Source organism: Plecotus auritus, assembly GCF_963455305.1.
Source record: "Plecotus auritus genome assembly, chromosome: 4".
Classification (NCBI taxonomy): Eukaryota; Metazoa; Chordata; class Mammalia; order Chiroptera; family Vespertilionidae; genus Plecotus; species Plecotus auritus.
Genome location: NC_137775.1, coordinates 85,296,179 through 85,368,267, shown reverse-complemented (window position 1 = coordinate 85,368,267; position 72,089 = coordinate 85,296,179). Strand labels below are relative to the sequence as shown.

The window sequence follows — 72,089 nt, the reverse complement described above, 5'->3', positions numbered from 1 at the left end:
CATTCACTTTGTTCCTAATCCTCAGTAATTTCAGCACACTTGTAGTTGAGAATTCCATTCCCTGAGGTACTCCTCTGGTCAGAGCTTTAAACCTCAACCATTACCATCATTTACAGAGCTGTACTCCCTCATAACCTCAGGTATGTGCATCCCACACTTTACTCTCTGGTGCCTTGAACCAAAAGATCTTTCTATCCTGCTGACATCTACAATCATTGATTCTTCATTCTCAGCCTCTTTACTGTTCCTCACCTTCTTGATGGGTTCACTACCCTCCTTATCAGGCTGAAATCCAATCCTTGACATTCACCCTTTACTCTCTCATCCTTCTCTCACTTGTTCCTACATGTTTGGCAAACCATAATTAGGTTAAAGCCAATTCACGGACTTCTCTGCCTACATCCTCTTTATGAAGTGGCTCCTTTATGCTGCCCAGAAGTCAAAGGATATACCCCACTCTCCAAAATGACACCTTTTCTCCTCCACAATTCCCACATCTTCTCCCTCATTCTCACTCCCCCACTCTGGTCTTTCTAGTTCTCTGAGAAAACTGAAGCAGTCAGTAAGGAACTTTCACAGACTCTCACCATTGTTGCTGCCCACCCATCAGCTCTATGTCATTGACTCTTGCTTTCCACCTGCTACCAGAGCTGCTGCTTATCTAAAGCCAGATCGGTCTCTGATTACCAGATCACAGCTATGAGAGCTTTACATGTGCAACTCATACTAACACTTCTAAAAGAATATGAAAAGGACACTTCCTAATTTGTCAGTGATGGAGATATTACAATTCTCTTAATATAAACAAGAGACTGAAGAGATTGAAGAGAAGAAAGACTTGTGTGAGAATTACAACTGACCATGGGCAGCAATGAAAACAGAAAGATCATTAGTTTGGGTTTTAAATGCTAGTTGAATTAAATAGCCTTGAGAAATATTCTAGAGTCAGGGAAACTTGAGTTTTAATCACAATTTTGCCATCAACTGGCTTTATAATTTTAGTAAATTAATAAATAGCAAAGGTATGCAGTTACTGGTACATGATAATACCACCTCCTATATTTTATTGAAGATTAGATACAAGGGCAGATTGTATCATGAAAAATGCACCTGGTACATATTCTTTTCATGTTTGTACTTTACATTTTGTTTTTATTTGTGTGCTTTTTTAATATGGAAAACATTTACATATTTGCAAAGTTAAAACATTATAATATCATTTGTATACTCTGAGAGGCAGAAAAGTGCTCACCCCTACCTCCCACATACACACCAAAAGGTGTGCATATCAGAGTCCCCAGAACCTGTGAATATGTTGCCTTACATGCAAAAAGGGACATTGCCGATGTGATTAAGGTTTTTGATATGGACAGATTATCTTGTATTATCTGGATGGGCCCAATACAATCACACCTTTTCTTAAAAGTAGAAAAGGGAGTTAGAAGAGTGAAACACAGGGAGGCTTGACTATAGAAGACAAGGTCAAAGTGAACTGATGGGTGAAGGATGCAACCCATCGTGCTGGCTTTGAAAATGGAAGAAGCATGTCTAGGAATATGGACAGCCTTAGCAAAAGGCAAGGAGTTCTATTTTGCCCTAGAGCCTCCAGAAAAAATACCAGCCCTGCTGACATTTTGATTTTAGCTCAATGAGACCCATTTGAGGACTCTGACTCCAGAACTGTCTTGTAATAGACTTGTGTTATTTTAAAACACTCAACTTGTGACCATTTGTTACAGCAGCCATAACTAACACACATACCTACCAAGTCCAACCATTTCCCACCCCATCCTGACCTGCTGCTATCGGTAACCATATTTTCTACTTTCTGCTTTATCCTTCCTATGGTTGTAAAATTTTAAATAAACAAATACATGTGTTTACTCTAGCTTTTTTTTTTCTTACACAAAAGATCCAATACTATATATGTATGGACACTGCTCCTTGCTCTTTTTGTTTTGTTTTGTTTTTTGTTTGTTTGTTTTTTTACTTAACAATATTCATACTTGTCCTTTTCACTCCCTAGCCTGGTTTCACTAGCTGCCTATTTTCTATCACCCATCCTTGCAATAAGATGTATTCCTGAATGTTTACAAGTTGAGTTTCTTTTTACAATGTTTTATTTTTAATTTAAATGAATCATTTCAACATTTTAAAAAGCATTTGATCACAAACAGTAAACATAGTATCATGCTTGGAGTATAGTACTTCTTCTTACTGGATAGCTATAAACTGATGTCATTGCAAATTAATCACTATAGGATTTTTAGCCACCAGGTGACACTTAAGTGTTTAATTTATTAAAATCAATTGCCTGCATTATTGGTTTGCTAAGTTTTAAATTAATTTGCCAGTAAATTACTTATGACTTTATAGTTACAGCTACTATATTTGTTTCTATCACTGCTGTAACAAATTACTACATTACTATTGTCTTAAAACAACACAATGTATTAGCTTATAAATCTGCAGGTCAGAAGTCCAAAATGGGTCTCACTGCATTAAAATCGAGTGATCAGCAGGGCTTCATTTCCCCTAGAGGCTGTAAGGGAGAATACATTCTCTTGACTTTTCCTGCTTTTAGAGGTTGCCTATATTCCTTTGCTTGTAGCCCCTTCCTCCATCTCCAAAGTCAGCAGCATAGCATCTTCAAATCTCTGCTTCTGACTTCTCTCTTCCATTTATAGGAACCCCTCTGATTGCATTGTCCCTCCTGGATTATCCAAGATAATCTTCCTATCTCAGCTCAGCTGGTTAGCAAATTTGGATCTACCTACAAACTTAATTCCCTATTGCCAGATAACCTAACATAACTCAGGTTTCAGAAACAGGACATATATATCCTCTGGGCCATTATACAATGCTACTTACCATATGTTCTGAAACTTCTAACATGCCTCAATTTTTAATACATTTTTTGTCATTTCAGCATCTTTCAGTCAAGCAGCATCTTTAACATTATTTTCTGGAGAATTCAGAAGATCAGTGGATAAAGTGATGGATGGATGGATGGATGGATGGATGGATATTTAGATAGGTGTGAAGCATTAATCATTGTTTTTTAAACATACAAATTCTTTTAACTTCATGAGTTTTTTTTCTTCATTCCATTTGGGTTTACAGACATGAAGTGGACATCAGTTAGAGTTAGAATCATTGCCAGGGAATCAAATATCATGTTCCTAGCACCTTAGTTTTTTTAAAGGCTATTTTTTAAAATATATTTTATTGATATTTTACAGAGAGGAAGGGAGAGGGATAGAGAGCTAGAAACATCGATGAGAGAGAAACATCGATCAGCTGCCTCCTGCACACCTCCCACTGGGGATCTGCCCGCAACCAAGGTACATGCCCTTGACCGGAATCGAACCTGGGACCATTCAGTCCGCAGGCCGACGCTCTATCCACTGAGCCAAACTGGTTTCGGCCCTAGCACCTTAGTTTTAAAAAACATATTTTGTGGATAAGATAGAAAGACTTAAAGTAGTACTTGAAGAATATTTTTTAAAATTCTTTATTGTTTAAAGTATTAGATACAGTATTACATATGTCTTTTTTTTCCCCATTGACCTCTCCCCAGCCACCCCCAACCCCAGCACATGCCTTCACCCCCCCTAGTGTCTGAGTCCATTGGTTATGCTTATATGCATGCATACAAGTCCTTTGGTTGATCTCTTAACCCTCACCCCCCTCCTCCCCTGTCTTCCCTCTGAAGTTTGGTGGTCTGTTCGATGCTTCTCTGTCTCTGGATCTATTTTTGTTCATCAGTTTATGTCCATTATATTCCACAAATGAGTGAGATCATGTGATATTTCTCTTTCTCCGACTGGCTTATTTCATTTAGTATAATATTCATCATGTCCATCCATGCTGTTGCAAATGGTAAGAGATCTTTCTTTTTTATAGCAGCATAGTATTCCATTGTGTAGATGTATCACAGCTTTTTAAGCCACTCATTTGAAGAATCTTTTTTCCTAATTTTAGAATGTGTTTTTCCATCCACAGAGTAGATTGAGATCCTTATTGTGGGAGAGAGAGGAGGAAGCAGGAAGATCATTTCATATGTTAAAGGTGTCTGAGACAGGTCCTTTATCCTCAGGTTAGAAGATTGGCAGAGAGTGTAAGGAAAAAGAAGATGATAAGTTTGGGTCCAAGAAAAGGAAGATTTTGTTCACATTCTGACCTGGAATTTTTTAAAGTAGAAAACTTATAAACGTTCTTCATGCTATATTGGCAAGGAGTATAGAGTGGAAATGGCTATGTTTTGCATGACTTCAAAGAGTCATGGAATGACAGCTGAATCCTCTCTACACACATGAGAAAAAGTCCTGGAAGTCAGGAGAAAGAAAGTGGGACAAACCATATGGCCAAGGACCAAATATATTCACAGAAATCTCAGCACACGCCAGCATGGAGGGATAACTGTGCCCTAGGACTTGATGGTACACAGTAGATGTCAATATGTGATAGGCATGCCCAAGTTTCAGCATCTCCTTTCTGTTGATGTGTGACTCCTGTGGAAGTCCTTAGAACTAAATGCAATGTCAGCAAGATTGAAGTAGGAATGGGATAAGGGGGATATATTCTGAACTGATTGAAATTGACCTAGAGGATATAAGTTTACTTTGAATGAAAAAAATATATATGTACACACATACATAATATGTAGAATATGTGATATATAATATGTATAAAATCCATACATATATCACGGATGATAAATTTATTATATATTATTTATATAATATATAAAAGTACTATAATAATATATTATTTATATAAGATATAAATTATATATACCATATAATTTTTTTTTGCTTAAGACAAAGCAAAGGCTAAAAATGAAGACTGAGTTGAAATATTTAAAAAAATTATTTCTCATACATTTGAGTATGTAACTTGAAGCAATACACCTATTAGCTATAGATATAAAATAGACAGACATCCATATCAATAGCAAGAACTACCAAACCATACACTGTCACAATTTGTTATTCAAAACTATGCAATAACATTGGCATACAAGGTGAAAATGATACACAGGAGAAAACTTTCTACTAGTTAAAAATCTGATTTTTTATCTTTAGTCATAACTAGCCCTGATTTTCCTTCTATAGAGTTTACCCTCTTCTTCATGGGAAGAAATGTTGATGTCTATGTGCATTTTTTCCATGTTTCTACTGGTCAATAAATGTCATGTCAGCCACAAAGTCAAAAAGTTTTTTGGAGAGTACCTGATAATGCCCACAAACTTAAAAATCTGAAGTATACAGCCTTATACTACATGAAAGTCTTAATCCTATGTATTCCATAATTACTTCACTAATACTAAGTAAGAAGTAAAGACTGAAATGTGAATATCAGAATTATTATTTGGGATGAGGTATCAGCATTTGATGCCCAAAGATAAGCTCAAGCAAAGTACAGTAGTCCCCCATTGTCTGCAGAGGATACTTCCTGTACCTCCAATGGATCCCTGAAACTTCAGATGGTACCAAAACCTATATACACTATGTTTTCTTCTCATGTACACATATCTTTTCACTTATGCTTCTCTTTGGCATATCCGAATCACCAGCATCACTTACTCTTGCACCTTGGGGACATTAGTAAGTAAAATATGGGCTACTTGAACACAAATACTGAGCTGCCATGATAGTCAATTGAATAACAGAAACTACTAAGAAACTAATTTCCAAGCATTATATATAGCATGGATATGCTGCACTAAGAAACTAATTTCCAAGCATTATATATAGCATGGATATGACTCACACCCACGTAAGATGGCATGATCTTTCTTCACTACAACTGCACTTTAAAACTTATGAATTGGTTATTTCTGGAATTTTTTGTTTAATATTTTCAGACTATAGTTAATCATGGGTAACTGAAACCATAGAAAGCAAACCCATGGATAAGGGGGACTACTGTATATACTAAGATTAATGATGGTGTGCTCTCTGAATTGGGGGCTAGGTGCTACTTTGTGAGCCCCCTGTAACATTGGCCTCTCCAGTATAGGAATAAAGTAAGCATTAGATTTAACCAAAGTTAACCAGGACTTGATTCTCCAGCCCCTACAGGGAATTTATAGATCACATAGCAGTATAAGAGGATATTAAAGAGGTTCTGAAAGTTTTATGGCTGCAACACAGCACAAAGCTTGGGGCAGCTTTTTAACAAATGCAATCTCTCTCCTTTCCTCTCTCTTTCTCTCCTACTTCTGAGGTGTTGTCTGTGCATAAGAAGTAAATAAAAACAGTGCTAACAAGTCTTCTGTGCATTATGTAGAATAGGATGAAACCCTTACTAATAGATGAGTCATAGAGAGAAACTCTCACACAGCTACACAGATTCAACTCACAGCAACCCTGGGTGCCAGCCACTCCTAGCTCTGGCTACGTAAGGGCAACTGCTGAATAAGCCTCAGTATGGTAAAGATGACAGAAACTTGTGAAATTACTCAGAGAAAAATGTTTCCTATGTCACCTTAATTATCCTTAATTTATTCAGAGAATGAAATAAGAACAGTAAAGCAAGCTCAGCCAACGTGGCTTAGTGGTTGAGTGTCAACGTATGAACCAGGAGGTCACGGTTCAATTCCCTGTCAAGGCACATGCCCGGGTTGTGGGCTCGCTCCCAGTGTGAGGTGCGCAGGAGGCAGCCAATCAATGATTCTCTTTCATCATTGATGTTTCATCTCTCTCTCCCACTTACATCCTCTCTGAAATCAATAAAAATAATATTAAAAAAGAACAGTAGGGCAAGAAAGAAATAAAAGATGCAAGTATTAGAAAAGAAGGGGCTATCTTCATTTACATACAACTAGTATGTATACACAGAAAAAATATACAGATGAGCTATTATAAATATAAATAAATATAGCAAGGTTGCTGGATGTAGGTATAATACACAAAGATTATTTTTTACTTCTAGATAACATCAATAAACAATTAGAAATTAATATTTTAAAAATAATACCCAAAATATTTTTTAAATACCTAAGAATAGATCTAATGAAAAAGATGCAAGACTCCTACACAAAAAAAAACTAAAAAACATGTCAAGAATTTAAAGAATCATGGATCAAAAGACTAACATGGGAGGATCAACTATGTTAATGAATTAGAAGACACAATCTGGCAAAGCTATTAATTCTCTGTAAAGTCAAGATAATTCCAACCAAAATTCAGCATGCTATTTTTTGTGTGTGTCAATGGACTAAATGTATTTAGACCCATCATAGCACAAGGGGAGGATTAATAGTACAGCAAAGTCAGGCTAACCTTTGTCCTAAACCAAACCTCCCTGTCTGTGTGATCTGGCCCAAGCTACTTATTGTCTTAACCTCACTTTTATGTCTGTAAAATGGAGAAAATAAGATCTCCCACATAGGCTTCCTATGAGGATAAAATGGGCTTACTTAGATAATATTGTTCACAGTTATCTGCTACTAATATTTCCCGTTTAATCATCTCTCCTTGGGCAAACTATAAGCTCCTTGAAGACAGAGACTGGTTGTTTCTTTATTTTGTTTGTTTTCTTATTTTGACAATTATAAGCCCAGTGTAGGTGCTCAACAAATATTAAATCAATAAATGCATTTGTAAACATTGAAATAGAAAAACAGATGGCAGTTCAAGCAAGTATTGGGCAAGAGGGAGTCCCAGAAGGTAAGAAGGTTTCTGAGTAAGTGGGCAGAATGTGGTATAAGGCATCTGGGAGCAGACATTGGCTAAGATCAGGGACGGTCTGGGAATCAGTCCCAGAGAAAATAGAGGGATTGGAGCAAGGTGCAGACCCAGGCTTGTGTGGACCTAGAATCAGAGAAGTCTATCAACACAGGGCACAGTCTTGTTACCAGGGCTAGTGCAATATGGAAAGGTGGAGGCTCCAGGGGAAAAGTGGAAGCCAGCTGTTACAGCTGAGGCACATGATAAAACAAAAAAAAAAGATTAATTAGCTATTGAATTATCTAGCTCACACCAAATAAGGTTTCTTATAGTTCCCCTTGATTAAGTTCAAAGTCAGTCCTAAAGCCTAAGGCAGGGCTGATCCTGAAGTTTAAGATCAAATTTAAGACCTCAGCTGAGGGTAAACATTGAGCTCCAAGTAGGTCCATTACATATTGGCGACCCTTGCTATATACACTGATTAAGAGATAAAATAATATATATATTTTTCCTGTTTAACAAAACTCTTTGTGAAGAACTTTCACACATATGTACACACACATATGTGTGTGTGTGTGTGTGTGTATATATATATATATATATATATATATATATATATATATATATATTGATTTCAGAGAGGAAGGAAGAGGGAGATATAGAAACATCTGAGAAAGAATCATTGATTGATTGGCCAACCCCTGCACACTGCACACCCCTCACTGGGGATTGAACGTGCAACCCAGGCATGTGCCCTGACTGAGAATCAAACAGTGACCTAGTTCATAGGACGGTGCTCAACCACTGAACTTGTTATTTTTGAGACCTTCTCTACTGTGCTCCCATCAGTGGTAGGGCTGAATAGCAACAGTAGGATGTGGGGTGGTAAAGATGAGGGTTCAAAGTAAGAAGCTCTTCCTAAAGTATTCTGAGACCTCAGCAGAAGAAGTCAATGGGGAAGGAGAAGAAGCAAGGCTGGGCTGGGCACCTGGTGCTTGATCTGGGCCACGAGTACTGTCTAAGGGGTTTAGTATATGGCACAGGGTCAGCAGACTAAATATGAATAAGCAGTGACAATCTATCCCAAGGGGCTGGCCAATGGAACAGGGCTCTAGCCAGGACATGGGATGGCTTCTGAGGATGAAACTGTCCAGAGGGGGAGTCAGGACTCTGGTCCTGTAAGGTGGACCTGAAAACAGAGTACTAGTTGCAGCACAACAGATGTTCAGTAAGCCTGACCCTACCAATATAGGAGATAAAGGAAATAGCAACCAGCTAAAGACACCCACGACTCAGGTCTCACCCTCAGCACACCTAAACTAGATTGATGGCCGCAAATCCCATGCTCTAATCCTGGGTGCATATGAAGTTCTTAGTGTGCTTTTCAAAATGATTGCAATTAGCTCAGAAGTAGGAAGAGCTGAGTCAATTAAGTATCAAAGCGACAAAGGCTGGGATGCGAAAGCTAAAGCAGAGCATGGGTCAAAGGTGATTCCACTGACCACAGTAATAGCTTAAGTAGAAAACCTGGAGCCTGTAACTTGGGCTATTGCTCCAAGATCTAAAGAGACATATTTGCTTATATTTGAAGCATGTTTCTTTTATTTCATTTTGGACTTGGAAAGTCAAGACTAGAGAGGAAAGAAACCTAACGGGACATGTGGCCTTAAGCCAGAAGGACAAAAGGTGTCTGTCCTTGCAGATCCCAGGCATACCATCCAGCCCAGCTCACACTCTGCGAGAGTGTTTTCACATAAAGATCTCATGAGAAAGAGGAATGGTCGAAGCAGCCCTCTGAGTTGTGCTTTGTAAACTTCTGACAACAGTAGGTCAAACAATTAGAGATTCAGGATTGCAGCCCACTTCTTTCCTCTTGGTCCACAGTGACAAGTGAGGAAGTGGATGGACAGAATGGTTATTACTTTCCTTAGGTCACGTGACTAGTAGCGCTCAGGTGCTCTCAGAGTTCATAGCAGTTTCTAGAGCCTGAGCTTTTCTTTGTTTTTCCTTTACTATATAACCATTTGTTTTTCTTTACTATATAACCATTCTAAAATAAGGCACTGGACTGCTTTCCCATGGGTCTATGTGCTCCTTCAGAAACTGGTTGCTCACCCCTCAAGTAAAAATCACGTCTCAAAGGGTAAATCATCTTGTGTGGCAACACTCAAGTTCAAGGGCTATGCTTTCTCTTCACAAAGTCTTAGCAGCCTGCAAAGTAATTTATTGGCAGGTCTCTAATAATGGTTGAGTAACTGGAAATATTTAGATACCAGATTACTTTGGCTACCTTATGGCTATACGGTATATATGCGACTTACTTCCATAATGCACAAGACATCATTAAGTGTTAGAAAATTTTCACCAACATTCCCTCAGTCCACCATGCAGAACATTCAGACTGTCAATTACTTAACTTACTCTGAACAAAGAACAATATTGGTGTATTCATAACAATAGCTGACAATGAATGGTATCATGGGTCACATGCCCTAGAACAGTGGTCGGCAAACCGTGGCTTGCGAGCCACATGCGGCTCTTTGGCTCCTTGAGTGTGGCTCTTCCACAAAATACCACGGCCTGGGCGAGTCTATTTTGAAGACGTGGCATTAGAAGAAGTTTAAGTTTAAGAAATTTGGCTCTCAAAAGAAATTTCAATCGTTGTACTGTTGATATTTGGCTCTATTGACTAATGAGTTTGCCGACCACTGCCCTAGAAACAGACTGAGATGGAGATTTGCCTGCAAGAAGTTTATTGGGGAGTACTCCTGGGGATACCATGAGGGACAGAGAGAAGCAGGAGAGGATAGAGGAGGATTGAACTGTGATGCATTTGCAACATAGGCCTCTGTCGATCCCATAGGAAGCTCAGGGCTTAGATGGTCCTTCAAAAATGTTCCAAATGTAGACAAGGGAGCTGGGCCTACATACAGCATCATGCAATCTTTAGATGCATGCTGACTTTGGCATGACCTGGGGAGAGGCAGCTTCCTTCAGTCCTTAGAGGCCAATTCTTCAGGAGGAATTTGGCTATGAGCCATCAGCCAGCACACTCTTGGCAGCTGGAGGAGTGAATGTCCTGGTTCTGAAGGGAGAGTCACAGCAGTGTATCACAACAGCCACTACAAATGGCTTCTTTAAGAAGGCTGACTTGAGAATAGAAATGGGTGACCCCTTTTCACAGCAACCACTTTGTAGCATGACATCACATCTTATTTGCCTATATTTACTCTATTAACTGTTCTGATACTCTCTGCAAAGAGTCAGCTTCAATTAATATTTGGTTTAGATTTACCCTATTATTGGTATAATGTTATATTATTATTTCACTAGAGGCCTGGTGCACGAAATGCATGTGTGGGGGGGAGGGACCCCTCAGCCCAGCCGTCACCCTCTCTAATCTGGGACCCCTCAGGGGATATCTGACTGCCAGTTTAGGCCAGATCCCAGGAATTGGGCCTAAACCAGCAGTCGGACATCCCTCTCACAATCCTGGACTGCTGGATCCTAATTGCTCACCTGCCTGCCTGCCTGGTCACCCCTAACTTCCCCCCCTGCTGGTCTGGTTGCACCTAATTGCCCCCCGCTGCCAGATAGGTCACTTGCAACTGCCCCCTCCCTGCTGGCCTGGTTGCTCCTAACTTCCCCCCTCCGCCGGCCTACTCACCCCTTACTTCCCCCCTCTGCCAGCCTGGTTGCCCCTAACTGACCCCCCACCAGCCTAGTTGCCCCTCACTGCCCCTGCTGCCAGTCTAATTGTCCTCAACTGGCCCCCTCTGCTGGCCTGGTCACCTCCAGCTACCCCCCCTGCTGGCATGGTCACCCCAACTGCCCCAGCCTGCCAGCCTGGTCATCCCTCATGGTCACCCCTGCTGGCCTGGTTGCCCCACGCAGCCTGCTGTTCAGTTGTTTGGTCATCCCTCACTAACCCCCCTGCTAGCCTGGTCATAGGCAGCCATCTTGTGAGGGCACGAGGGTTAATTTGCATATTACCTCTTTATTATATAGGATAGTGTATATAATACTATGATGATACATGCCATTGTACATTTGTCCAAACCTGTAGAATGTACAACTCTGAGAGTGAACCCTAATGTAAACTATGGACTTTGGGTGATCATGATGTGTCAATGTAAGTTCATCAATTGCAACAAATATCCCACTTTGGTGGGGATGTTGATAATGGGGGAGGCTGTGCATGTGTGGAGGCAAGGCATTTATGAGAAATCTCTGTACCTTCTCAGATTTGCTGTGAATTTTAGAAAGTTCTTTAAAAAAATGTCATCAGGGGAGGGAGGTTAGAGAGCAACCAAATACTTGTATGCATGCATATTAGCATAACCAATGGACACAGACACTGGGGCGGTGGGGGCTTGCCCAATGGCTTGGGGGTCGGGGAGTCAAGCGGGGAAAAAGGAGACATATGTAAAACTTTAGACAATAAATAATTTTTTAAAATGTCATCTTTTAAAAAAAAAATCTGGGTATATGTATTAGTTTGCAACAGCTGCCATAACAAAATATCACAGACTTGGTGGCTTAAACAACAGAAATTTATTCTCACTACTCTGGAGGCTGGAGGTCTGAGATCAAGGTGTCACAAGGCTGGTCTCTTCTGAAGCCCCTCTCCTGGGTTTATAGATGGCTGTTTCTCCCTCTGCCTTCACTGAAGGATCTTAAATCTTACCAGACAGCCTCTCAGAGGAAGTTGTGGGAAAGGGGCAGGACATGAGTTTTTTTCTCTGTTGCCTCATTTAGTGGTGCCACTCCTTGACTGACTATTTCCCAAGGATCCTATATCTCTTTGGAAACCAAGTCTCCACTCCCTGAGCAGATTGTTACCTCTTGGAGAGCTGGTTTGGGAAACCAAACACCAAGTAAAAGCCACGCCTTCTGTTTGTAATGCAAACTTTCATCCACACCTCTTAATGGAATGAATTGGATGTGGGAGGGTGGAAAGAGATGATAAATATCATCTGGCCATATAATGCAGGTGAAAAATGGATTTCTCAGTGGGAGTACAACCACTGAGTCACTGAGTTGTATCCAAGATGAGAATTACCAAGAAGAAAGAGTCCTAGAAGAAAATTTATCTTTAAGCTGAGTTCCTAAGGGTTAAGATATTTCTGCTTAAGGTTCATTCCTAGCATGTTATATCTCTAATCCAATTGAGCCCATAAATTCTATGTTGTTGTTGTTTTGCCAATTTTGCATCACATGGTAATTTTTGGAAATGCATATGTCCTGTTATTGCAGAAGTGATTAAACGCAGCACCATGTTTCCCTTAATATGCACTAAAAAGATGAGGAGCTTAGGAAAATGTGAAAAAGAATGGGGACTAAATGTAATCAATTTAAGGGATTTATTAATTTAACCTTATTATAGTACCAAATATATCTACTGAACTAAAGGCAATAATTTGGCTAGGAATTGCATGACGCTTTGGAATTGCTAGATCTTTGGATTGAAAGAAATAAAAATTGTTTTATAGTCAGGAAGAAAATGTAGGCCAATAAATTAATGCTCAGGAAATTTTATAAATCTGGAAATTAGATTGATTTCTCTTACTATAGACAATTTATTTTAATTTTATGAAAGGAGCATAATTTTCAATTGACTGGAAAATGTTATCACTTGAATAATTACTACTGGAAACCAAACCCTGTCTTGTTTCTAAACTATCAGTACTAACAGTTTTGAAAGTAGCCCTGCAAAGAGGTATATACTTCTTTGTGTGTGTGTTTTGTGAAAAATGGTGACTAAATGGCTTTTGTGACTTCTGTTTGATCAAAGTGCTCTACCCACACCCACATGGCTATTTTCAGCCCCACTGAATGGCTTGCTGTTTAATATCAAACTGGTGATAGAAATTTCACTGAGCAACTTTGAAAAACAGTAGTATTGTTTGCCAAGTATTTCCAGGTTATCACTTTAGCAGTACACAGAAGGACTGCATTCCTGGGCCTCCTGTGGTCTGGTCAATGAGTTCAGATAGATTGATAACAGGGTTGATACCCAAGCATGTCGTGGTACCAATGGGGATGTCCACCTTAGATGAACTCACACATGAGCATGTTGTGAAAGGTAAATATTTTCATTTTTATTTCTAAAATAATAACCAGACTCTTTTATATACAGTGGTTTAAACAGACACACACACAAACACAATAATAATAATAATAATACCTAAAATAATATTTTTCCTGTTTCACAAATGAGGAAACTAATGTTCTAAGAGCTGAATTAATTTTACTCAAGGTTTAAAAATAGACTACAATAATAAACACGTTAAAAAGTCCTCTTATTTTTCTTCTGTTCCCTATCCTAGGAAAGCTGCATGATTTAATTTTCTCCAAAGTAGATTCAATGTTTCTCTTGCCATCTTACCTCCCACTCCCCCCTGAAACTAGATCTAACCCAGTCCCTCAACAGGCGCAGGATCTATTCAGAGTGATGGATGGCTGAGCACAGAGTAGGCCTCAGGAAGGCAAGCTGATCAAGCCCTGCAGGGCCTCAATAGCTCCAGGCTTTTCCAAAGTTTATAAAACAGCTTGCATATTGAGTCTTAATCTTGTCAAGGTTGACCAAGAAGCCAGACTCTTTCAGGTCAAGGGTAGGTCAAAAGGTTGGTCAGTAGATAGCTTTCTTAAAGCCTAGTCACCAAATGTTAACTGCCATGTTTCCTCAGCAAACATTAACACGCTGAGAGTTTAGGTGTTGCTCCAGGCAAGAAGAGAAGTCTCCCAAGGAAGCAGACCTGTCTCATCTCATGCCAGCCCTTCTGAAACTCAACTCTCAGTCCAGGGCAGCGAGCATCCATGAGAAATGGGGAAGCCTAGGCAAAACAGTGGAAGCTCTAGTTAACAGAAAGAATAATGACCGGTGCTTATTGATCACTTAATTTGAACCAGGCACTACTCTACCAGTTTTTAACATATTAACTCACCGACTCCAGAAACCATCCTGGGCTGTGCGTGTACTATTGCTAGACTCACTTTACAGAGGAGTGGATGGAGGCACAGGGGTATTCTGCAATTTCCTTGAGGTCACATAGTAGAAAGGCTAGCCTCCCAGCTTTACTGGTCTGTGCCTTAGGCATTCTCCATGCTTCTCCCTCAACCTTAAACTCAGTGCTCAGCACCTGCTCACCTCTATTACCTAAGCTTGGTCTCTGAAATAACTCTGCAGCTCTGAACTTACAACTTTACATAGAAAATAGCATTGCTTCTCTCCAGGTATTCGTTCGATGTCTCATTTCTCACGGTGGAATGAAGAGTTCTGTAATCTTTTAGGTGAATTTCAGGCATAAGTAAATATGTGGAAGAGACTTTAGAGGAACAGAACCTCGACCCAGAAATCACACTGGGTGAAACTGGCTGTGTTCAGGTCATATTAAAGGACTACCCTTTAAATGAATGGGAGAGGGTTCCATGTGGCTGTCGCCTCATCATAAAAATGCCATCCAGTCACCTCCCAGGATGGGGTCCCCCAATTAGAATCTACACCTGAAGCAAACTGCCTGGTTTTCACACCTCTGCAGTCCATTCCTGACCCTGGCACCTCCTGTCCCAACCATGTTTCTAAAAGCAATCTAACCTGTGGTCACTGGGATCTGAGAAGCTTCCACTCATGTTCAGGGGGCACAATTCTCTGCAAGTTCATTTCTGACCTCCCTCCCCATTTCTTGCCACTGGGATTCTGCTCACCTTCTGAGAACCCCATCAATTTTTAATTTTTTATTCTGAATTAAGGTCTGAAATACGACCTTTCCCCTGTAGGTTAGCCTTGTCCTGGACTGTGATTCTGCCTTGCACTTACCATACACCCCATGTCACTGAGCTGTAATTCCACTCTAAACACCATGGATGAGGTCCAATCTCTGATTTCTGCTGAAAGACCTCCCTCATGCTGCCAGCTCTCCATTCTGGACTTGGAAGGATCACTTAGTATGAAATTTCTGTCCCTGTCCTCTAATGCTTGTTGGGCCCCAGCATGGTCTGCCACGGTGCCAGCTGTTGTTCCTGAACCCTACTAATATCACATGCATCCAGATGTGAAAGCATAGTCCCAATTACAATTCATGAGGCCCTGGGCCATGAGGGGAGGATATGCCGAAAGAATGGAATCTTTAATTCACCGTCCCACATCATAGGTTCAAAAATAGACGTTGAAAAATTATGTGGATTTCTTTGGGGAGAATTGTTAGTGCATTCCTACCTCTTTCCTACACTTCCTCCTAATATGGGTCTAAGCCTTGTGCACATCCCCAGTTCTGCTAAGCAGTGTAGTTCCTGATCGTGGCTTCTACTGTTTTCCCCAACTTTTACTACAGCCACTAGCTGGGTGTAAAACCACAACCATGCTCCTCTTCTCTAGAATGGCTGGCTATACAATGCCCAGGAGGAAGGGCCTCCAGCTGAGACAGTCTAATGAACTCCCTAACAGCTCAAACTGGGACTTTAATGGAAAGGTCAACTTTAACAGATCATCTGAACTAACTCTCAATGAATGGCTAATCAATAAATGTCATAATAATATTCCACCATGGAGGAACCCTAGGAGCTAGAAAATGGGCAGAGTTGGGGAGAGTTAACCTTTGTAAAGTTCTACTAAATCCTCCCTCCTCCCTTTTAAAGTGCTCAGATAAAAACCCAAATGCAAAGATGCTTAATTAAGAGTAATATGCCAGAGTTTCCCTCTGGTTTCCCAGCACCCACATATGCCAGTCAATGTGTATAACAAAGCCCTCCTTACTCTCCCTCCCTCTCTCTGGACAACAGCACATCAGGTTTTTAGAATCTGTAACAGAGGACGTCCCTTTAGGGTTCTTTAGTTCCCTAAGATTTGCCTTTGCCTTGCCCCATTGCTGAATATATGGGCCATGACTCAGAATGGAAAGGAATGTAAAAGAGGATGTGCCTGTTCTCAGGTGGCTCTTAAAAACAAAACCTTGAGACCCATCAATATCCACAAAGAAAAGCCATGAAACTCTCCAAGATGAAACCATACCAAGACTGATCATTCCTGCCCACATCCCATTACCCCTCAGGCTTTAGCCTGCCATTTTGTGACTTGTTCTTCCCTTCATGGATGCCTGATATTTGTTTTCCCTTGTGTAGAAATGTCTCATAGGTTGGCTATGAGTAGACAGCTAATTTGCTACAACTCCACCCACGCCCCCTTAGGAATGATTCTGGCCCTAACTTCATTATGGAGAGACAGGCTTGTTGCTTTGTGATTTCAATCAATGAAGTCTTCCTTCTGGACAATTGGTCTACTGTTCCGGTTACCACTCACTGCCAAGATGGAATTAGGTGTGTAAGCGCTGTGGACAGCAAGGGTGTATCCTGTATCAGTGCAGGTGTGATGACAGCATCCTCTCATTGAGGACAGAAACAAGTGTGCTTGGAGTTGGTTCTGTAGGTTTTAAAGAAGATGTGCATATTTCCATTTATGTGCTGGTCGATCAAGAAGTTTCTGTTCTCTGAAGGGTATGTCCATCTATTTCCTTCCCACCTCACTCCAGCATCACTGAGTAGGGAAGAGTGTGCTCACAAGGGCACTGAGTGGTCTGTCACACTTGCAGGTGAAGTTTCTCCTTGAGTTGTTAATACTCATATCTCATCTTCAACGATTCATTAATTTAGATCCATTGGTTGGGCTTAATGATGCATTCTAAATAGGAACAAAAATAACAGTGATATCAATGAGTAATTGCATTCACACAAATGCACATCCTATCTAATAAAGAGGGAATATGCTAATTGACCATCACTCCATCACAAAGATGGCTGCACCCACAGTTGAGGCCAAGTTCCCTTAAGGAGCCTTAATGAGCAATCTGCAGGGACCTGAGGCCCCGCCCCCATGGGGCTTGACAGGGGACCTCAGGCTGCACTTCCTGCCTTGGCACCAGGCCGGGGGACCTCAGGCCATGCCCCCACCTGGCAGGGCTTGACAGGGACCTTAGGCCTCGCCCCCTGCCCCGGCGCCAGGCTGGGGGACCTCAGGCTGAGACCCCCGCCCTGGCGCCAGGCCAGGGGACCTGAGGCCACACCCCCTGACCGGCGGGGCTTGATGGAGGACCTCAAGGTGCACTTCCTGTCCTGGTGCTGGGTCAGGGGACCTAAGGTTGCTCCCCCCACCAGGTGGGGCTTGACAGGGGACCTCAGGCCACACCCCCTGCCCTAGCACCGGGCCAGGGGACCTGAGGCTGCGAACTCCTGCCTGGTGGGGCTTGAAAGGGGACCTCAGGCTGTGCTCCCCACCCAGAGGGGCTTGACAGGGGACCTCAAGGCACACCCCCCACCCCATCTGGGGGACCTCAGGCACACCCCCCGTCCTGGCGCCGGGCCACGGGACCTGAGGCTACGCCCCCTGCCTGGCGGAGTTTGACAAGGGTGGGACTGGTCGGGTCTGGATCTAACCCAATGGGGGGAAGCGGCCGGGTCTGGGTCTCACATGATTTTTGAGGAGCATGTGGGTGGGCAGGGACTTGACTCTGGGTCCCCCTTTTAATGTGCACAAATTTCATGCACCAGGCCACTAGTATATTTATATGCATGTATATGCCTGCCTAGACATAAACATGTAAAAATGAAGACACACAGAGAGGGACCTACATTGACACAGTTACACAGAATTAAGTTACCATTTTTCACCGAATCTAACTTTGGAAGCTACGTCATTATTTTTATGTCCCACCAAAAAAGAAAAAGAAATTGCCAATTAAACTATAACATGCCACGGATAGTAAGATACATTCCAATTTCAGAAATGTTAAAAGGTGAAGAGAATGTCTATCATAGAACTGGTGAACTATGTTAAAAGTTATACTCAATACCAGCTAACCATTAATGCTGATTCCTAATGTGTCCAGAAACTTGTTTATTTGTTTGTTTTTAAGGAAGTAGTTCTTGTTGAGAAACTGTTAGTTGAATGAATGGCTTCTTTCTAATTAATATAGCAATGGTAGCAATTTTAGTTGGTATCTTAAAAGACAGCTAGCTTGGACAAAAGTCATCTTCAAGATCTATAAGAACACAGACACGTTTATCCAAGGGAGTATGGTTTACTAAAAGAGTCCTGAGCAAGCAGAATGTTAATTCCCATGGTTTGCTGGGTGGCTTTGGGCAAGTCTCAAGTACTATGAGCCTTGGTTTCCTTACCTATGAAATGAGTAAGCTGACTTATTTCTCATTTCCACCCACTAGCAATTTATGAATCTATGATACTGGGTCCATGTTGTCCCAACTTAGTGATCCAAATGTCAGGTTGAAATACATCCAATGTAAAAAATTCTCTTGAGTATATTCTGCTTCACATAAGCTTTAGCAGGATACTGCAATGTTTGTTGAATGAAGAAATGAATGAATGAAGGTAGGCCTAATGATTTTCTATGCTGAAAAATCATGAATACTAACCTATAATATTTGTCTCTGCATGAGGACACTGACCCTCCAGTATTGAGACCAAAAGGGAGAGGCTTACCTCTGCTACTCTTGTTGGCCCCTTCAGGGAAGACATCTTCATCCTCAAAGCATCTCTTATCTGAAGAAGCAATGACAGTGAAGAAATGACAATATCCCCAATGCCTAGTTCATGTCCTGCAACTTGGAGACCAGTCACACTGGCAGAAGCAGCATCAGATGGCTTAGCACAGTGGTTGGCAAATAATAATGCTTAGATAATTGTTAAGGTGTGGTGTAATGAGATTTACTATTAAGATTTAAATTGTAGGTATGGTTTTAATTATTTTCATCAGCTGTACTCACATATAGCCTCCTATTGACTTGATGATGTGCTGGGAATGAGAGAATAGAGTTCTTTCCTTTCCCGCTCACAGCTGATGCCCTGAACCCCAACCCCTAACTCAACTCCTCTGAACCATGCTCTCTGATCAAACCTGCTTTTTCCTCCTGCTTCCCTCAGCCACATGAAAATCATTTACAATGAGTGAAACAAATTCAAATTACCTTGTGATCCATAATGGTTCCAAACAGCAAGATGAAGAACCCCTGTGGCAAAATTCAACAGAAGTATGAGGGAAAGTTTTGCAGGCAACATCCCAGCTGTTATATTAATACCACACTTTTAGATACCTTCTAGGTCTAGGATGTTATCAGACATTCAAAACTTCACTTACCACTGATTCAGATAAAAATGTATTGATGTGTATTTTCTTGAGTGCACCTCAAAGAAAGAGGATCACCTTCATGTCTGTGCATGATAATGGTTGGTATTTATTTATTTATTTATTTATTTATTTATTTAATATTTTATTGATTTTTTACAGAGAGGAAGGGAGAGGGATAGAGAGTTAGAAACATCGATGAGAGAGAAACATCGATCAGCTGCCTCCTGCACACCTCCCACTGGGGATGTGCCCGCAACCAAGGTACGTGCCCTTGACCGGAATCGAACCTGGGACCTTTCAGTCCGCAGGCTGACGCTCTATCCCCTGAGCCAAACCGGTTTCGGCAGGTTGGTATTTATTAAATGGCTGTAGATGTAGGATAGAGTTTTCAACCTTATTAAATCTGTTTACTTTCTTCCCAAATATTAAGTGAGCTGTTCTTACTCATGATGACAGTGAGACATGACATGGGATCTTGCAACTCAAAGTCACCATAACGGAAGGTATCTTGAGAAGATGAAACTTGTATTCTAGACTATTTTTACACCAAATTCTCTGGGCTGGTGGAAGAAGTTTCTGCATAAAAGAGAAACTACAGAAACCTATAAGGTCAGAGTCTCCTCAAGTTTAAACACTTGGTCACTTATAAAGTCACAATCATTGGAAGCCAATCTTTTTAAATGTTGAGGGTTGACGTCCAAGAAAAATCTGGATCTTGCCATGAGAGTGGAGGGAATCTGAGTTTTTCATGGTGAAGAATCACTGATCAGAAGACTGAAATTGTAAAATGTGAGTCACAAGTGTTTTAGTATTTTTCCTTCTATCAAGAAAGGAGACAAATACTAGTAAATGATAGAACAAAACCACAGAACATTCTGAGGTTTAATTAAATTCCAAAGTAAAAATAGGATGAGGTCATTTGTCACCAGAGTAACTGGTGGAAATCCTTCTCTCCTCCAGAGTTGGGCAGATATAATGTGAATGTAAGAGCTTTTGATTTCAAAACACAAGCAAATAAACAAACAACACAACAACAAAACAATGCTTAAGTCAAAGGTTTCTCTTTAAAGTAATTCAAGGGAACGAGTGAAATAAATAGTCTCTATAGTTATTAAATACATATGAGTAAGATATATAATTCATCTGAGTTGGCATTTCTTTAAAGCTTGCTTTATATTTTATACCAAATTTCTAAATATAGTAGCAATGACATGTTAATAGGAACACTTTGCTGCTTTATTATGCAGTTATTATTTAAATACTAGTCAATTTTTTTTCTTTTTGCTTAATACAAGCAGATAATAAATATGTTAGACCTTGAGGGTATGCAGTCTCTGTTACCACTACCTCAGCTTTGCCATTGTAGCTCAAAAACAGCCATGGGTGAAATGTAAATGAATGTGTATGGCTGTGTTCCAATAATATTATTTACAATAGGCAACAGGCCATAGTTTGCCAACCCCTGATTAAAAACATAACTAAGAATATAAACTTTCCAGATTTTCTGTTACCCATAGGTATGGAAAGAAGCCTGGCCAATGACAGTTTCCCACATGTGTAAGCTTAGCAGCCAAGATGAAGTAAAATAGCTCTTAGAGGGATCATCATGCCAATCAAGTATCCTATCTAATAAAAGAGAACCATTTGCAACAACATGGGTGGAGATGGAGAGCATTATGCTAAGTGAAATAAGCCAGACAGAGAAAGATAAATATCACATGATCTCAATCATTTGTGGAATATAATGAACAACATAAACTGATGAACAAAAATAGATCCAGAGACAGAGAAACATCAATCAGAACATCAAACCTCAGGGAAGGTAGGGGACAGTGTGGGTAGGGGGAGAGATCAACCAAAGGACTTATATGCATGCATATAAGCCTAATCAATGGACACAGACAACAGGAGGTGGGGGCATGAATGGGAGGTGGGGGGTAAGGGGGAATAAGGACACATATGTAATACCTTCATCAATAAAGAAATTTTTTAAAAAAAGAGAAACATGGAAATTGCATGTACCTCTGCTATGCCCACAAGCCATGCCCACCAGCCAATCAGGAATGAGTATGCAAATTAACCCAACCAAGATGGTGGAATCCACAGAGCTGGAGCCAGCCGGAGGCTTGGGTTGCTTCCAGTGATGGAGGAAGCCAAGCTTCCTGCTGCCCTGGCCTGCCTTGGCCTCCGCTCAAGGCTACAAAGTTTCAATTATAGAAGATAAATAAATCCCAGATACCTGCTTCCAGCCTATGCTTGGGTCGCTGGGGGGTGTGGCCAGCCTGCAAACCACCACAGGACCCTTGCCTAGGCCGCCCCACCCCCCAAGGGAACTCCAACCCTGATCCGGGACACACTTCAGGGCAAACCAGTCAGCCCCCACCGGTGCACCAGGCCTCTATCCTATCTAATAAAAGAGTAATATGCAAATTGACTGTCACTCCAACACACAAGATGGCTGCCCCCATGTGGTCAAAGATGGCTGCCCCCATGTGGACACAAGATGGCTATCACAAGATGGCCAGCAGGGGAGGACAGTTGGGAGGGACCAGGCCTGCAAGGGAGGGCAGTTGGGGGCAATCAAGCCTGCAGAGAAGGGCAGTTGGGGGGGAACCAGGTCTGCAGGGGAGAGAAGTTGGGGGGGACCAGTCTTGCAGGGGAGGGCAGTTGGGGGGACCAGGCCTGCAGGGGAGGGCAGTTTGGGGGGGACCAGACCTGCAGGGGAGGGCAGTTTGGGGGGGACCAAGGCCTGCAGGGAAGGCTGTTGGGGGGGGGGGACCGGACCAGCAGGGGAAAGCAGTTAGGCTGAGCCCAGGCTGGCAGGGGAGTGGTTAGGGGGTGATCAGACTAGCAGGCAGAAGTGGTTAGAGGCAATCAGGAAGGCAGGCAGGTGAGCAGTTGGGAGCCAGCAGTCCTGGATTGTGAGAGGGATGTCAGACTGCCCATTTAGGCGGTAGGATTGGGCCTAAAAGGGCAGTCGGACATCCTTCGAGGGGTCCCAGATTGGAGAGAGTGTAGGCTGGGCTGAGGGACACACACACCCCTGCCCCCCCCACCATGCACAAATTTTGTGCACCAGGCTTCTAGTGTTAAGGAATAAAAGACAATAGAGATCATATTAGATCCACCTTTTTATCTTACATTTGGAACGTTGAGAGAAGTGACTTTCCTAGGATCAGGTAACACGTGGCAGGATTTAGTTCTATGAATGGCAACTTACAATTACATCATAGGGGATAGAGGCATGGGAACCCCTGACTGGTTAACACTCAAAGAGAATGGCACACCATGGAAAATGATTCATTTCACTGAGTTCTCAAAATACTTGAGAAAGGATAAAAATTGTATTTGTTTGGAGGCATGACACGTGAGTGTAGCCTCACACATGCCTGACCTACTAGTCCTCCATAAGTGCAAGTCAATTTCTTCTGCCACGGAAACTTTAGGAGGGATACAGGTGGCTCAGTGAGGAGAGAAGGAAGGAAATTTTCACCCAACCAGCCTGATCAGTTCAATGCAACTTGATAATCAACAGGGTGAGAGATGCCACATCTTAATGTCTCTAAGATATGGAGGAAAATGGAAGAAATATTTTGCATTCTATATTTTTAAAACATAGCCATTTTTGTTGGAATAACAAATTAGAAAATAATATCTTATCAGTGAAATATTAATTAATAACATTAATTAATAAAGTAAGTCTCCCTCTTGGAACTTACCTGGAAAGCATTGAGCAGGGCAAAGATAATGTGGAATGTCAAGGAATTGCCTTTGATGAGAGTGGCTATCCCAAAACCCCAGGTCAGTCCCAGCAGTGGGGTGAGGATGGCAACATTTTTACTGATCCTCCTAATTATGGCCACATCTTGAGACTTGGAACTGCCGATAAAGGGCCTCTGAGTATTGACTGCAACAACCAAAACCACAAGAAGATTCACAGCCACAATGACCAAAGCTGGGATGGCGAATGCTAAAAGGGCTTTGGTATTGTCCCAGTTAAGCCAACAGGCATCATGTCTCATGTAGCCTTTCTCTGGCATTGTGATAGCAACTGTGGTGCCAGCAATGATCAGTGGGAACCCATAGCCAATGGCAAAGCCAATGGCCATCATGCGGGACTTCATCATCCTATGAAAAACGAACAATATTCCATAGATGATGAGCAGTGCTTTGAAGAGCATCCAGAAAAACAGAGAGAGGTAGAAAAAGTGGCTAAAAAATGTCATTGCAACACACCAGTTGTGGTCCTGGGCCTTTTTGCTAAAGTTGGAGGATATGATGAACCACACATTAGCAGTCAGGAGTGACACTGCTATGTTCACGATGCACACGTGGCGCATGTATGATATCTCTGTCACAACAACCCGGGACCACACCGTAGCTTCAATGAGCAGACAAAGAACCAAGCTAAGGATGGACACGCTGAGCCCAATGCAGGTGATGTAGTCCAGGATTTTGTCATCTATAGATATGGGGGACATTAGAATGGAAAAAGACATCACTGCATTGGTGTAGTTACACCGGCATTTCACTCTGTTCTTGATATCCAAGGTCTTTTCACATGCCTTCTCATCCCATCTCCTTTTCCTGGAATGCCAGCCAACACACTGAGCCCTAGCACTCCGAGATTTATTGATCTTCTCAAACGTGAGTAAGATTTGCTTTAATCTGTCTGGTAAAATCACCGAAAGAACTAGACCATTTACCGGCCTGGGAAGACTCACATTTGGCAAGTGGTCTTCTTTCAGAACAGCCCCCAAGGTGGGAAATGCTATGGTGATGGCTTGGGAGGCATTTGGTGGCAGCTTCCACAGCTCGTGCTTGGGAATTTCTATCATTCCTAAGATTCCCTCTGTTGTATTGTTCATATTCCCAGAGAATCTGAAACTTTCCTCTGAGGTGTTGTGGCTGATGTGAAACCCTTTTGTCTGAATGAAGGGTTCATCTACAATGTTCTCAGATGTATTGTGAAGGTGGAGTTGCCGGGCGAACAAATTCACTGACTGCAGCAAATCTGAGCTGGCATTCTTGTCAGGAATGAAAGCCCAATTTGAAATGGCTGCTGTGTCGAGGATGTGGTTGGCCACTTCACTGTAGCTCTGCAATGGAGAAAAGTGGATATGATACCAAGGATTCACACGTTATTTCACAAAGTCGGTTTCTAAAATCTGCAATTTTTTGAGGCAAATGATCTGATCTTATTGGACATATTTCTCTTGAAATTTCCTGTTTATTGAATCTCATGCTGATAAGCCTGCAGGGAAGACAAGTAAAAGAATGCTAAAAATAAAATGTATCACAGATAAAGTTTATCTGCTTTTTTATGTGCCCAGGGCAGCATTTCCAATCTGCAGTCTTTATAACTCAAGTTTCCCATATGATATTAATGATTATTTAATGAAGGAGATTGGGGATAGATTCTATAATAATTTAAGTGTGAGAAATACCATGTTCCTATATCCCTCACTCCTATAAAGGGTGCCAAAGTTCATTCACACATTAAAAGGTCTAAAGAAGGAAACCTGCTTAACTTTAATTCAGAGTCCCTACACTTGCTGCATCTCCCTATTAGAAATGGAAGCTCCGTTAACATTTCTCAGAACAATTATGTTCTCCAGAATAAAATTTTGGAAACGCTAGAGTAGATGTGATTTTGCTCACTGCCATCACTATGTGATATTTTTCTGCAAATATTAATCATATACAACAAACATATGTAAAAAACTAGAGGCCTGGTGCACAACATTCATGCACTGGAGGAGGGGGGATCCCTCAGCCCGGCCTGTGCCCTCCCCCAGTCCAGGACCCCTCATGGGATGTCCACCGAGGGGTCCTTAGCGCTGCCTCAGAGGCAGGAGAGGCTCCCGCCACTGCTTCTGCGCTTGCCAGCCCTGAGCCTGGCGTCTGGCTGAGCAGCACTCCCCCGTGGGAGCACACTGACTACCAGGGGGCAGTTCCTGTGTTGAGCATCTGTCCCCTGGTGGTCAGTGCGCATCATAGCAACAGGTCATTCCACTGTTTGGTCTATTTGCATATTAGGGTTTTATTATATAGGATGTTCTAACTTTTTGACAACTTCCATAAAACCAAATGAATCCATGTGAAAAACTGAAGTGAAAATTCTGTTATTGTTATATCTGCTGTGGTGGTTATAGCTTTTCCCCTGCAAAATATATTTGAAACTGATATTAAAGTGCAAGATTTGGGGGGAGATAATGGTTGGTGTTTAACAAAGAATACCTACCTTCATTTTTTCTTGGGTAACATTATCAGACAAGTCTGTAGAAATGTTTTTTAGTAACTCTACAATAAATGCGATATTTCCAGACGTGGCTTCGGAGGATTTCACGACGTCAATTATGCAGGCGTAGTCCCGCGGGCAGTTCCTGAGGATTCCTTGCGCTACACTCTGCAGGGGCTCCGGAGCGCGAAAGTCAAGAATGCGCAGGGGTATGGAGGGCGCTGCGATGGAAAGGCGTGATACACTGTTTAAGTCCTGTTTAAAAAAAAAAAAAAAAAAAAAGATGTTTTATTAAAAATGAATAAACACCTAACATGCATCAGACTGAATGAGATAAAGACACAAAAATGATCAACATGAAGAAAATAGACGAGAAGCAAGTGGTCCTAAAATGTGGTTTAGATGCTGAGAGTTACAGAGAGGTTAAGGTGGGGTCTCACACAGGCAGGAGATTGTATCAAAATTTCCACAAAGATCTCTTTTCCTATTGGAATTTGCTTTTGAGGACTGAGACTTCAACTCAGGGCTGGAAGAGTTTTCCCCAGAGATGTGGAGAAATTCTAGGAAAAAATTGGTCCAGTAATTATTATGTTTTTAAGAGGCATCACATTAAGAGGAATTTCGAGGGTGGTGTTGGAGATTGACAAGTCAAACATGCAACACAGTGGAATTGCAATTTCAAAAAGCTAAGTTCACTAATTAGAATAAATTATTTCCTTTTTTTCTCATACTTTTACCCAGAATGTGACTTTGGATAAGTCAAAGCAATAATACACTTCATTTAATTCCCTTTGGAATGCCACTAGGGTTGCAAGGACCTCTACCTATGCTAAGTGACAGAGCCTCCATGACCCTTACAGAGTCACTGTTGAAGTTTTATGAAAGGCAGAGATCCATGTGCTTCTATGGGATTAGAGAGAAGGTAGGTGTACATGGTGCTTAAGTGAAAGAACATAAAACAGGATATTTTCATTTTAACTCAGATTTTTTTTGTTTTCACTGCATTTCTATTCCCTTTGGGTCACTCATTTCTCCTTTTTTTGGTCAAGTGATTGAAAGTATTAGAACAAAATTGAAAATGAATTTGGTTCTAGGCACATTTAGTTGATTAATTAGGTAGCCCAGAGACATCCAAATCCACCTTTAGAGCTAAAACTTTACCCCGACTAGCATGGCTCAGTGGTTGAGCATCAACCTATGAACTAGGAAGTCAGGTTTTGATTCCTGGTCAGGACACATTCCCAGTTATGGACTCCATCCCCAGTGGGGAGGAGGGCGGGGGCATGCAGGAGGCAGCCAATCAATGATTCTCTCTCATCATTGGTGTTTCTATCTCTCTCTCCCTCTCCTTTCCTCTCTGAAATCAATAAAAAGATATTTTTAAAAAAGAGCTAAAACTTTATCCTCCAAGCATTTACCATTACATAAATGAGTTTCAGATCTGATTTTTAAAAAAATATATTTTAATGATTTTTACAGAGAGGAAGGGAGAGGTATAGAGAGTTAGAAACATCAATGAGAGAGAAACTTTGATCAGCTGCCTCCTGCACACCCCCTACTGGGGATGTGCCCACAACCAAGGTACATGCACTTGACCAGAATCGAACCTGGGACCTTTCAGTCCTCAGGCCAACGCTCTATCCACAGAGCCAAGCCAGTCAGGGCCAGATCTGATTTTTAAGAAAGGATTCTGAAAGGGGGAGGGAGAGAGTGGGGAGTGAGGAGAGAAACTGAGTTTGGGTAAGGAAGAAGAAGAGACAAATTTAACCTATTCTGTAGATTTTCCTAAGTCCAAACCTGAGACTTATACTCAATAGAACATGTTAAAAATGCCTCTACCACCTCCTGAGGGATTGGCTCCTGTTGCCAATAACATGCAAATGCATCACCTGAAAGAGCATTTCCACAGAAAGGCTTGTACATGTTTCAGTTGATTTTTGCCATTTGTTTTGGTTACATGTAAATCCTATTTCTCCACGAAAGGGCTGAGCACAGGGCTGGCTGCAGTTGGATGAAGTGATGCAAGGTCCATTGCATTTCTCTGAAAAGAAGAAGAGAGAGAGAGAGAGAGAGAGAGAGAGAGAGAGAGAGAGAGAGAGAGAGAGGTGTAATTAACAGTTCCACACTTCCATGGGGGCATCAAATTCATACTGGGAATTTTAAAGGTGTTGATATTGACCTGGGTCCTCAGCAACAAGACAGACCTGCCAGGCAGATTGTGAAAACTAATGTCTAGGCAGTGGGTGGAAAGGAGGGTCACAGGTCTTGCAGAAAAGCTAGCTCAGAACATCTGAGGGGATAGTGGCCAGAGATGAGGAGGGAGAGGGAAGCAGTGGTCAAGTCCTAAAGGACCTTGAATGCTGTGCTAACATGGGCATTACCAGAAAACAAGATTAAATTAGCTTTTGAAAAATAATTAACAGTAGCATAGAGCAGGAATCTGCACACTTTTCTGTAAAGGATCGTATAAATGTCAAATAAAACACAGGATGCTCAGATAAATGTTAATTTTCTTTTCAGATACAGTCGATTCTTATTATTTGCAGTAGTTATTTTCTATGAAGTCACTACCATAAACACTGAATCAGCAAATACTGAGCAATCGTTCCTAGGGGAATACAAGGTTTCTAGGAGCTTCTGCTTGCAAAATTTTCAACAGATCAGTATCAACATATGTTTTTTTTATGTGTGTGTTTTATTTAAAGTCATCTTATATAATAAAGAGTTGATTTACTGACATTGAACTCATGGACAACAGTGCTATAACTCATGGTAGCATATAAACAAAGCTTATCGAACACAGGTATTTTCTCCAGAAGGTACATCACAGCTCAGTTAGGAACACTAGACAGCACTTTGCCCTATACTTGAGGGCCATATTAAACAGCAAGATCACCAACAAAAAAGCAAAATACTTGGCACTACATAGGCCACCCAAAGAACACTGTGTATGGTAAGAGAGCTGGAACAAGAAGGCAGAGCACCACTTGTTCAGCCTCAGCTGGGAACATGCACCTGGCCGACAAAATTTTTTTGCTGTTCTGTGAATGATGGAGAATGGACTGTGAGTATTGATTGTGAGATTACAAATACATTTCAAAAGAGTAGGGGAATTTGCAATACAGAATCCACAAATACTAGTAATGAGGATCGACAGAAGATGTTCAGATAAACAATGAATAATGTTTTAGGGTATATATGGCCCATGCATTCTTATTCATTGTTTTTCCAAAATTTAAATTTAACCAGACATCCTATATTTTTATTTGCTAAATATGACTATACTCACCAGAGAGTAAATAGTTTCAACACTGTGGGCTATACAGTCTCTGTAAATATGTAAATGAATGGACATGGCAGGGTTCCAATAAAACTTTATTTACAAAACCTGGTGGCAGGCTTATTTTGGCCCATGGGTAGAGTGAATTGACGTGAGGCAGAGAGCCCAGAAATGAAGCTGTTGAAGTATTTCCTAGGAGGGTGGCAGGGGAATAGAAAGAAGTAAATGAGGCTGAGAGCTAGGAAGGTGTTGACATCAATATGATGTGGTGACCATTTGGCTGTGAGACAAGAATACACCCACATTTATATCTTGGATGGCTCTGTGGATGACTCCATTCACAGAGAAAGGAAACAAGTGGGTTTACCCAGTGTATCAATTTGGCAGTTATTTAAACTGAGTGCCTCTCAGTTTATATAATTTGGAGATGATATCATGGTGTTGTTACAAACATTATATGAGAGACAGCATCTTGGGCAGCACTTCGACTATAAATGCTCAATAAAGTATCTCCAATTTTCTCCTCTTTCCTTTTTCAATTCCATATCTAAGTAGAGATTTATCTGACACCAAAAATAGACTTGGTCATGAATGTGCAGAATCCAGTTTATTCCTATTATTTGGGTGAGAATCACATGACTTCACTATTTTATGACTAATAATTACTTACATAGTTTGTCTTCCACTTCTCAAGTGTGACCAGTCTCACTAATACAGTATCTATCTGACATCACTTCAACATACCTCTCAGCACCAAAGCATTACATACATTTAAGCAATACAAAAATATCTTTGGATGAAGAAATGAATGTCCTTTTCCCTCTTCTGCCTCTTGTTAGCTTGTTAGTTCAAACGGATTTTCCTTGTGGGTTTTTAAATGAATACTTATCTACTATTCTGTGAATATTTGCCAACTTTCTTCATTGACTATGCCATGGATAATGGTATAATTGTAAGAAAATCTATCACTATTGGTAAACACTGACAACTTATTAGAGATTTTTATATTTTACTGGAACACTCTTGGTCTGGAGACATGCTTGCCATGTCTTCAAATGGAAGATGACTGTTCTGTAGCCACATACCTTGTATCCTTCCAGTCTTGGGTTTCTTTTCAGGATGTTGACGTTTATCTCCATCCTGTAAAACACAAATTCCCAAAGGTCCTCTTTACTGTGGAATTCTCCTCTCTCATCTCAACTTAGAGGCTCAATGTGGATGTGAAGAGAAAATGTGTTCAGGACTAGGAAGAAAAATGCAGCAGGTTCATGTGCTGACACCACAGGAACTTGCTGAAGGAAACATTGATGTGAGCACTCTGCCCTCCAAGGAGGGCTAGAACCTTGATGCTGGTCACCTGGGCTCTGAAGGTCAGGTTAGTGGATTGCATCCATCTTTCGGAAAGTCTAAGTATTCAGAGAGACCATGCAGATGACAATTCCAGCACTAAGCTATTCTCTGCCTATCTTAACTGTAACAGTGAAATGCAGCGGATGTACTCCAGCATACATAGAGAAAAAAAAGAAATGAACTGATACTAGAAGTAAGCATTAGGTTGTAATAATGGAATCACAAATTATTGTATAGCTATAAAGAACTATAAAGTTTATCTAAAAGAAAAAACACACACCCTTCATGTTATAGATAAGTAAATTAAAACTCAGAAAAGTGAAGCAACTTGTGTAACAAGAATCAAACCAAGGTAAGGTCTGAATCTAAATCTTTCAACTACCCAACTGCCAGGATAGTGCAGTCATGTCCTACCTAATGATGTTTTGGTCAGCGATGGACCATGTGTATGACTGTGGTACACCATGTAGCCCAGGTGTGTAATACACTGTACCATCTAGGTTTGTGTAAGTGCACTGTATGGTGTTCCCTAAATCACCTAATGATGCATTTCTCAGAACATATCCCTGTCATTAAGAAGCTCATGACTGTACTTCCTTCTTTCAATCACTGCCTCTCTACATTCTCTGTGGTTTGAAAGTGATTTTTCTACTATGTTGTTGTACCTTAAAACTATACTGTTGCAAGTCCCAGCCACTTCTCACATTTTCTTTCTTCCTGTCTCTAGAAAACTACTATCAGCAAGAGTAAAATGGCAGTCATTTGGAAATGTCTTTAATATGACATGTTATTTATCATAAAACTAGCCATCTAGATGAACTGCCAGTTTTCTCATGGGGATTTTGGATCTATAGTGAAAACATTCTACTTACTTTTATGTGGATCTTGGCTCTATAATGAGAACATTCTGTGGTCAGAAATAACATTAAACAGCAAATCACGGTTGACTGGGACTTCATTTTCACACATTAGGATCTTCACCTGCAATAGAGAAAGAAGGTGCAGCCGACTGAAGGTGATAATGCCATCCAACTAGCACAATACTTCACAGAAAAACCAACCACTGAGTGACCCCATTGGGTACTTTGAGATATTTATACCAAACAACCTACCTCAGGAAAAAGAAGACTGTCTATTAACTATTGACCTGTCTACAAACAGTAGCAACAATGATGGAAGTACCAGGAAAAATATGTGTTCACTAAGGCAGCATTTCTTATTTAATCCACAACTTTCTTTAATAATAAAATGTTCAAGAACTTTTATTTGCTAATCACTTTTCTAAGCACTTTCGCTGCAGTAAATTCATGTAATCATGCGGTACAGTATATTATCGGTTTCATGTTATCAATGGAGAAACTAAGGCACAAGACTTGAACAGCTATGAGCCAAAGTCACTCATATGAAAAATGGTGGAGCCAAGAGTTTAAGCAGGTGGTTTGGGTGGAGAAGAACTATTAATCTCTTTATTCTTAAAGGGTGTCCAGTGGGGAACAAAGAAAAGTCAAACTGATGGTGGGAAGAGAGATTAACTATATATCGTACCTAGTGAACAAGGCTTGGCAGACACCTAGCCTTCAGAAAAGAAAAACCCCTTTATGGTCAAATGGACATGAACTTACTTTGATCTCTCTAGGCTCCAAAGGCAAACTGTGGCCAGGCAGCAGATGAAACTCACTGATCTTCAGTCAAACATTAATTGGGTGGAGTCAAGATTAAGATGGGTTTTCATGACTCCAGTGCTGAGATGATGAGACACTCATAGGGAAGTTTCCAAATTGTCTTTGAGTTTAAAATCATATTTGAGTTCCTAACTATTGAACAGGGGAAAGTATTTTGATTTATACTAATGTCTTGTAGAGCAAGTCTGGTCAGAGGAAAGTGAACATGGAAGAATGACCGGCAAAGTGTGATAATAGACTTACATAAGTGTTTGGATATGTGTACAGAATTCTTGATCTTATAATGTAGGTGGAAAGAAGTTCTCATTTATGTAGTTCTCATTGGTGGATGGACACACTAAGCAATTTGCAATGTAAATATTATTTAGATTAGTTTTTAACTGATGATCACAAAAAGAAGTACCTGAAAAACCAGTATAGGTTGTCTTAAATGTATCCATGTGTTTCACCTGTGTATCTGTAGGTTGCACAAAATTTTAATATGACACAATAAGAAACAGATCTTATATTGTGACTCTGTATACAGACAAATATATGTATATATGGGTATCCATATATAACTGAAAAAAATTAGAGCCACACAACTAGCACAATACCTTATTTCATTATCCAGTTGAAAATTGTTCACTTTTCCCATTAAAGTGGTCATTTTGATCCTTTCTCTTTGCTATTCTTTACAATTATGTTGAAATTTCCTTGCCTGGGTAGATGTATCAGGGAGAAAAGATACCTACATTTAGGACCAAATAATAGGACTGATGCTGAAGATAAATGCAATTCTACTCTACCTGGAGACGGTGGTTTGAAATGCAGTTAAATGGAGGAAGGAGAGCCAATGGCAGGCATTTATAAGCAATAGTGCCTTCTATCTAAGGCTGCATAGAAGGACCACTTTTACTCTAAGTTTCCAGCATAGGAACTTTGCATAAGCTAATCTTGCTAGAAGAAAGTCAGGCATTTGGCTTAAGATGTGATGGGATGTTGTGTGAATTAGGGAGTCCAAAAATGTTTCCCCAAGCAGTGCTAGGGCCTCAAGGTGTGCAGATCCTGAAAGGATTCAAGTACAGGGGCCAGTAGTCATGACATTTTATGTAGATCATTATACTCTTTGCAGAACATTAGGAAATAATAATGCATTTTATATATTCACATAAACTAAAAATGTATGCGGGAAGCCACCGCTTTCTCAATACTGTCATAAGAGTGCACCAAGGAACTCGGAAGGCCGATGGCCCTTGGACTTAGTAGGGCTGTGTTGAGATAGTGGTGGCTTGAAGCAATTTCCTGACCTAATAGCCTCAAAGTAAATGTTTACTGGACCTTACTGATATTTACTGATCTTTATTGACCTTAGATACGGTCTGTCTGCTACCTGTTTGCCGTGCTTTACTGAGGGCAAGATGTGTATCTAAAACTGAATCAAAAGCGGATAAGGCCAGGTTTCAGTGCGCCTTTCCAAGAGAGAGGTCTCCACCTGGCCCCCATGACTTCTAAATTCATATTTATTGTATAGTATTTTCATTTGTGCGTCGACCTGAACCCTCACTGCAAAAGGTTGCAGCAACATATACTAGCAGAAATATAGTATATGCAAAATAAATCATAAGCATGACCATAAGAAACACAAACTTTGAACTGAGCACATTTGGCTATTTGGGGGGTTTCAGTTAATGAATTTGCTACTTGATCATTCATGTTATTATAGTCTACTGTAGGTAACCCACATACCATTTGGTATGATAATTACATTTCCTTCAGTTATTATAAATGTGTGTGGGAGGGGTGGTAAATGTTTATGATGTTACCCAAGAGGAGTTATAACATTCTTATTTTTGCCCAGTTTAATTGGCAAGCATGGGCCGGATGGGTAGATGTTTTCAAGTTAGGCCCAATTGGGTTATTTCTTTTCTGACCAGAAAGAGTTGAATGGAAGCCCTCCCATCAGAATTGAATAATGACTGAGGCCAAAAGCCAGAGTGCTCTGCAGAGCAGACACAAGCAGAGCGTAGGACTCTGAGGATGGAAACGTCTTAAAAATTAAAAAGAAGCCAGCGTAATCCCAAATCAGAGGTTGATATTTTATAGGACAGAATGGAGGAAGCACACTTTCTTAGATTTATCACTGCTAAAGAATTAGCAGTTCAAGTGAACTTTGAGTTTTGCATAATTCCAAACTGAAAAATATCTGCAGATACAAATAAGATACCTCTCCAATATCTAGGACAGTGCCTGCATGCAGTACATTGTGCCTTGAAATAATGAGGGAAAGAAAAGAACAAGGACACAGAATCTAAATACATTCAATTAACTGTGACAAGAGGAGTGTGGATTGTCCAGAAGAATATCAGCAAAACATGGGCAATGCCATCAGAAGAAGCTTTCCGATGTGAATCTCACCGAGACAAACTCTCCTGCTTGTTTGTTTGTTCCTAGTGAAGAGTAGCTGGAGTCACTGCGATGTCCTTTCCTACATGGAGAATCAGAGTTGCTTCTTGTACATTATGCTCAAATGACCTTTACACCATTTATTAACCTCTGGTTCTACAGTGTGTTCAATTTAGCAAAAACTCTGTGTCTTTGTGAAATCTTTATTTCCACAAATCCCTTGGGCTTAATACTGTTCGGTGAACTGTCATTGGCTATTTAAATCAAGGTCCTAGGGTCTCATATTTTTATGGACCTCCATATGTACATTCATAAAATAAACTTTGGAGCCCTAACCAGTTTGGCTCAGTGGATAGAGCGTCAGCCTGCAGACTGAAGGGTCCCAGGTTTGATTCCGGTCAAGGGCATGTGCCTGGGTTGCGGGCACATCCCCAGTGGGGGGCGTGCAGGAGGCAGCTGATCGATGTCTCTCTCTCATCGATGTTTCTAGCTTTCTATCCCTCTCTCTTCCTCTCTGTAAAAAATCAATAAAATATATTTAAAAAAAAATAAAAAAAAATAAACTTTGGATATTAACCATCAATCAGTCAATCAATCAATCAAGAGCCTCATACCCAATGGGGGAAAATAACAGTAACTAGTAATCCTGGCAGGATAGTGCTATAATATTCATGTTTATGCCCAGGACCCACCAGTTGTTTGCCAACAGTTTGTAACACCCATCAAACTTAAATAAAAAAAAAAAAAATGGAAGAAAAACTTAACTGAGGACATTGGTACCCACTGACTTAAATATTCTATGAATTCAGTAAGTTTATCTGCTTTACTCTTAGGAAAATGATACAGAGTTTGTGTCTATTGCACTTGGCCAACATGTTGTGTCCTGAAGTGAGTTTCTCTGGATCACTGGTCTCAGAAAGGCCTGAGGGGTTCCAAGGTCAGATCACTTTGGGAAACAGCATGTACCAGCATCACCACTGCCCCTTCACCCACACTGATGCATAGCAAAGACTCTGAGAGCAATTCCAGTAAGAAGATTGACCCAGGTTTTGCCAAATTTACTTGATCATCAAAAGTACTTTGGGGAGCCAAAACCGGTTTGGCTCAGTGGATAGCGCGTCAGCCTGTGGACTGAAGGGTCCCAGGTTCGATTCCTGTCAAGGGCACGTAACTTGGTTGTGGGCACATCCCCAGTGGGGGGTGTGCAGGAGGCAGCTGATCGATGTTTCTCTCTCATCGATGTTTCTAACTCTCTATCCCTCTTCCTTCCTCTCTGTAAAAAATCAATAAAATATATTTTTTAAAAAAAGTACTTTGGGGAATTTAAGGCTGCTATTTGAGGACACAATGTTACCTTGGAGTGTAACACATTTACCTATCCAGGCTCAGAGTCCACTTACATTTATTGGGCACCTACCACATGCTAGTTCCCTGTGAGCTCCTAAGCTACTCACACTGGACCTGCAGTCACCCACTAGTGAGTAAGAGTCTGGGCTTTAGTCAATCCTGAAAGAAAGAGGCTGTGGACAGATGGACAGATCATCTTTAATCTGTGAAATGAGGCAGAATTATTCTGAAACGTGATGCTCAGAGTGGAGAGGTGAGGGAAGGCAGGCACAAAGTGGCTTGGCAATCAGAAGTTTGGAATGATCACCAGGGAAGGGAAGACAGACTCAGAAACAAGAATAAAAATGAGGGAGAGAAAACAAGATGCCAAAGAACGCCTGCCTGAGACTCCCTGTGGTAGTTTTGTATATAATGAGGTATCTGACCTTTACAAAGAAGTTCCCTCCGGCTTCTTGGCTAGTCACCCGATAAAGGCAACTCCGCATCCTGTTCCCAAAGTCTCTGAAAGATGACATTTCAGCCATAAAAGCAACAAGCAACCTGGGTTGACAGCTTCTCGGGACCTATGAAAATAATGTCCCGAATTCCTCATCCCTGCTTCCACCACCCACCTCTCTCTGCGCGTCCTCACCAAGGTGTGATTATCCACTACCACCCACTTAAGATTCTTACTTGATAATAAACAGCATTCTAAGCTACTGAATGGAAGCCAGGCTCCCTGATCTAACAGAGAGAAAATAGCATTTGCTGGCCTCAGAGACTTAAAGGAAAATATAACTAGATGCAATCGTCCCAGAAGAAATGTATCTCAGGATCTTCCTCCCAGGGAATTCCCAGCAACGGGCGCCTCCCACACCACTGCTGTGACCCTAAGCCGAAATGACAAGAGGTCCGCAGAGCACAAGACTTTACTACGTTAGCCCCAGAGCCTAAGGGGAATTGGGCCAAAAATAAAACATAAAAATAAATCATGATACCATTTGTCAAGATGTGAATACAGTGGGCAGTTTTTCTGTCCCCAGCACCTTGCAGAGCATAAGGTACATGAGAGATACATTTGTGGACAAGCGAACGAATGAATGACTGTCCCTCACAGGGAGTGATGGCAGCTTCTAAAGTGTTGGTTTTATTTTTATTTTTTAAAATATATTTTTATTGATTTCAGAGAGGAAAGGAGAGGGAAAGGGAGATAGAAACATCAATGAGGAGAGAGAATCATCGATTGGCTGCCTCCTGCACACCCTGCACTGGGGATTGAGCCCACAACCCAGGCATGTGCCCTTGACTGTAATTGAACCAGGGACCCTTCAGTCCACAGTCCAGCGCTCTACCCACTGAGCCAAACCAGCCAGGGCTAAAGTGTTCGTTTTAAAACCACAGGGCAACTGTTCTATCTCAGAGGGGCAGGCAAACATATTTGCAACTCTAGATAATTTTGGAATGTGGTAATTTAAGTTGAAATGCTCCCAGCCTACTATGGACCTCCGTTTGTTTGGACCTTATATTAAAAAGGATTGTAAGGTCCAGCCTAGGGGCAGCAAGCAACAACCTCAGGCCTGATGAGAGATGTCTGCCATGAGCATGCAGTGCAAGCAGCTCTTATTGGCCCCATCTCCTTTTACTTAGAGCTGAGTTTCTGAATGAGTTGGAATTCAAAAATACGCTTAGTCTGCGTGGGTCCTGGAGCTTCTTTCGGATGGAGTTGTAGGAGATGACTCACGCAGCCGGAGGCACCCGGCCTGTCTCAACATGCTGAGTGAGAGCTGGCATCAGGACTCTCAAAAAGAAAATGTAAAAAAGGCACAGCCTGGGAACTGTAACTGCAGTCAGGGAGGAAGGAGGACCTCCAAAGGTCTGATCTCTCAAAACTCTTCATGCAAAACAACACCCGGAGGGAATTCCTGTAAACAAAGTGTACACCTTCCCAAAGTGCTTCTCCCCATTGAACTTCACCCCAAGGTGACAGGGAGGGCATAATCCCCTTTGTTTGCTAACCTTCCAGGCAGCAGCTCACCTCATACTTCTTGGCCAGTCCCATGAATGGGAAGGACCAGTTCTGAAAAGGCTAACTGGAGAAAGAGTTAGGTGACCCACATTTGGGGGTGTGTGTATGTGCTTCATTCCCTGCAGCCTAATTTCATAACTGTGTGTCCCATCCATGCCACTAGTGTAATTAGAACTCTGATTCTATAGCCAGATGGCCAAGTGAGTTGTTGGCGCGTTTGTTGGCCTCAATAACAGAATGCAGGCAGTCACTCCTCCCTGGCCCTGGAGGAGCTGGTTCATAAAGAGCCTTGGCAGAAAGAAAGATGTAAATGATCTATAGAACCAGAATCTTCGCATCCTGGGCTATTTTAGATGGCTTCCAGCCAATCTCTTTGTAGCTCAGTACCTTTTCTGAGAATTGCAGTGTGGATTTAAATTCTGACAAGTTTGAAGAATCACATAATTTCAGGGTTGAAGGCATTCAGCGTTTCAGCAACTATGTTGATGCTGAGATGATTTTAAAGAAATTGATATACTAAGCAATTGCTCTGCTCCATGAACAAAGTGTCACTCGAGTGTTGACACTAAAAAAATCGCACCCTGTGATGCAACATATTTGCATTTCCACAACTGACCTCAGAGTATAAGAGACATAAACCATCAAGTGCCACACTAGCGGCCACTCAGAATGAGGAGGATGCCTTTTAGCAACTTTTAACTGTAGGAAATATTTCCTTGTAAGCTGATATAAAGACAGCTTCGTCCGCCCCACTAAAAGAACAAGCTACTAGAGAATGCTTTATTTAAAAAATCTAGGATATATGTAATACTTTCAACAATAAAGATTTATTAAAAAATAAAGATTAAAAAAACTAAAAATCTAGTTTACATTCAGCCTAAAGGAAGGGAATTGCAAGCTAGTTTGCTCATCCAATTCGTCAAGCAAGGGGGCAATCGGAGAACAGACAGTTTAATTGCCTGACAAGGTGTTTTGCACTTTCACTCCTAGGACTGAGCAATTAGAGCCTAACAAATTACTTTTTATTTCATTTATTTATTTAATTTTTGTATTTATTGATTTGAGAGAGAAAGAGAGAGGGAGAAAGAGAGAGAGAGAGAAAGAGAGAGCGAGAGATCACCTTATTGTTGCATTTATTTATGCTTTCGTTGGCTGATTCTTGTATGTGCCCTGACTGGGGATCCAATCGGGATGATGCCCTCACACCAACTGAGCTGCCCGGACTGGGCTACAAATGGCTTTTTAAAGGAAAACAAATGTAAAGGAGACAGGAAATACTCTAACCTTGAGCTAGTCGATTTCTATATAATGTTAGGAAAGATCCCTACATAATCAAGCATTTCAGAAAATACCACCCCGAATCACACCTCTTCCCCGTCCTGGAATACGAGCAAAGACAATCCTGTCTTCAGGAGAAAGGTGCTGGTGTGGCAGGTGTACTCACGGCATCCAGGAGATCCAGCAGCCCCGCAGGAAGATCGGCGCTGAGCTTCCCTCCTCCGCGCGCCACCATCACGTGCACCTGCCTCGGCACCTCCCACGGTCCCCTTTCAGGGGCTGCGGTCCTTCTTCTCCATGTTTTGAAGGGAAAATCCAGGAGACCCCATGCAAACCTGCCGCTTGTTGTGAGAGGCCAACGTGAGAACTGTAAAACTAGCCGTGGTTTCAAGTCTTGTGTAAGTCTGTGATTCACTCCGCCTGGGTCCGTCAAGCACGCCTAAGAGAAATTACAGGTTTCTCTTGTCTGAAGCAGAGCCATTATAATGAGTCACTTGTTTGTCCTTTAATTTCTCACCTTTATCACAGATGATCAGACTCTGTTTGCATCCATGACACTGGTGTAATTAGAACTCGGGGGGATACAATGAAAGGTTCTGCCACTGTTGTTGATAATGTTTAAAGGCTATCATGTTTGTGCCTGTACTGATGTTGAACTTGGAAAAAAAGCCTAGGCAATTGATCAGTAATAATCCCTACCTTAGCATTGAATAGATTTTTGTTTTATTTTTTAGTGACCGGGCCAAGTAATTCTTACTGAGCCTCTACCTGGGGCCATAGCCATGGGGACTTTAGACCAGAAGGAAAAGTCAGGAAACGTCATATAACCTGACTTCAGACAGGTAGCCAGTTTGTATTGTCCTTCATATCACCAAATAGTCCCATATATCCCTATTCTAGTGTCTTCTACTTACATATCTTCTTGACCCCAAAATTCAATGCAAATCGCCATTTAAATATTGCCAGGGGAAGTGAAAGGCAGTGTGATTATATCTTTTATAGTAAGGAAGATCAGGGAGGTGACGCTTGTGGAAATAGGTCAGTTTCATTGAGGTTGCCAGTTTAGTACCAGGCCATGTGGTAATTGGAAAACTCAGTATCATCAAACCGTTGGTTGTGTAATCAAAGGACTTTATTGAACATATTGTATATGCACAGTGCCTTGTTCTGCATTTGGACATACAAAAGCGAGTAACATGGTAAATCACAAAAGTGAGTAATCCTGTCCCCTAAGGTTTACAGTCTTATCTGGAAAATATATGCACACAAAAAATACTGAAATTAAACAATGTAGCACAATAAATACTAAACATGAAGTGAATGGCACAGATTATTAATATTACAGGAAACCAGGAGGGGAGAATCAGCACTCTGATTGGACGAATCAAGAGAGATTTCACAGAGAAGGCAAAGAGTGAAACAGAACTCAGACGTAGGGTGCCCTGAGTAGACCCATTATGTATACTCTTTCCTGGGCAAGGAACTATATCTTATGACCGTGGTAACATTGGATGAAAGGGTCAGTCAATGGCAAGCTCAGCAGACTTTACTGACTGAATCAAATACTTAACTCTTTTATTTAGAAGTCATTGGATTAACTCCCATGGCAGTGTCTTCAGTCAAACTCATGGTTATAGCTGTGTGCTTGCTTGTGTGTGTGCGCATGAATTCACAGGTACTCTAATGAAAACTGCTAACATTTTAATGGCCAAATATTATTTGCCAAGTACTATTCTACTCCTTACCTACAACTATTCATCTAATCTTTACAACAACCCTGTGAGGTATGCTCTAGTTTCCTCAATTTATAGGTAAGAAAATTAAAGTCTAAGAAATTTAAATAACTGCCAAAGCATTCTCACCATGCATCTGTTTTAGACACTGTTAGCACCAATTTTTCCTTGAGCCACCTGATCAGTCACTTCCTTGAGCCACCTGACCAGTCACCACCACCCAGGGTCAACCACAACCAAGCTGGTCTGTGCAAGTGTATTGACATCTTTCAGGATGGAGCAGACTGGGTGGTGGGCTGCAGGGGAGAGTGCACAGCTTGTTCAAGGGATTCCCAAATAATTCTGGAGTTTCTCTCTTAGCATCCATGGGCCTTTCTTGGTTAATAATAAGCCCTAGGTAGAATGTTTTTCCTGTCATCTTATTGCAGGGTGTGAATACATTGGAGTAGAGTGTGCTTTCATGCTAGATGTGACTGCTCAACGCACAATGGGGATGAATGTCCTCTCTCTCTCTTTCTCCCTTCCCCCCACCCTCTCATGCTTAGAGTTCTCATCTATAAAACGAGACAATTGGACCCAGTCCTTTTTAAAGTTCCAGATTCATATTCTTATAGCTATTTGGTTTCATGAGATTTCCCTCCTCACTTCCATATAATCACTCTGGGTAAAGGACATTTCTTTGCACTGAAATCTGTGCATTGAGAACCCGCACTGTGCCTGTCCCACACCCTTTCCTTGAAGAGACCTTACAGAAATACTGGGAATGTCGTTTCTGACTTCATTTGAGACAGGGGCAATTGTCCCAACATGAGCAATACCACTTGAAAGATGACTCCGTCTCCAGGTTGGTGTATTTTTTCTACCTTCTGATGGACTTCTTTATTACAATTTTACTTTATCAAACTTTCCTACTTAGAGGAAATTTTTTTGTAAGAGAGAGGAAGAGAGAGAGACCCCACTCATTCACAAAGTGAGTCTTGTGTTTTCATTTGTAATGTAACATCATTAATGTAGGCTTCCAGAAGAATAATTAGGGGCTACCCACTGACCCCTTTTCTTTATCCACTAATTTTCTTCTGATGCATCAACCTGTGTACTCATTTTATAAAGGAGCATTTTATTTATTTATTTATTTATTTATTTATTTATTTATTTATTTATTTTTTAAAAAGGGTTTCTATCTGTAATACTGATCTCCTATCAGGCGGACCTGATTTGAATGATGAATTTGTTTACATACAAAGATAAGAAAATGAGCAGCTCTCTACTTGAAACATGATACTTCCCCCTTCTCATCTCAGGTTTAAAAAAACAAAAAACAAACAAACAAAAACAACATGCTGTTGGTGAGGGTTAATCATATTGTCAGAGTAGACAGATTCCTTCAGCAGTGCTTTGCCTTTGGAGAAAGTCCAGGACTGGAAGCCTGCAGACTTGGGTTTTTGCCTCTAGCTCAAGCCTTGATTAGCTGTGACCCATTGTGCTAGGCTTCAGTCTCCTTAACTTAAAATGAGCATCTTTCTGGTTCAAAAGCTCTACCTATTTCACTTGGTTCACAGCCAAAAAAAGTTGCATTGAAACCCAAGCCAGGTTGACCATGCAACCCATTTAAATTTGGAGGAGTGGAATATGCTGGCAATAGGATTCCTTTTGTACAAAGAACCAGCAATGACCTACTTAGTGTCAGCCCAACTGTTGGTGAGGGCCCCTCCCTCAGCAACCCACAGAATCCAGCCAGGTGACATCTCAGGACACCTTTGCCAAGATGAGCCAGAGTGCTCTTCCGGAGGCCCCGACAAGACTAAGGTGCTGCTGTGGCCCACTTTGTCTTTCTGTTCCCTGTAGATGCCCAGAATGGCATTTATGTGTTGACAGTTGATGAAGGAGAAGCGATTAACAGCACAGAAGTAGACAGAGGGACCTTCCATCCTTTCCGTATGTCACACCCTCCTCAATCAGCACTACAGGCTGTCTTCATACTCCCCAGAGGCCAGATGACAGGAATAAACACACTTCTCCTGGGGGTTCTTCCATTCCTGGAATGTATGACCTTGTCAAGAACAGAGAATCACAGCTTTAATGTACAAGCAGCAAGACCCCAAAGCCCCACACCAACTGTACTGTGGGTTCACTCTTTCTGGAATGATAAGCCCCTTTTGCATAGAGTCCCCTTGACGGATAGAGAGGCTCTTCCCTTTAAGTCCCTCTGGAATCCAGGGAACAGGCTTGTTCTGCTGCCTGCAAGTGCTGAGTTAAAAACCTTGTCTTTCTTTAAGCTGGACCACTTCCTTTCCTCCTGGAAAATATCTCTTTCTTTGTGAAAGGTCCTGGGCTGTTGAAGAAGGTCTCAGCACCAGAGGCTGCAGGAACACGGATGTGTTGGGGTAGGAGTGGTGGGCTCTCTCTAGATACATCTGAGTGCCTCTCTCTCCCTGGTTGTGAATGTGGGTGTCCCGGTGTGGGTGTCTCCCTCTCCCTGTCTGGTCTTCTCTCTCTAGATCTACAGGGCCATGGACCCAGCAATTGGAAGACCCTTTGCACATGTCTGTGTATCTAGATGGCTCTCTTCCAACAGTGAGTTGCTATGCCGCTTGGTAAGTACTAGTATCTCTATTTCCGCCGCCCCCCCCCCCCCCCCGCATGGTTCCCTTTCTTACTGTGTTTCTCTCTGTGTCTCTGTATATCTCTCAGACACTATCCTCAAATGTAAATGTGCTTCTACATTATCCTTGAGGCCTCACATAGATAGTGTGTATTATAATTCCTTGATTATTTAACATGAGGGGAAATATTTCCCACAGTGGGAAACATGGGAATATTATTGATGTCACAGAGGATGTCCTGGGGCTAGGGAACTAGAAAAGGGGGTGGGGGGAGAGGAGCTGTGAGGAGCCAGCACCCCTGCTCACTCTCCTCTTAAATACACCCATGCTGATTTAAGAGCATTCTCTGACAGGCCCAGTGGTTTCACAGGAAGAACCAGAAGTGTGAATGTACCTCTGACATTATCTAGATGAGAATAGATTGCATAAGGAGAATCCTTTCAATCAAGACAAAAATCATTTCTAATCAGAATTAATCAAATTATGATTCCCCCCGCCAAAGAAATGTCTTATGTGTAGCATGTATATAGGACCCCACTTGCTTTGCACTCACCTCCCAAGTTAGGAACGTGGCCTGGTTTGTTAGCTTGGCCCTTTGGTGTGGCGACAAGAGAAATCAGAAGAAAGGTTCTGTTGAAAATAGAAGTATAATTTCAGTTATTATTGCTCTGTTTTCAATGATCACAATATCCAAAGCACATGGAGAACTGTAACCTACAGCAGTTTATTTTATCATTTCACTTTCTCCCTCTCCTTGTTTGTATTGGAACAGCTGACAACACAGGAATAGGCTGGCGGGAGAGATCACCCCTCCTTGACCTGCCTGGCTCCTTCTCCGAAAGGAGCCTCTAGTTTGGGAGGGAAATGAGAGAAGGCAGTTGAGTGGACTAGAGGGAGAGATCAACACGAACGTATTTCCTAGCCCCTAAATCTTTTCTTCTTAGCTGACCTGCTGAAATCCTCTAAGTTACAGTCATCCCCTTGTGATGGGCCTGAGTCTAAAATACCCTGTGTTTTAGGCATATGTTGCTTAAGATAGGCAATACATTAATTGACTGGTAGAATTATTACCACATGAGCATAGACTAATTAATCACATCAAATATTAAATGAACCCAGACAAGCACATTGATTAGCCTGGGTTGGGAACCTGGGCTGACACTCCAGGCAGGTCTCACAAGTTCAACCTGGACTGTAGAGGACTGCCACCTAGGGGTCAGAGGTCTGCAAAGCAGGGGAGGAGAAAACAGATGGCAAGCCTACTTGCTCTGAGCAAGGCTTATGAAACTGACTTCCAATGACAGAAAACTAGTGGTCAGAGAGAGGGAAGGGCTGCGAGAGGTTAGGATAAATTTACTTAGTACATATACCAGTGGTTATTAACCCTGGAAGCACTTAGAATCACTGGAGAGCTTTAAAAAAGGCTAAGTCCTACCCCTGCGACTTTCTGGTTAAATTCTCCGTGGGTGGGGTCAGGACAGTGGTATTTTTAAACACTCTCTAGGTATTTCTCAGGTGCAACCAGCATTGAATACCACTGGCTCAGATAATAAAAAAAACTGATAATAAAGTTCGGATATGATCCTGACATATCTTTTTAAAAAAAATGACTATTTTGCTCAGCCGGAGTGGCTCAGAGGTTGAGCATCGACCTATGAACCAGGAGGTCATGGTTCCATTCCTGGTCAGGGCACATGCCTGGGTTGCAGGCTAGATCCTCGGTGTGGGGTGTACAGGAGGCAGCTGATCAATGATTCTCTCCTTCCCCCTTCCTATCTGAAATCAATATATATAGTACAAAATAGTATTATATATACAATAATATATATAAAATATATATAATATATAAAATATAATATATATATGTGTATATATATATATATATATATATATATATATTAAATACTATTTTTCCAAAGCATTGAAGAACAGAATTTCCTTGAGGTGGCTGAATGGATCAGTACTGAAAACACATAAGGATAGGAGCCATGCTTAATGGGAAGGGATTGGAAGAGTCATGCCTCTCTCCTGAGAGCACGGTGGCAGACCAGAGTGAGGTAGTAGGGAATACTTACAGCAGGTGTACTGGTATGAAGAAAATATTTACAATGCTAAGACACTTCAGGAAGGCTTAGATGAGTGCCTCTCAACCTTGACTACGTTAAAATCACCCAAAACCCAAGCCACACTGCAGACCAAGTCAATGAGAACCTCCAGGACTGGGACGCAGGCAGCATTATTTGAAGCTTCCTGACTGATTCTGATGTTTGGCTAAAGTTGAGTACCATTGCTTTATTATTATTATTATTATTATTATTATCATTATTATTATTATTTTAATCCTCATCAGATGATATGTTTAGAGAGATAAAGGGAAGGAGAGAGAGAGAAAAACACACACATTGATTTGAGAGAGAAATATCAATCAGTTGCCTCCCATGCCCAGATTCGGTATCTTCCCTCACTGGGAATTGAACCTGCAACCTTTTGGTGCATGGGATGACACTCCAACTGAGCCATGTGGCCTGGGATCTTATTTATTTTACTAGAGACCCGGTGCACAAATTTGTGCACGGGTGAGGTCCCTTGGCCTGGCTGGCGATTGGGGCAGCTGGGGGGAGGGACCATGGGAGGTTGGCTGGCCACAGGAGGTTGGCTGTGGGAGCGCACTGACCACCAGGGGGCAGCTCCTGCATTGGGCATCTGTCCCCTGGTGGTCAGTGCACGTCATAGCTACCAGCCAGTCATCAGGTCATGCGGTCGTCTGATTGTAACAGTCGCTTAGGCTTTTACCCAAAAACCCAAGTCTGCAGGCTTCCAGTCCTGGACTTTCTCCAAAGGCAAAGCACTGCTGAAGGACTCTGTCTACTCTGACAATATGATTAACCCTCACCAACGGCATGTTGTTTTTGTTTGTTTGTTTGCTTTTTGTTTTTTGCCTTAGGCTTTTATATATAGACTAGAGGCCCGGTGCACGAAATTCGTGCATGGGGGTGTGTGTCCCTCAGCCCAGCCTGAACCCTCTCCAATCTGGGACCCCTCAAGGGATGTCCGACTGCCCGTTTAGGCCCTGAATTTTCACACTTTGGATGTGGTTCAACCAATTAGAGTCATAGGGAACAAGTGGGCTGTCATGGGAACCTGAGACTTTAATCTTTTCTCATTTGTCTGTTTCAGGCCTTGCTCTCTTGCTGTGTGGTGTACAGCTTGCCCCTTCTGGCCCTGATGCTTTGTCACGCTCCTCTGAATGCATTTAAGTCGAGTTTCATTTCTTTGGATGTGGTCCCAGTATTCCAGAAAGAATTTGAATAGCTTCACTGGGCACTTTTAAAAACTCCGTACCACAGATCATTAAAGGATAGTTTTAGCAACACCCCATATGCCAGAAACTCCAGCATTGTTATCTTGTCAAACTTTTAGGTGAGAAAATGAACATAAAGGCTTTACCTCTGATATTCTGGAGATCCATTTTGCAGAGGTTACTCGATTCTTTAAGGCTTCTCTTATCTGGATAGTCAATTGAAAAATTAAGAATTAAAAGATGATAAGAAATCAACATGTTTTGGGGCCTGGCTTATATTGTAGCAGGAGAGTGTGTTATCAGGTCCTGTTGGAGGAATATGGAAGGATTAGTAACTTCGTGAAGTGGTCTGGGAAAAGGTGGGGAGGTGGGAGACATAAGCAAAGTGGAGCTAATACAGGAGGTTTATAATCAGGGACTTGAACATGAACCCAATGGCTAAGAAATACAGTTTGCCATCAGTTTGAGGATTCTTAGCTTTGGGAGTATTTTGGGAGGAGTACTTGAAGAGTTGAACATTTCCCACATTTTTTCAACTATTTAAACTTCTGTTTTTTAGAGGTCCTAACCATGGTTTATAGGAAAAAAGGAAGGAATTCTATACAACATAGCAAAGACCTATGGAACCAAGAAAATAAGAATAATAAATAACAATTATATTTTGTTTTATAACGTTAAAGTGCTTTTCACACCTGTCATCTCATTTTATCCAAGAAATAATCCTGTAAGATAGGTACAACTGGGAAATTAATACTCTGAGGTCATGTAGCATGCAGTCAGTCAACTATTAAGAGACAGAGCCAGCTGGGAGTTGAGTCTCCTGACTTCAGATCATCCTGTCATTTTCCCTAACTCTCCTACTGCACAAGGCACTCTCTTGTTATTTCTACTCCCTCTTTCCTTTTGCTATATAAAGTGTTACTCACCTTCCAAGGCCTTGTAGAAGTTTTGTCTTCACAGTTTATATATACCAAAGCCCTCTAGCTCAGGCTGACTTCACCCTGCCCTGAAAATGTAGCGGTTTTGTCACACATGGGCTCCAAAGATGTAAGAGCATTGTCTGGGGTGGGAGTCTGTGCCCTCAAAGTCCATTGTGATATGTAAAGACATACTGGAACCTCTAGTATTTCTTTTCTCTTCTCTTTTTTCAATTCTATGTTTCATAATGTGTATAATACATACCATGTAAATTAATAATAAGCACGTCTGGGGATATGTGCTCACTGGTTTTACTGATTCTAAAAGTGTAAAGACTACTGGTATACACAGTAGTGCCTTCTTACCTGTGGTTTTGCTTTCCGTAGTTTCAGTTACCCACAGTTAACCAAGGTCCGAAAATATTAAATGAAAAATTCCAAAAATAAACAATTTATTCATTTTAAATTGTGTGCTGTTCTGAGTAGTGTAATAAAGTCTCCTGCCGTTCTGCTCCATCCGCCTGGGATGTGACTCATCCCTTTGTCCAGTGTCTCTGTGCTGTATACACTATCTACCCGTTAGTCACTTAATCATGTCGGTGATCAGATTGACTGTCACAGTATCACAGTGCTTGTGTTCAAGTAAGCAGTATTTTGCTTAATAATAGCCCCAAGAGGCATGAGCAGTGATGCTGGTGATTCAGATATGCCAAAGAGAGCCATAAAGTGTTTCCTTTAAGTGAAAAAGTGAGTACACTATAATAAGGTAGTTAAAATAAAATAATAATAAAAAGATTAAATGAGATCATAAGGGTAGGGACCTAATCCAATAAGACAGTGTCCTTATAAGAAGAAGACACACCAGGGATGTGTGCCAGAGGAAAGACCATGTGGAGACACAGCAAGAAGGCAGCTCTCACCCTAACCGGTTTGGCTCAGTGGATAGATCGTCGGCCTGCGGACTGAAAGGTCCCAGGTTCGATTCCAGTCAAGGGCATGTACCTTGGTTGTGGGCACATCCCAGTAGGAGGTGTGCAGGAGGCAGCTGATCAATGTTTCTCTCTCATCAATGTTTCTGACTCTCTATCCCTCTCCCTTCCTCTCTGTAAAAAATCAATAAAATATATTTTTAAAAAAAAGAAGAAGAAGAAGGCAGCTCTCTGCAAACCAAGGAGAGAGTCCTCAAGAGAAACCAAACATGCCAACACCTTGATCTCAGACTTCCTGTTTCCAGAGCTGGAAGATTAACACAGGTGCCCTGTGGTCTGTAATCAGCTTCCTGTCTCTCTTTCATAGTTATAAGGAAAAATAAAATAATTTCTGTTCAATAAGTAGAATGTATTGAGATTAAAAGTATGCACTTTGGGACCAAACAGACACATATTTTAAAAAAGAAAGAAAGAAAAAGTCATATTACGTAACTTTTATTATAGTATATTATTATAATTGTTCTATTTTATTATTAGTTATTATTGTTAATCTCTTACTGTGCCTAATTTATAAATTAAACTTTATTGTAAATTAAAATATGTGTACATGTAGAAGAAAAACAGACTATAAATAGTAATAGATATTATCCATGGTTTCACAAATCCACTGGGGATCTTGGAAAGTATTCCCCATTAATATGGGGGGACTACTGTACAACTTTTTGTCAATTAATTATAACACTTTTCAGTATTTACCTTTTACACTATAATTTTAAAGATATGAGGTTTTGCTCTTGATGGACGCTTCCATGTCTTAGAGGTTTTTGCACACCTCATAACACCTAATACAGGTCTACTAATAATAATGTTACTGATGCTCTGACTACAAATACTAGTTGTGGTTTTAGATTAATTAAAAAACATAATCTGCCCTAACCAGTTTGGCTCAGTGGATAGAGCATCCGCCTGCAGACTGAAGGGTCCCAGGTTCGATTCCTGTCAAGGGCATGTACCTTGGTTGCGGGCACATCCCAGCAGGGGGTGTGCAAGAGGCAGCTGATCAATGTTTCTCTCTCATGGATGTTTCTAACTCTCTATCCCTCTCCCTTCCTCTCTGTAAAAAATCAATAAAACATATTTTAAAAAAACGTAATCTGAGGTTCTTGAGAGTTAAAAAACTTCTTAATTACAAGCAACTAGTACAAACAAATATCAATATTAGTAGACAAATAGTCAAACTTTCACCTCTGAATATCAGGTTATGGTATCCTCATGAGAAAAATGAAAGGACCATTGTGAAATGCCTTTTTTTTTTTTTTTTACAAACCTTGCATATTAAATTGTTAGTAGAATAGCATAGATAATATAATTAATTAATTAATTAAACAGTAAACACTAAACCTGCAGTGAAGGTGTTTGCATCTACATCTGAGAGGGTTATTTGCTTTTCTTATTTCAAGAGATAGAATAGTACAATGGAAAAGGATAATTTTAGAAGTCTAAGCCAATATTTGGTGTTTTGCTCATTTGTTTAGGTTTTATTTGTTTTCACCACCCACTACATATACACTCTCTGTACTAGGAGAATCCCCTTCCTTCAATCCATTGCTCTTCTAGGTAGAAGACATGAACTCACTTTCTCAGCCTCCCTTGCAGCTAAGATGCAGCCATGTGACTTGGGCTCAGCCAATCAGACCTGAAAACTCAAAAAGCAGGTGCCAGTGGCCTTCAGCAGGCAGGATGGAGGTGATCTCTAAAACAGCAGTAGCATCAACTCTAGTTCAGCATCCAAGTCTGACATTGGCTTGGTGAACTGTGCTTCTGTGTCCAGTAAAGTAGGGAAAGGGTTGCATGTGGAGCAGTTCTGTGCTATGAATTGGGGACTATTCCTGGTGTGTAACCTCCATGTCTCCAAGCCAAAGAGATACCTTCCCAAAGATGATATTGTGAGATTTAATAAATTCCTTTCTGCTTCAACTAGTTAGAGTGGGTTTCTGAAGCAAGCTACTTAATCACTCTGAGTCTGTTTCCTCATCCATAAAACTGAAAATAGTAATACCCAAGATTGTTTTAAAGATTAGAGCTAATGTACATAATACGTTTAGTCCCATAAGAGCCTGAAAGATGGCTGATATTACTTACATCATAAAGAGCAGTGATGTCCTGTTCAAGTGTCTGTACAAATAATTGAGATGAAAGACCCTGAAAAGGTCGGCTTTATAAATGAGCATTTCAGGGTCAAGTATTATTAATGCAGAAAAAATAAAACAAGAAGAATTAATGGTACCTTTGGATCCAGGATTGTTCCAAACACCAAGATGAAGAAGCCCTGAGAAAAAGAGAAGAGTGGAGAAGAGCAATTTATAAAGTAATATTGATAATAACAAGAAATACCAGCATTCATTATCAGTTCCTATTCTGAAACTGATAAAACTAATAACAAAACAAAACAAAAATGCAGACCATATGATTTAATTTGTGACTCATTTTATGGTCACAATACCTAGATTCTTCCACTCAACAAATATCAATAGTGTGTCTTCCATGTGCCAGCCATGTTCTAGACCAGCCGTGGGCAAACTATGGCCCGCGGGCCGGATCCGGCTGTTCTATCCGGTTCTCTTGCTCTCCCCTCCGCTCCTTTACTTTGAATTTATATTAGTTCACACGAACACTCCATCCATGCTTTTGTTCCGGCCCTCCGGTCCAGTTTAAGAACCCATTGTGGCCCTCGAGTCAAAAAGTTTGCCCACCCCTGTTCTAGACACTTGGGGTACCTCAGAAAACCAAACAGACCAAGGTCCCCAATTCATATAAGCATATTATAAGAATTTCTTTTTAATTTGGGCAAAATAAAAGTGTTTTGCATTTATCAGGAGCTGTGCATCTTATCCTAGCTAATAAAAGAGTAATATGCAAATTAACCACCACTCTGATACACCCACAAGCTACGCCCACCAGCCAATCAGGAGCGAGTATGCAAATTAACCCAACCAAAATGGCTGCAGCCATGGAGAGAGCGGAGGCTTGGGTTTCCCCGATAATGGAGGAAGCCAAGCTTTCAGCACACCCTGGCCGGCCTAGGCCTCCACTCAAGGCTACAAAGTTTCAATTATAGAAGATAAATAAATCCCAACAAAAATGGCGGCAGCCATGGAGCTTGAGAGAGGAGGAGGCTTGAGTTGCCCCCAGCGATGGAGGAAGCCAAACTTCCTCCGCTCAAGGCTACAAGGTTTCAATTATAGAAGATAAATAAATCCCAGATACCAGGGCCTCCGCTTGGGTCGCCGGGGGGCATGGCCAGCCTGAAAACCATCACAGGCCCCTCACCCAGGCTGCCCCATGCCCCAAGGGAACCCCCACCCTGATCCGGGACACCCTTCAGGGCAAACCAGCTGCCCCCCACCCGTGGACCAGGCCTCTATCCTATCTAATAAAAGAGTAATATGAAAGTTGACCATCACTCCAACACACAAGATGGCTGCCCTCATGTAGTCAAAGATGGCTGCCCCCATGTGGACACAAGATGGCCAGCAAGGGAGGAAAGTTGGGGGCGATCAAGCCTGCAGAGGAGGGAAGTTGAGGGCGACTGGGCCTGCAGGGAAGGGCAGTTGGGGGGACCAGGCCTGCAGGGGAGGGCAATTAGGGGTGACCAGGCCTGCAGGGGAGGGCAATTAGGGGTGACCAGGCCTGCAGGGGAGGGCAGTTAGGGGCAAACAGGCTGGTAGGGAATGGTTAGGGGGTGATCAGGCTGGCAGGCAGAAGTGGTTAGGAGCAATCAGGAAGGCAGGCAGGTGAGCAGTTGGGAGCCAGCAGTCCTAGATTGTGTGAGGGATGTCCAACTGCCCGTTTAGGCCCTATCCTACCGATCAGGCCTAAACGGGCAGTCAGACATCCCTCGAGGGGTCCCAGATTGGAGAGGATGCAGGCTGGGCTGAGGGACACACCCCTCTAGTCAGAATATAATGGCCCATGCAATAGCCAGGAGATGTTAGGAAATGGATGGCAGCCTTACAATCCCTGAATAATTAGTAAAGATATTTCCACAGGAAAAAAAAATAATAAAAAGCATCTATGCTCAGCTTTATTTAATACCCTCAACCTCCTTCCCCCATCCACAACCAAAAAACTGTTATAAAATTTGCAAAGAAAAATTAAGTACATGGATCATCAGAAAAACCAAGACCCCAAACAGATTGAGTTTCTAAGCACATAATGGGTGCTCATAAATAAGTGATCCAAATATAATATAGAGGTAATTAATTAGCTCTCCTATCTCTTATCATCCATAAAAATATAATGATGGAGGCTGTTCCTCCATCATTATAGTCCATTTGAGTTTCAATCTTTTTTCATATGTAGCCGTACAAAACCATGTGGGAAGAAGGAAAAGTATTCATCCTATTTTTCAGATAAGGAAAAGGAAGCTCAGAGACTCAACTTTCAAAATGTGATAGACAGCAATATTGATTAGACAAAATTTCTCTTAAAAGTGTGAATACTCAGGTCTGTGGTCATCTGAGAAGAGAAAGAAGATAATGACCTTTGATTTAGGCATCCTTATTAAGTTGCTCTGATTGCATAATCAAATGTGAACCCTTATCCAGACAGAGGCCTGTCGAGGCACATGGGTGCAATACAAAATAGAAAAGATGTTATAACCAGGTTGTCATCAGCAGGAATGATACCAAACCCACTGCTGCCACGATTTGCAAAAGCTTAGCTGAGAGATGGAGGACTTCACAGGGACCAGTGCCTGGATGGCCATGCAGCTAATCCATTCCTCCAAACATACTAACTATACTTCTCCATTCAGCCAGTCCAGCAAGTGCTCCAAGCTTGGGGTGCTTCTCTTAGATTGCTTTTTTGTCTGACACTCTTAGCTGTCCACCTATAAACCAGGAAGTAGGTTCTCACAAGACACCGAATCTGCTCATGCCTTGATCTTAGACTTGTCAAGCTTCCAGAAGTTTGAGAAATAAGTTTTTGTTGTTCATAAGCCACCCAATATTATATGGGTCTGCAAATCTTACCCAGCCCACGATTACTCTCAGTAAAGACAAGAGAAGATACCAACTAGAAGTGGTACCTTGACAAAGTAGCATTCAGTGCAGCAACTGACTGTACAGGGTGGGGCGAAAGTGTGTTTACAGTTGTTCATATGGAACACAATACAATAATTAATAAATGATAATATAAGAACAAATTCTGTGTTTCAAGTACTCACAGCTGTATACCAATGTTTGCCTCCACCATGTATAATAATCCTTCCCTAGTAAAGGGGGTGGTTGAGCTTAAAAACCAGTGGAGGTACTCCCACAAGCCCAGGACCAGGAAGTTTCAAAAAACATTTCTTCTACACCTCTAGATCTCCTGGGATATTTATGATCTTTCTTCTCTGCTTGCTCCATCAGCCACAGTTGCTCCTCATCTCGGTTCATCCTAGTACTCTACTTGTCCCACTTCTTCCTGCTCAATAGTTTCTGTCTCCCACCTCTCGGGACCTGTGGCTCTCCTTCTCTCCTCCCAAGGATACCTTGATCCACATGGCTCCCACCATGGTTGATTTAAATCTAGCAACATGACATTGCTGACCATGGAATCAGGAAGAGATGGACACATCCATTCTCTCAGTGTTTCCACCATACAGATACAGCAGATTCAAATAACCTCAAGAGCATAGTAGAATGTAGAAAAAACAATTAGGAAGGGATTCATTTGGAGGATGTTTGACCTTCAATTTGAATCTAATTTATTTAATTGTAATTCTACATAATTTAATGATGTCTGTTTACACCACCTTGAAAATTTGTTGAAAATACAGTAGTTAGCTTTCCTGAGCCAGTACAAGCCAGCTCCAGAACACCACTGCCTCGTGCCTGCCCTGGAGTCTGGCCTTGACCCAAACCCTGCTCTCAGCTTCTCACTGGCCCATCGGTATTGGTACTTAGATGGGCCCCACCCTCCTCCTTGCCAGGTATCAAGGCAGAAACTGAGTTTAAATTACAAGTTGATCCTGTTATGACAGGGAAAAAAGCTTATGATACCAAAATACAAGTGCTCACAACCTAGTACAAAATGAAAAACACAGTCAAGATGGCCCAAGGGAGACAAGGAAAGGAAGATGTGAGGACTAAGACATGAACTCGTTAAGTACATGACAAATAGCCCCTGGATATGCTGAACAGAAATTTAGGAACACTAGGTTTTTATCCAGTTCTATCAGTGATGAGCTGCATAAACATGGGTAAGGGAATTGATAATTATTAGGAGCTATACAAGAAGTGTAGGGTACAATTAATATATTCTATAGAAATGCACAAAAGCAACAACAGAGATTCAAATGATTAGGTACCCCTATTATTGTTAGCATTGTTCTCTAAGACATTAAAATGTTTATTGTAAATAAAATCATGTATATTTAAATTTTGAAAGAGAAAAATGAAAACAATATTTGACATAAAATCTCTATTATTTTAAAATAAACAAACATTCAGGAAAATAAATATTTTAGAAGTCTATAAAAATAAAAGCTTTCTTTTTAATTAGTTGTCATTTACATATTTAGCATTCAATATAATACACTTTGACTCATTAGTGCACTGTGACAGAAAAAAATGAAAAAGAAATTTCATTCAAGAAGGGAATTGTTGAATGTTGAATAATATCTAGCCATTAAAGAGACATAGCCTGGCAAAATGCTAGTATGTATTTTTAAGTGGTAGAGTAAGTTTCAAAATACTATGCATTGTTTTTTAACTCATATTATGTGAAAATATGCTTATACGTAAGTATAGAAAGTTTGGCAAGGATGTACATGAAACTGTGGATATTTTTTTCATTCACAGAGGTGAGGTAAGAGAGGAAAGGACAGGGGGAATTATCTTTAATATCATTAAGATGGTTTCCAGTGATAACTGAACATTCTAAATGGAATAAAATATGAATGTGCATATGTAAATACTTCCAGTTACATACCTAGATTTGGGGGGAAGTGTTATTGTTTCATTTCTAAACTAGTTAAAACTCAGCTTACTGTTAGGCTACTTGGTGTTGTCCCATTCACTATTTTATTTCATTTTCCAAAAACTACTATAAAGTGAGCAGATTGTACTCAATTAACAAGTGAGAAAAATATGGCTTGGAAAAGTTAAGCAAATATCCCAGGAGAATGTTACACATTAGTAAATGAGAGTCAAGATTTGAATCCAGGTCTTTCTGAAACAAAAGTTTATTTCCTGACTCAATAGGCTATTCCAAATCCACTGTCTTTTATAAATAAACTAGAGGCCCAGTGCTTGAAATTCATGCATTCATGCATGGGGGGGGGTGGGGGTGGGGGGTCCCCTCAGCCCGGCCTGCACCCTCTCCAATCTGGGACCCCTCGGGGGATGTCCAACTGCTGGGATCAGGCCTAAACCAGCAGTTGGACATTCTTCTCGCAATCCGGGACCGCTGGCTCTTAATCGCTCACCTGCCTGCCTGCCTGATCGCCTCTAACTGCCTCTGCCTGCCTGCCTGATAGCCCCTAACCACCTCTGCCTTGGCCCCCGCCACCGTGGCTTTGTCTGGAAGGATATCTGGAATGATGTCCAGAAGGTCGTTCAGTGTCTAGTCTAATTAGCATATTATGCTTTTATTAGTATAGATATGATGGCACACCCTCCTGATCACAAAACTTCTTTCCAAATTCTCTCACTTTTGACTTGGTCAGAGGCATTTGGACTTACCTGGAAAGCATTAAGCAAGGAGAAGAGAATGTGGAAGACCAGGGAGCTATCGTCAATGACTGTGGCTATTCCGAATCCCCAGGTCAGGCCCAGCAGTGGTGTGAGGATGGCGATATTCTTACTGATTCTCACGATGGCTCTCACCTCCTGGAACATGGAACTGCCAATGGTAGCTCGCCGGGTTTTGACAATCACCAGTGTCACCGTGATCAGGTTTACTACCACAATGGCCAGAGCTGGGACCACAAAAGCCAGGAGGGCCTTGGTCATGTCCCAGTTGAGCCAGCAGGCCTCAGGCCGTAGGTAGCCTTTTCCAGGCTCAGTGGCAGCAACTGTAATAACAGCAATGACCAAAGGGCAACCATATCCCACTGAAAAGAGAGATGCCACCAGGACTGACTTGGGCAGTGTATGGAAAACAATCAGGATTCCATAGAGGATAAGAAGCGCCTTAGCGAGCATCCAGAAAAACACAGAAAGGTAAAAGAAATGAACAAAAAACGTTGCTGCCACACATCCATTGTGGTGTGTCCTTGGACCAAGAAAGGAAGCCACGATGAACCACACATCAGCCATCAGCAAGGTAGCCGCAACGTTAGCAATACACAAGTGGCGTAAATATGAGATCTCTGTCTTCGTCACTCGGCTCCAGACCAAGGCCTCAATGGACAAGCAAAGGATCAAGCTGCAAATAGAAACGCCCAGGCCTATGTATGTGATGTAAGTCAGGATGGGACTCCGCAAGGTGTGTGGTGACATAAGAATGGAGAAGGAGGTAAACAACTTGCTTGGCCTACATTTGCAAACAGCTTGCTGGGAGGTTTCCTGAATCATTTGGCAGGCATGCTGGTCCCATCTGCTCTCTAACGAGTGCCAGCCAACACACTGTGTCCTCCTGTCCTCTGAATTCCTGATCTTTTCAAAAACCAGTGAGATTCTTTTAAGTTCCTTGGGCAAAATGACAGACAGGACAAGTCCGTTCACAGTGACCTTTTCCAAAAGACTGGTTTCTAAGATGGCTCCAAGGGTTGGAAATGCAATGCTGACGACCTGAGAAGGAGAGCGCACCTTCTGGGCTTCATCTCTGCTGATCAACACCCTCCCAGTGACACTACTGCGGGTGTCATTAACTCTCATTGAGAAAGTTAAATTCTTTCCATTGTTATCTCCAGTTATGGAGGTACACATAGTATGAATAAAGACATCCGATATGTCGATGGAATATTTATTTATGAGTAGCTTTCTTGCAAAGCTATTGACTGAGTGCAGCAGCACGCAGCTGCTGTTTTTCTCAGGGATGAAGGTCCAGTTTGAGATGCTTTTGCTGTCAAGAATGTGGTTGGCCATGATGCTGTAACTCTGTCAATGAAGAACCGGCATTAGTATTGAGCCACTGTCTGAATCTGCCAGGATATTCAAGCTTCACTTTAAAAAAAAAAAACAACTTTACTGTTGAAAGTGTTATATATGTCCCCCTTCTTCCCCCATTGACCCCTTTTAGCCCACCCTAGGCCTTCACCACACTATTGTCTGTGTTCATGGGTTATGCATATATGCATACAAGTTCTTTGGTTGATCTCTTCCCATCTGCCCACACAGTCTCCCCCGCCTTTCCTCTGAGATTCTGTAGTCTGTTCTATGCTTCTATGTCTCTGGATCTATTTTGTTCATCAGTTTATTTTGTTTATTGGATTCCACATGTGAGTGAGATCATGTGATAATTGTCTTTCTCTGACTGGCTTATTTCACTTAGCATAATACTCTCCAGGTCCCTCCATGCTGTCTCAAAAGGTAAGAGATCCTTCTTTTTACTGCTTCATAGTATTCCATGGTGTAAATGTACCACAGCTTTTTTATCCACTCATCTACTGATGGGCACTGGGCTGTTTCCGGATCTTAGCTATTGTAAATTGCACTGCTATGAACATAAGGGTGCATATATTCCTTCTGATTGTTGTTTCAGGTTTCTTAGAATATATTCCTAGAAATGGGATCACTGGGTCAAATGGCAGTTCCATATTTAATTTTCACTTTTATAAAGTGTGGTCCTTCAACCAGTAAAAGGCATGCCCTGGGAACCTCTTAAAGATACAGAATCTCAGGCCCTACTCCAAACCTTGTGAATCAGAATGAGCATCTTAATGAGATCCCCAGGTGACTCACATGCTGCTCAAGTTTGAGTTGGAGGATACAGCTACAAGGGAGCTCCCTCCCCCTGCTTATGTGATGCTTTCCTGTGAGGCAGGCAAATGGGCAGCCTTCACCGTGTTCATTTCCATCATCTGTTCCACTTCATACCTGGGTGACACTAGCTAGCAATTTGCCTACCCTGCCCAGAGCACCCACTATGTAATTAATATCTATTAAATCCCAACTGTGTGCAGGGCATTGTACAGGAACATGACACATTAGAAGCTGACCCCAGAGGCTGGACTTCCTTTTTCTTATCCTCTACTTTGAAGGTCAAATACAAAGGAAGCATGTCCAATGCCATTTCACATTTTTACAGCAGACCTCTCTGGCTGTTTTTTGGACACCCAGTTATTTTCCATTTTAGCAACCTGTTCTGATTCACAAATAAATGTCTTCCTCTCTGCAGGACCTAGAACGGTTCTTAGAGATTCACAGTTGCCAAAATATACATTGAAAAAGCTTGCTTCGATGTCCAATCCAGCACTTGGTAAGTGCTCTCTTTAAATGCTTGTTGATTGAATGTATTCACTTTTCTCATTCATTTTTTTTCTTCAATGAGGATTTATTTTAAACATTTACCAGGTATTGGAAATACTGAAGTGAAAGACATGGTCTCCTCAAACCCCCAAAAGCTCCAACTAAACCTGCATTCCTTTCCCATCTCCCCCCAAAAAAACACCCCACAAATGTTCTCCCGGGTGCTCAAGGCCACACACCTGCATCTTTGCTTCGTCCACATCTGTCGACAGCATTGTCGATATGTTGTGTAGTAGCTGCACGATGACAGCGATGTTTCCTGGTATCCGGGGAGAACGCTGAATGTTCTTAATGACACAGGACAAATCCTGCGGACACTTCCGCATCAACTTATCTGCAATGGTCTCAGACTTTCCGGCATATTCATTTATGTGTATACTACTTCCAAATGTTGGAACTGTACTTAAATCCTCCTAAGAAATGGCAAAAAGAAAGTTTGTTATCATGTTACTGTTGTTTTCAATGTAAAAGTACCTTTACTACAATATAGGACAGCCTTATTACACAATTGTGTAATGCATAATGCTTTTCTATTTTACATTGTCAAGGTCACATCTGCTGTGGAACCACCTGCCCAATACCAAGGTGTATGAACAGCTGCCTACTCCTGAACCCCCTATATCCAAACAGCAATTGTTATCCTTAGCATTCCCCTCCACACCCCTTCTGTGTACATATACTGTGCACATGGGTATATTTCTACTGCTATTTAAACTTACTTTTCATTCTTCCCAAAGGCAAAGTGTAAGACATAAACATATTTAAAAAAAAATAGAAATTCCGGGGGGGGGGCAGGTAAAGGCATGTACTGGGGGGTAGGGGAGACCGGGGGGAGGTCAATAGGGGGAAAAAAAGGAGACATATGTACTACTATTTGTAATACTTCAAAAAAATAAATAAATAAATAAATAAATAAATAAATAAATAAATAAATAAAATTGAAAAAAATAGAAATTCCGAACTAGATTTGAATGAATCAACTGGAACACCAAGAGAGAAGAATGACTAAAAGTAGTGATAGGTAGCATTTTCCCACAGATCAGGCTCTGGGTCCCACACTTTAAGCAGGGGTAGCAAACTATAGCCACAGGTTTGCCATCTTTTTTTTTGTAAATGAGGTTTCATTGGGACTCAGCTTGCTCATTCACTGGGCTGCTTTCTTACTACCATAGCAGAGTTGATTAGTTGCAACAGAGACTGTAATACCCACAATGCCAAAAATATTTACTCTCTGGCTCTTTACAGAACAAAATTGCCAAATTGCCAAACCTTGCTTTAGCAGAACCCTTTCTCCAGCCTTCCCCTTCAGGAAGACAAGGAATCCATGGCCTAGAGGATGGCCTACACAGAACCCATGTCCCTGCTTCTAGACACCTGATTATTCTACATGACAACAGCAAGCCCATTTCCAGGGCCTTCCCTAAGTCTGTGCTGCCACGGATGGACCAGGCCACCTGTAGGCCTGAGATGTGTCAAAGGGACACCTGTGTTCAGGCTTATGGATGTGTGGCATTGGCCTTCCACCACCCATGAGATGCAGGATGGAATCTAGAATGGGAGGCTGACAGAATCTGCTTTATTTAGCGGTTTGTAGACTTGATTGAAAGCATTTAAATATTAGGACTTATGGAATGTGGGTCTCCATGTGTACTTTGCCCAGATCCTTCAAATCAGGGATGAGCAGCCTCTTGAAGTCTGGTAGGGTAACTTCAGGTATAGCATCCACTACCTCCCCCAGCCATACCCCAAAACGGGATGGGAATGTTGTCAGGACACGAAAGAGGCCAAAACATTGACTCCCCTGAACGAATCAGGATCTGACCTTCAGAAAGGTAATGCTCCTGATAGAAGAGGAGAAAAGGAAACAAAGGAAGAAGAAATGCCATTTGACCTGATTTTATTTACTAGAATTTGACTTTTTAAAATATGTAACAACTTAAATATATGTGGAAATAGATTCCTTTGTTTGACAATGAAGTCCTTCCCTCCAGGTTCAGCTCTCTTCTTGTGCTTTACTGAGCACCGAAGTCACATGGAGATCTTGGTAAAATGCAGATATGGATTCAGCAGGTCTGGATGGAGCCCAATTGCCCTGTGTCTGAAAGTTCTCAGAGATGCCCTGTGCTGCTGGTCAGTGAAGGACACATTGAGTAGCTGGGCTTTGGGGTATTAAAGAGCTGAGTGGAAGTGGAGAAGTAAACTGTGATGATTCTAGACAGCACTTCTAGCTCTGGCCTACGCGATCTGGTTCCTTTGTGTCATGGAAGGTGTGGGAGACTGGAGCACAGACTTTTAGATGCCCAAAGTTAGGAATGCCATTCCAGTATAAATATACAGAGAACAGGTAGATGTTTATGTCTTCAGCTGCAAGCGCCTCTACTTACCACCCTGTCCCTCTCTCTTAGTGAGTGCAACATGCATTGCTAATTTGAGGCTCCACTTTGCATGTGAGAGAAAAGACATTATTACCTCAAAGATGTTGAAGGCGCTAAGAGTCTGGCAGGTATCAGTGATCTTGTGCCATTTATTTTGCCTACATAAAAACCCCATATTTCCCGGAGTATCTGGAGGGCAGGGTTGACTGCAGTGGGAATTGTCCACACAGACCCCATCACATGCACCTGGGAAGATAAAAGGCATTAGCATCAGATGGAGAGATATGGACTCAGGGCTCAAGGTGTTGCCACATGAATGCACATAAATCTTGTGGACTTTGTAATGTGGAGGAAAATTGAAGTAGATCAGTGACCATCATATACAGGGTGCCCCCAAAAATATATACACACTGTAACAGCTGATAATATAAAATGAAATGTATTTTAATAAACACTGCCTTTATAATCATTCAAAATATGCGTATACTTTCTTTGGGACACACTATATTTCAGTGACAAACTACTATTATTTCCAACAAAATCTTATCCTGAACTCAAATGTAGAAAATAGCCAGGCTGGTGTGGCTCATTTGGTTAAGCATCATCCCATGCACCAGGAGGTCGCTGGTTCCATTCTCTGTCAGAGTGCATACCCAGGTTGCAGGCTTGATCCCCAGTAGGGAGTGTGCAGAAAGCACCTGATCAATGTTTCTCTCTCATTGATGTTTCTATCTCTCTCTCCCTCTCCCTTCATCTCTCCGAAATCAATAAAAACTTATTTTAAAAAATAGTTAAAAGTGAAACTGGCCCAGTTGAAATGGGTGGGAAGAGCCCATGGGTCAATCCCTAGGTCCCTCACACCTCACAGGAACACCCTGAGCACCTCCTCAGTCCCCTCCAGGAGGAGACAGTTTGGAAGCCACTGTAAATGATGTTCTCTAAGAAACCTCCCAACTCTGGAACTTTATAATCATTTATGTCAATGGGTTCTCACAGACCTCTGCTAGCCACTGCCCCCGCCTGAGTTGGCTCAATCCAAAGGATTTATAGTAAATAACTCCAAGACCAGGATGGAGCAGAGGGTGCTGGCAAGAGAGGGAAGCAGAGGTCAAAGGTACATTTTAATATGAGAAATATAAAAAGGAAGTCCCAATGCAAACCATCAAAGAGTCCCATCTGCCAGTCCATAAGACACGGCCAAGGATGGCCCTCTATTATAACAGATGGACAGTAAAACTTTCATTTCATTAGTAATTGCTACCAACATACCATGTGGCTTGGCAGACACTTTCTCCTTGCTTTTGCTGGCAGCCTAGAGAGGGAAAAATCAAAATTCACATCAAAATCAATTGGTGAGAAGCCAACCCAATGATTCACTTTAGTCACAGGCCAACAACCACATCTTCACCAGCTGTGACACCAGGATGCCACCAAAAGCTGAGACCATGACATGTGGCCCTTGACCCCATCTGCCCTTTAGCCTGGATAGCTATCCTTGCACGGCTATTCAGTAGGATCCCTTGTTCCGCTCCGGTAAGGATGAACTACATTCTATCCAGGAGCATCATGAGCAGAGGTGGATTTACTGGGAAGTTAATGAAGATTAAGCTTCAGAATTCATTGCCTGTATGGGCCCCTTTGAAGCACTGAGAGAGGATCTAGCAATGGGCTCACTTGTTCCTATGTTTTATTACATTGTCAAAAGCAACACTGTTTAACCAGCATCTGCTCAGACCATTATTTTTTGCCACTCCAAATTCCCCATTTATATTCCCCCATTTTGGACAGCACTAGAGAGCTTGTACTTATTTATGGAATCTGGACAAGTAGAAGTGAGTTGGGGATACATTTAGCCTGGACCAGTGGTCGGCAAATCACGGCTCGCGAGCCACATGCGGCTCTTTGGCCCCTTGAGTGTTCTAACGCCACTTCTTCAAAATAGACTCACCCAGGCCAAAAACCGACTTCTGCACATGGGCCACGAAGATTCAATCACACTGTACCTGCGCGCCCGCACATGGTATTTTGTGGAAGAGCCACGCCCAAGGGGCCAAAGAGCCGTATGTGGCTTGCGAGTCGCGGTTTGCCAACCACTGGCCTGGACTTAATAGTACTTCTACAGTTTGCAGCCATTTCTGCATGACAATGAGAACATCAACACATAAGTGGCATTAATTCTAGCTAGAAGTACTTACAATTAGTCACAGAACAAGCAAGTTCTAAGGGCCCTGAAACCTTGTAGGTCATATACAAAAGATACTTGCTAGAGGTTTTCCCAAAGTTCACAACAGTTCTACATATTTACATGGCATTACTAATAATGAATCCAGAAGCTAAAAGCTATTTTTCTAAACTAGAATAATAAAGTTAATCAGCAATGCTAGAGGAAAGACTGGATAATCTATTCTCTCTATAGAAAAAAAATTATAAAATTATTGATATGCAAGTATGCAGCCAAAAATTTGAAACAAATATATGGATGGTGCATTAATAAAAATATTGTTATTTTATTGAATTTATTGCTGAATAATGCTGAGTAATTATTCTAAGTTTGAAGTTTGTTATGATTCTTTTTCTCATTCTAATTAAATATTCACTTTTCCCTAAATTTTGTATTTGTCATTTTATATTCTTTTTTAAAGAGTGGTTCCCCCAAAACCTGGCTTCCTCGTACCATGAGCATTCCCACCTCTCCTGATTAGAAGCCCTTCCTTTCTCATCCATCTGTATGACACTGTACCCTTCACTGAGCAGCAGTGTTACTTTGTGGTCAATGGGTGACTCTGGGAACAGAACATTGGGTTCAAATCTCAACACTGCCACTGAGGTCCTGAGAAAGTTCATCTCTCTGAGCCTCACTTTCCTCATCCATAAAGCAGGGTAGGAATTATAGTACTACAATTTCATAATCTTGCCTCAGATGATTTTTATGAAGAATAAATGAGATCATGTATGAAAAGCACTTAGAACTGGGCCTTCAATGTTGTAAGTGGTATTTAAGATTTAGCTATCATTATTATTCTCTGAAAATGAACTTAGGGAATGGCTATTACATATGAAGCTCAAGTTTGCCTCCTCCAAGAAGTCTTTCCCAATCTAGTTCTCGATGGTACATCTCTTCCTCTCTCGCTCCTATAAAATTTATTATCCATACTACTATACCACTCATTCAATACTTGGCACCTACTCACCTGATCTGTTGTAATACTATCTAATCATTTTTACATATGCTTATTATTTTCTAAATTAAATTTTAAGTTCCTTAAGAACATAGCATGGATCGTGAATTGTACTTCACGTTCCCTAAGTAGCTAGATCAGTACATATAAATATACATACATATTAGTATGTCTGAATATACTGGCATATATGTACATGTATGTCAGTGTATTTGGAAAGTGAGTCTAAATCTTCCTGTTTCTTGACCAGAAGTTTTCCCTCTAGGGCCTGGAAAAAGCCCTGGTACAATTACTCCAACCTGCATTCATAGATCTCAACCATTGGGAAGGAACTGGAAATACAATGACTTAACTGTGTGACTAACACTTGGAGTTCATATCCCTTTCTTCTTCACAACATTATTTCTCTCTATGATATCAGAAAACAAAGCTGAATCTTATTTTTTCTCTACCAAATGAGAATTTATTGAAAATCTGAATTGAGCATTTCAGGTCTGTCCAAAGTGAGGAAGGTATCTCTGATTCATGGAATACAAATCCTTCAAAATACTGATGTAAGATGACTTCTCATTTCATAATCAAGAGAAAGTTTTAGTATATACATGGAGGAGCTAAAGGCTTTTCACTAAACAAGAACATTACAATAATATTTTTGGAGTTTTGAAAGATCTTATTGATCAACCAGTCCAACCCCCTTATTGTACAGATAAGGAAAGTGAGTCTTTGATAGATGAGGTGACTTGCACAAGGCTATCTAGGGCATTCCTCTTAGAACTGGGCCTAGAACTCGGTTCTCCTACTCCTACAATACTGCTCTTCCCATCAAGTCAACCCATGTCCAAGTGGAGAAGGCAGAGGAGGGCATATGGAAATACAAGCATCTCAAGATGCCATAAGCCCATCTTGAGAGGGTCATGATCTCTAATATGCCACAATAAAGCACATAAAAGTAGACAACTCTTGACCCATTAAACAGACTACAGTGAAGTCACATTATAGTAATCAGATGTGTGGGCACAAGGCTGTACTATGCTGTTTACAAGGAATTCTGGAAACTCTGCCTTCTTAAGAGAAGGACCTGATTCACTTCTTCCTAGTTAATTTGTCATATCACAGCCATGTACAACTCCTGGTCATTTCATTTCTTGGGTGGCATTGAATAGGAGCTATGTTAGCTTCAGATACCAACAATTGTCAACATAATATTAGAAAAAAGCAAACCACACTTCAAAACCTGCCGCCTGTTAAACCTGTGCAGCTGCTTGAGTTAGTAGTCAGGTCAGGAGAGGAGTAGCATCCAGCAACTTGTTTAGTAAGAATAAAAGGATGGGATAATCCTCATAAGGTGATCCCCAATAATAAAGAAAACAAAGCTAACTCTGAAACTCTGACTATTCTTCAAGTTCTGTCTTGTAGGAAAATGTGGAAGAGAAAATGAAGGGAGGAAATAGTACCTCACTGTGGGGGTTGGGATGCCTCCTGGAAAAGGTATTTCTGAAGGAGTCTCTAATCTCTCCCAGAAACTAGGCACCAGCTCAGTGTTGGGAGAAGAGGAGTCATGGAGAAAATTCCCATCCAAGGACAAACTACTTAGACAGTAAAGTAAATATCATTTGGAAACTCATAGAATAAATTTTTAGTTATTCTTTCCTAAGAAGGCTCTTCTCAAGAAAGCACATATGAAGGTCAACCCATTCTTGGGCCCCCTCCCCATGAGGGGAGTTTGTAGCTGCATATAATAAATTTCCACACTTTTGCTTTTAAAAAAAAGAAAGTACATATTAAAATGGAAAGATCAAGAAACTAAGAATCTGAAGACAAGGGTCCTGGGCTTGGCTCTTTAGATTAGTAGGTGTATAACCTCAAGCAAGTCACATTTCACACCATTGATAAAATAAGGGAGTGTAGCTTTACCAGTTGATCTCAAAGCTTTCTTTCAGATTTGTGGCCCAATAATAATATTCTCTTCTCAAGAAGCTCAAACTACTTTTATGTTTTTTTTCTCTCTCTCTTTCTCAATGATTCTCCATACCTTATTTTAAACAAATAACTAATAGGAAAATTAAAATGACTTGTAGTATGAGAAAAAATATTCCAGAGAGAGTCATCAGGCTCACTGCCCCACAAAATGTGAAAATAGTTCATTGCTACAAACTCCATCCCAGTTAGATTTTGATTAGCCATTGACTACCTGAATTGCCCTTTACTCCTTCCAGCCCATCCATGGTGGTCACTATCAGGTTTCTCAAAGAAGATGCCATTTGGGGTGGGACAATGCTTCATTTTGCCAGACCATTCCTAGGTTCTGCCCACACTAAATGCCATTAACTATCTCTCTCAGTCAATGTGACCCTCACCGCACCTACATTTTCAAGTGTCCCTGAGGAAGTGGCCCTTGTTACAAGCAACTGAAAACTTCATCATCAAAAGATATAGAAAGAAGAGATTATCACCCTTAAATCATTTGAGCCTCATTGTATCTCAGGAACTTATAGGAAAAGTTGGTGGAAAAATAATTTGCAGCTCTTGGCTAAAATGGGTTTTGTACACGTATAGTTACAACTGCAATTTCAGCTGGCTGAACCATTCTACCACTATCTCCCTACACTTCATCTCAGATAACCTAGAGCTGGGTTTTAGATTTCCATTTGCTTCTCCCCACCATTCCATCCCCCCACCTCCATTCTCTTACCTGGCATAATGTCCTGCAGGACTCTGTGGGCAAAAGAAACACTAAGCAGAACAGCAAAAACGTATGAGTCATTGTCTTCAATGCAGCTGCCTTTCTTGCTTCTATAAAAATAAACACAAAAGCAAAAGGTTTCCAATCTGAAGCTTTCAAAATTCCATGCCACTGCAGATCCAGTCAGCCTATCAGATGGGGTTCTGTCCTTAGTGCTGTCTACTCAGAAGCCCCTGCCCCAGAAGTGGCCTCCCTGTGGCTTCCCATCCATTGACTTCACCAGGAGACTGCATGTGTGAGCGCCAGCTGGCACTGGGAGGTGCAAGCAATCGCTGAGATAACTCCCAGCCTCTGCTGCCGGCTTGCATGTGATGCCTCATGTGGGAATGTCTCCAAAGGAAGCTACCTGCCCAGGTGTAATGAATAACAACCCATGTCCAGGGAACGGGAAAGATGGCTCACTCTCTGGGTTAGGCAGGGCTGAGAAAGATGTGGGTGGCTACGGTGGAACGTGAGTTGGAATTCCTTTGTGCGGACTCAGCCTAGAAATATATTTTGAAGGAGATTAAGCACCAGCCTTGGCCTATTATCCTCATTCCCACATAACCCTGGAGCTGTGTTTCATAGGTAGGTCGCAACTTCTTTCTGCCATAACTGATGTCGAAATGATTCCTTGGCACCTAGAAGAGTGGTGTACACATGGTGGGCACACACTATATTCAATACAGGAAGAGGAAAGGAGAGCAAGAGGGAAGGTGGTTGGGAAGAGCTGACAATTTCCATCAGGTCTATTCTCTATAGAGGACTCACATAAGCTAAAAATTTCAATTCTAAACTTTAATTATTTTAATATTTTTCATCTTGAGAGAGATCCTCTTTGAAAGGCATTTGCTGCTTCTTTGCTTTTATTATTATTATTTTTTTAACCTTCACCAGAGGAGTGAGGATATTTTTTCCCCATTGATTTTTAGAGAGCGTGGAAGGGAGAGGTGGGGGGAGAGAGACAGAGGAGAGAGAAACATCCATGCGAGAGAGAAACATTGATTGTTTGCCTCACACACACCCAGGCTGGGGGCAACAGGGGGCAAACGTGCACCCCAGGTATGTGCCCTTGACTAAAATCAAACCCAAGACCCTCCAGTGTGCAGGCTGAGGCTCCAACCACTGAGCAATGCTGGCCAGGGCTCTGTTTCTTTGCTTTTAGATGGAAGGATTCAGAAGACTTGGATGTCAATAAAGGTCAGGGTTTAGCAATGGTTCACATTTGCTATTTGACCATTTTTAGCCAAAAGAGAATAGTCTTTATCCCAACCATGCATAATACTATAGCAAACAATGCCATTATTTTAAAGATTTAGGCAAAATGTATTTTTAAATCATGTTTCTTACATTGAAATACTTGCCTAGCTGAAATTCCACTGAAATCTAATGATTATTTGAAATATTTTGTATTATCTGATTCAGATCATTGTCAGTTCAAGTTTCTGAAGGTCTATAGCTTTTTAAGCAAAAGGATTACTTTGTTGATCATCACTTTTAAAGAATTTAGTAACAACCCAAATGGCCATACAATTTTAAGTAAATTGCAGCCATATTTGCATCCTTTATTCCAATCTGTCATTCAATGGATGGACTTTCCAAGATACAAATCAATCATCAAATCTGACGTAGCAGAATCATCACCAAAGCAGTTACTGATTTGGGTAAAATCATCAAATATGAAAAAAACCCACAAAACCCTGATGGTGAATTTGTTGACACAATTCACATAAAATCTGAGCATGAGTCCATGTTTTTCTGAATTGCATGAACTTTATATTAAAATTCTCATCATACAGAATGTCCTTCTCTTATCTAAAACAAATTTTTAAAAATGATTTAAGGAATGATTCAAGACAACAAACTCAGAGTTAGCACTGCTCAGCCCAAACTCAATAGATTTTTTTAAGGAGGAGGCATTGAATTATTTTTAAGGTTGACAAATCAAGATGAAAACCATTCTGTTTGCTTAAAATATTGTATTGAAAAAAATATTTGCTTATTTTATTGTCATTTTGTTTTAAATTGTAACTATAGTTGAAGTTTTAATTTTTAGTAAAATGCTTTTTTATTATTACTAAAATTATGTGTCTGTGTATGACAAATAAGCACTTTGTGTTTTATGTGGTAATGACTTTCACCAGGCTGTATAGAATGGCCTTATTTTTGATAGTTATGCTGCTATCTAGGGCTCAGAATTTTTTAACATCTTTCTTTACAATCCAGGCCTACCTTCTCGTGGAAGAACTGGGACCACAACTTAGAATACTATATTTCTCCAAGGTTCAGCACTAGTGTGAGTCTAATTATTAGAGCAATTTTAACATTTTTTCAATTCTTTTAACTAGAAAGAACCTTTTCTAAAGCTGACTCTTTGTATCTTGCTTATAAAACTGATTGCTCTTTAAAGAAAATGGCATAGTTTAATCTGAACTTAAATAGAACCATTTTTCTTCCAGATTTGTTCACCGTAAACCTTTCTCACATTCGCTCTTTTTCCAATTCTGTGAAAGCAGAAAGTTTAAATGAAACAAAAGGCTATGGTGGCAAACTAGTAGCACAAATCAAATATTGTGACCATTCCCTCCCCCCACTAGCCCCCAGAGCCTTCACCCCATTTTGATGTGAAAAGCCATAGTCCTCTAGTGGTTCAGACCATCTTCCCCAGTCAGCCCACACCTTTCTGAAATGCAGGGGTAGCTGGAGTGTAACTTCCCTCTCAAACAAATGTTTGAATATGTTGGTTTCATGTAGCCCAAGCCAAAACATTCATTATAGACATCCACTTTAGAAAAGACTAATTTCTAAAAAACATACAACTTGAAAAAATGGTCACCTCAGGTGATTCACACACACACACACACACACACACACACACACACACACACACACAAGAATAAAAAGTAGTAGTAATTATATCAGTGCTGAAATTTTGACAAAGTAAAATGTGCCAAATACAAAATGTTGGGATTTTTTAAAATTGAGTTACACTTTTCTCCTCCCTTATAAAAGTAAAAAGGAACAGCAAAGAGTACAATGGCCAGATTGCAAACAGCTATCTCCAACCATCCAACCTAGAATACATTCTTCCATTCTCTGTTGTCTGCTTTCCAAATCTGAAAAAGGTGCTCAAGGTGTTCATTTATATGTTTCTTCAGCAAAGAGAAAATGAGACCCTCATTTCCAAGCAATGTCCTAACATCTAGACATTAAATAAGGATGACTTCTCTATCTCCTTACCACCTTGGGAAGTCACAGTGTGATGGGGCTTCTGAAGCACCCCAGGGGATTGGGAACTTGGATGGGGCTTGCTCCCTAGTGACCTGCAGACCCTAGGAGTCAAAGCTAGTGGAATAGACATGACAAGAAGTATTCCCAAGTTTCAGATAAAAACAAACAAACAATTCTCATCTTTGGATGCAATTTAATTTTTAAGTATTTCTTCCTACCCTGTGTCAAAGTCCTTCACCCCAAAGCCATGTGGTTGACTGGCCACTGGCACAGCTCACTAGCGAAAGACAGAATGGAGAGAAAGACAATATGTTGTTAATGGACGGGAGAGGGCCTCCTCTCCCCTGGTTGCTGCTGGGACTAGAATTCTTGCAATATCCTAAGAAAAGGAATTTTCTAAGACTTGCACTGGAGAACGAGTGATTTTTTATTTGCATGGAATTAAATCCCCGAGTTTCCAAAGTCCCATTTCCCTTCGCCCAATCACAGAAGTGTCGCTGTGGTTTCAGTAAAGCTAAAATCAGAGCCAGTCCAGAGTTTCTTTTCCATGTTGGAGCAGGGGTCCATTCCAGAATCAGGCTAGTTTAGCTTGTGTTGCCAGCTGTATAGTTCATTAGTCCCTTGCATGTGGGGTCCAAAGGACCACCTGCTATGGAGGGAGCACAGGCAAATGCAAGGAAGCAGGGGCAAAAGAGACCCATGAGCCAGGAGTATAGAGCAACCAGAGCAACAAGAAAGAGAATTCATGAGCAACAGGAAAGAGAATTCCTTTGTCTAGTTCAGTGGTCAGCAAACTCATTAGTCAACAGAGCCAAATATCAACAGTATAACGATTGAAATTTCTTTTGAGAGCCAAATTCTTTAAACTTAAACTTCTTTCAATGCCACTTCTTCAAAATAGACTTGCCCAGGCCATGGTATTTTGTGGAAGAGCCACACTGAAGGGGCCAAAGAGCCGCATGTGGCTCGCGAGCCGCAGTTTGCTGACCACGGGTCTAGGAGATTATATATTCCCAAGTTTTCCATGGGCTTGGAGTTGGCCATGCCTTTTCTGGCCAACCATCTCTGTCTCCAGGTTTGATTGACAGGCAAGTACTTTCCCTATGCCACCCCAACTTTACTGGGCATGTGTCAATCTTTCCTTTGTCCAGTCCCTTCCCCCAGCATTTTGCAGGAAGTAGGCTGGTGGTTCCCTGGGGAGTGCAAAGCTGCATCTTCTTGGTGAAGCTGCCCAAATGATATGCTTATAATGTCTGGT

At 41.3% G+C, this 72,089-nt stretch overlaps 2 protein-coding genes across 2 annotated transcripts; both read right to left on the bottom strand.

Moving 5' to 3' along the window:
• Nucleotides 1-17,304: 17,304 nt before the first annotated feature.
• LOC308247375 (adhesion G protein-coupled receptor F4-like) lies at nt 17,305-31,643 on the bottom strand (the record flags this gene model as incomplete). The annotated part of the gene is made up of 8 exons (XM_080666379.1): nt 17,305-17,352; nt 19,168-19,227; nt 19,653-19,694; nt 23,533-24,912; nt 26,058-26,309; nt 27,944-28,095; nt 30,420-30,474; nt 31,557-31,643. The coding sequence occupies 8 exons, from the start codon at nt 31,641-31,643 to the stop codon at nt 17,305-17,307; spliced, it is 2,076 nt and encodes a 691-aa protein (XP_080522505.1).
• A 10,637-nt stretch (nt 31,644-42,280) lies between these two features.
• LOC308246618 (putative adhesion G protein-coupled receptor F2P) lies at nt 42,281-67,678 on the bottom strand. Its single transcript, XM_080665025.1, has 9 exons — nt 67,571-67,678; nt 62,969-63,011; nt 61,794-61,945; nt 59,504-59,737; nt 56,595-57,953; nt 51,152-51,193; nt 47,165-47,224; nt 44,271-44,347; nt 42,281-43,164 (listed from the first exon to the last, which is right to left on the bottom strand). Exons 1-8 carry the CDS (start codon nt 67,640-67,642, stop codon nt 44,300-44,302), a joined length of 2,010 nt encoding a protein of 669 aa, XP_080521151.1. The 5' UTR covers nt 67,643-67,678; the 3' UTR covers nt 42,281-43,164; nt 44,271-44,299.
• Nucleotides 67,679-72,089: the final 4,411 nt, after the last annotated feature.

What these genes read in the sequence shown, in the direction of transcription:
- LOC308246618 (XM_080665025.1), bottom strand. Translation starts at nt 67,642, where the DNA reads ATGACTCATACGTTTTTGCTGTTCTGCTTAGTGTTTCTTTTGCCCACA. An exon ending in CCTGCAGGACATTATGCCAG is followed by an intron (nt 63,012 to 67,570) that starts GTAAGAGAATGG and finishes TTCCCTCTCTAG; the next exon opens with GCTGCCAGCAAAAGCAAGGA. An exon ending in AGTGTCTGCCAAGCCACATG is followed by an intron (nt 61,946 to 62,968) that starts GTATGTTGGTAG and finishes TTATCTTCCCAG; the next exon opens with GTGCATGTGATGGGGTCTGT.